At 36.9% G+C, this 72,089-nt stretch overlaps 1 protein-coding gene across 1 annotated transcript; it reads left to right on the forward strand.

Annotated features, from left to right (window-relative positions):
- Positions 1–15,651: 15,651 nt before the first annotated feature.
- nicn1 (nicolin 1) lies at positions 15,652–29,431 on the forward strand. The gene is made up of 7 exons (XM_083534585.1): positions 15,652–15,863; positions 17,254–17,389; positions 18,726–18,908; positions 22,921–23,034; positions 24,098–24,166; positions 24,565–24,669; positions 25,590–29,431. Exons 2-7 carry the CDS (start codon positions 17,264–17,266, stop codon positions 25,629–25,631), a joined length of 639 nt encoding a protein of 212 aa, XP_083390711.1. The 5' UTR covers positions 15,652–15,863; positions 17,254–17,263; the 3' UTR covers positions 25,632–29,431.
- Positions 29,432–72,089: the final 42,658 nt, after the last annotated feature.

Here is a 72,089-nt window from a genome sequence, read left to right on the forward strand (position 1 = left end):
AAAGAAAAAATCCCCTGAGACGGCATTAGGAAGAAACCTCGAGAGGAACCAGACTCAAAAGGGAACCCATCCTCATCTGGGTGGCACCGAATGTCTCTTTATTAGAGTTCCATCATTGTGCAGTGATGGGTGAATAAATGCAACCTGTGGTACTGAGCCATTGTAGTAGACTCTTGATATTATTTACAATTCAAATCCACCTGTAAAGTTGTTGAGTTGCTCAGTAACTTCATAGAGCTTTAGGCTGTTGATGTGGAATCATTGGTCTCCAATTGAAGAGAACTCCATCCAGAGGTTTGGGCGTCGGGTTGAATCAGGCAGACCTGAGGGGATGAAAGGGAATGGGAAACTGGTTGCTGGTTCCTCAGGAGCATCTTTAACTCGACAGACAGACAGACAGACAGACAGACAGACAGACAGACAGACAGACAGAGAGAGACAGAGAGAGAGAGAGAGAGAGAGAGAGAGAGAGAGAGAGAGAGAGAGAGAGAGAGAGAGAGAGAGAGAGAGAGAGAAGGGGACCTTCACTACATGCTTCCAAAAATAGAATTGGTACTACGTGTACATGTGTTTGTTATTGAATTTACTTGTGATTTAACCTGTTATGGTACACTTTAGGGATTCACAGCTGGAAATGACCTACATAACTTTAAATAGTAACAGTTTCTGACTAAAGTGTGCTACAGTACATACACAATTTAAGTATATTTGGAAAGAATCTTTTATGGAGTTTTATGCTAAAATAATGAAATGTATTAATAAAAATATAATTAATAATTATAACATGAAGTAAAATATTAATTCTGAAAAACTGAAACTGAAAAAAGAACAGTACCGTATACATAAAATAAAATTTTTGGGGTGGCGTCTGTTTATCAAGGTTTTTCGTGAGTAAAATAAAAATTACTGTATTTCAAATTTCCGTGACTAGGTGTGCATTTGCTCTCGGCATAGCATCAGGCGTTTTTTTTTGTTTTTGTCTTAATGTCATGCATTAAAATGGTGTATATCCCACATATACCAGGTGCTGTTAAAGCGGTCATTGATGTTTGCAGTAAAAAAAAAAAAAAGCACATAATTATTTTAAATGTGGACGGTTAGATGCCAAATTCTGCCCACTGGAATTCGTGCACCGAGATGAACCGTGCGATAAGATTGCATGTATTTCAATTAATTATATTAAATAGTTTTTATAAGAAGTGGATGTGCAGGTGTGTATTATCTGTGTCTGTTCCATCTCTGTACCTGTACAAGACGTGTGAATTGTGGTATCATTTGAAAAGACTTATGATGATTACAAAAAATAAAAAAAATAAAAAATTGTTTATACTGATTGAAAATCTCTACTTACAGTCCTACAAGTGAGATGGAATGGCAGTATACAGTGAGTTAGGATTAAGGAGCACTTTGTAAATTTTAGAATGCTCTTCCTCTAAGGAAAATTTCAATTACAGTAAAATCACAGATGAGCCTTCCACTTCTTTCAATCTGACATTTACAGATTTTATGCACTTTGTAGAAAACTATGCATGCCTGAAGAGCTCTCCTCTGGCTGAACATGACATTAATTTTAGGGCGATAAAACTAACAATAGAACCTTAAATTAAAGAAACTAGCCTTATTTCTAGCATAGAAATCTTGTGAATTTTTTAGATATGTATTAAACATAGAATGTCAACGTTATCTTAGAGACATACAGTGCATTCAGAAAGTATTTAGATGCCCTTTCCTTTTTTTTTTTTCAATTATTTTATGTTCTGTCATGGCTAATTAAAACAAGAACAAACAAATTCAGTAACAAGACAAAGACTCCAAAGTGCCAGGCTTTATTCCCGTTTCATGGAAGTGTCCAAAGTTACAGTTTAAACACAGCCTTTTTATACTCTTTTTACAGTTTAGATAAGAACTCCTCTTCGTATTTGTCAATGGTTAACTTATCCAAATTTCTTTATTTAACAACAGGTATGTCACCTGCCACCATTATTTCTAATATGTACAATACTTTCTCTTTTTTTTAAATTATCTCCTCGTAGCAAAGCCCTTTAATCGTTCTTTTTTTATAATCAGTAAGGCATTGCACCTGCTCTTGGCCGGAACCGAAACTTATAAGTCTAGCAACACAACTACTGACCATAAATACTGACTTCTGCTTTCCCCCTCACATTAAGCACTTACTGTGGTTACATACACTTTACTTTGGTATAAATGAGTGGTATAAATATCAAAAAGCAATTAATAAACTAAAGAAATATCACTGTGAATGTGAAATGTAATTAATAAGGATAAAATAAAATAAACAAAAAGAAATAATGTGAAATGTGCCACAAAAAATAACATAGTTGCAGCCTGATACTAAAATCATCCAAATTGTTTTTTTTTCTCATTAATCTTTACTCAGTACCACCAAAGAAAATTCCAGAAAAAATGTTTCAATTAAAAATGAGATATCACGTGTATATGTATTTAAACCCTTTGCAACAACACTTGAAAATTAGCTCAGGTGCCTCCTATTTCTCCTGATCATTGCTGAGCTGTTTCTTCATATTGATTAGAATCTCAGTGTGGAAAAGTTTATTGATTGGGCATGATTTGGAAAGCTTCACACCTCTCTATAGAGGACCTCATAGCTGACAATGCATTTCGGAGCAAAAACCAAGCCATGAGGAACTTCCTGCAGAGCTCAGAGACAGGATTGAACACAAATATTCCTGCTGTACTGAAGATTCCCAAAAGCATAGTGCCCTCTAAAATATTTAAATGAAAGATGTTTGCCACAACCAAGACTATTCCAAGAACTGCTTGACCTGTCAAACTAAGAAAATGGGGAAGAAGGGCCTTAGTAAGAGAGGTGACCAATAACCCGGTGGTCACTTTAACTCAGCTCCAGACCATCACTGCAGCCCGTCGTTAGTCTTTATGGAACTTTATGGAAGAGTGGCTAGACGGGACTCTCAGTGCTAAACCCATGGAAGCCAGATTGGAGTTTGCAAAGAAAAATCACCTGAAGGACTCTCAGACTGTGAGAAACAAGATTGTCTAGTCTGATGAATCCAAGATTGAACTTGAAAACCATGTACCATCCTAACAGTGAAGCATGGTGGTGGCAGCATCATGCTGTGTGGATGTTTTTCTGCATCAGGAAGAGGGGGACTAGTCAAGGTTAAGGCAAAACTGAATGGAGCAAAGTACAAAGATATCCTCAAAAGAAATCTGGGCCAAAGGTTCACCTTCCAACATGACAACGGCCCCTAACACACAACAAAAACAACAGAGGATTGGCTTAGGGACAACTCTGTGAATGTCCTAGAGTGGGCCAGACAAAGCCCTAAATTAAACCCTATTGAACATCTTTGGAGAGACCTGAAAGTGGATGTTCACACATGGTCCTCATTCAACCTGGCCCAGCTTTAGAAGATTTGCAAAGAAGAATGTCAGAAAATACCCCATTCCACATCTGCAAAGCTTGTTGCGCCATACCCAAAAAGACTCGAGGCTGTAACTGCTGTCGAAGGTGCTTTAACTAAGTACTGAGTAAAGAGTCTGAAAACGTATGTACATGTGATAGTAAACATGTTTTCATTTTAATAAATGTACAAACATTTCTAGAATTCTGCTTATCGCTTTGTTATTATGGGGTACAGAGTGTAACTTAATGAGAAAAAAATAATCATTTAAATGATTGTAAAATCAGATTGCATTCATTCATTCATTCTCTCCCGCTTATCCGTAATTCGGGTCGCGGGGGCAGCAGTCTAAGCAGGCCCCCGCCTTCGACTGCTGCCCAATCCTCACAGCACCGTCCCTTACGGTCCCTCCTGCAGGTGGTGAGCCCACGGGAAGGCGGCCCCACGTCACTCCGACGTCAAGGACCTTGATATTTCCCTCGTAAGGGACCCCCAGAGCATAGAGGGTTAAGGGCCTTGCTCAAGGGCCCAAGAGTGGCAGCCTGGCAATACCGGGGCTTGAACCCCAGACCTTCCGATCGGCAACCCAGCGCCTTAACCGCTGGAGCCACCACTCCCCCCCCGGAGGACATGACAAAATAAAAAAAGGTGAAGGGGGTCTGAATACTTTCTGAATGCACTCTATATATTTAATACATAGTAAATATTAAAACATCATAAATTGCAGCCTTTGTGCTAAAATTCACCAAATTAAAGATAGAAAGAAATTTTTTCTCTCTCTCTCTCGCTCTCTCTCTCTCTCTCTCTCTCTCTCTCTCTCTCTCTTTCTCTCTCTCTTTTTTTTAAAGAATTATTAAAGAATTTAAGATATTAAAGAATTTCCAAGCTTGGAGTTAAGTTTTGCCGGCGAAGCCTGGGTAAAGATTTGTTGAAAAACTTTACACCTATGCATCACTTGCTTGTAAATCACTTAAGACGCATGCAAAATTGTCAAATATATATGCCTAAATATTTTTAGTTCAAGAAACAGAAATGACTTGGTTTTTAGCTTGTCGTATTGAAAAAATGAGAGGGGAAATTGTGGCTTAGTAGCATGTGATACATTTTGATTGTACTGGATTTTATGCAACAAAGAGAATAAATCAGAATCTCCCATCAGGTTGTGGGTTTTCCGGTAAAAGACGCCAAATCTACTGTACTTTAGTTACAGAGGATATATTTGAAACCCGTTGAGCATGTGCTGTGTGCCTTGCAATATTTTGGGTGCAGTGCACCAGTACAGATGTTAATTAACCCCATTTATCAAGCCAAATAGCTGAATCAGCATAATGATTTAGCTACTTTGGGTAATTTTTGGGGAATCTAGAATATTCCGAATGAAACACAAAGAATCCATTGCAGTTTATCAAATTATAATTTTTTTTAATAGATCTTTTAAATGATATACTGTATGCTCTTGTTTATCTGGTAAAAAACTACCATTTAATTATTAATGTATGTTAAAAGAATTACATAACATGATCATTGTCAAAATTAGGATTTTTTAAACAGTCGACAAAAAGGATTAGATGCTTATAGATGCTTCATAATAAACATCTGAAGAAATTCCTGTGTGGCTTGATCATGCTAATGACTCATTTGTTTTGCTATGATAGTTTGATGGAATTCGGATAGCTTTTGAGTCTTTTGTTTAGTCTAGTGAAGTAAAACCCATTACACTCAATCTCTTCATTTCTACACGTGATTTTTTTTCCCCTGACAGATCCAGTATTCCTCAAGCTAACATGCGCCTAACACTAGTCAGGTTGCGCTGACAGTTCATGAACGGTGCGACAGGAACTTCCAAACTCCAGGCTGACTTGTTAGCGGAGAAGTGGAAAGTCAGCAATGTGTTGACGGGCTTGTTTCCCTTCTAGCACTTTTGTGAAAACCATGACTATTGCTACTGGAGAATGTATTTATTTATTTATTTATTTATTTTGCTAAGTGGTGAGCTGGATACTAGGGCTCTTGCTAACATGAGATGGAAAGACCTTAGAGAGTTTCCTTCATGGTTATATTTTTGAAAACCAACAGAGGATAAACAATGTCCTCATTTTGTGTGGGAGATAAGTGTGGTTTCTGAGGGCACATCTAAGGAGTTGTATTTTAGGATATTGTGTATACTTCACTCAATTTGAATGCAAAATGTTCAACTTTTTACTCCAGTACATTTCAGAAACACGTCGCTCTTTTCTACTTTGACAAGAAAACATATTTTATGTTAAATAAAAACCTGCTGTGTCATTAGTGAGAGTTTGCTTGTATCACGGCAATACGGCGCTTCCAGCGTTCCTGACACTTCTGGAATGTGTCCTGGAAGTCTTCTTTTCAAAGCATGTCCAGCACCTTTCTGAATTTCACGCTGGATCTTTCAAATTGTGTCAAAATAATGGCCTTTTAGCCGGATCAAATCTGCCGAGTAGGGTGTGTGTGGAAGTGAGTTCATGTTGTTTACAGTAAGAAACTCAGGTGTGAGAGAGCTCGGTGACAGAGTGCATTGTCATCGTGGAGCATCCGATTGTTCATGTCACGGATGTGGTGAGAATAGCACCAGTTGCACAGCTCCTGATGTACACAGGACTTTTGGCACACTGATTAATGAAGGTTGGTGCTCCCTGTGACTGTGCGTACAGCCTTGTGCTGCCATCTGTTTGCGCATTACAAAACCAGTCTCGAAACCTTTTAATACTGACTTATAAGTATATTAAAAAGCAAGCACTTTTGTACTTTTTTCTCAAGTAAAATTGGAGACTTTTACTGGAGGAATATTTAATCATCCACCACTGCTGGCAATAGAGTTTGTTGCTGAAACATTTGCAATAAATAGTGTGTCACCTGTAAGTTGGAACATTAACATTTCCTTAATTATGTCATTCTACCAATTCAATACAATACATTGTGCTACACAATTTATTAACTCAGCTCTGGATTTTCCCAGAGATTAATCACGATCACAAAGCAAAGCATGACACAATGTACTTTTCGACCATACCAATAGGAAATAATGTATATTATCATACTATTTTATACATTTATTTTGTCTCCTTGTCAATCCTTGTTTAATTATCTGTTAAAATTTCGCTGTAATTGTCAGCCGTAACATGAAACATGATGTTTCGCCAAACTGAAATCCATGTAACAAATAATTACTTCTAGGTGACCTCTTTTCAGCAGTCTCATTACATTTCCTTTTGATCACAGCACGAGACAACGAAAGACTGATGTCTCCCTCAGGATCTCCACAGCAACACGTTTTTTTTTTTTTTTTTTTTTTTTTTTTTTTACTTTTTGTTTTTTTCCCCTCCCTGCTCCACAATCACAACTCATCCAGCTAATGTAAAAGGGACGTTAATAAAAGGCCTTCAATTTTGTCCCAGACTACAAAAAGCAACAACAAAAAAAAAAACGGCTGATACTATTACTGTATGACAAACCGCACAAAGGGAGGATGTGTGCTCTTAAAACATCAAGTGAACAAGCAGATTGTGTCATTGAATTACAGCAGGAGTTGGGAAACAATTAAGTTCTCATTAAATTTTTCGCACTCACTGACAGGGGAGCGGAGACAGGCAGCAATTTCTCCTTCCCATAGATTAGATTAGCCCATCATCAACGTGATCCCATTGAAGTTTGGAAGGGTGAGTGCTTGCTAGGAGATTAGCTGCTAATGGCGTGCTCTTCAGCTAGCCCTGCCAGGCAGCTGTGAGATTGATGGAGAGATTTTGAGCCAGAAGGGAAATTTAAGCAAATCCCTTCTCTGTAACGGAGCGTTAGACAATTGGACGGCTCCCGTTGCACCAAATCATTTCTCTGCACTGGCCTTTGATAGTTCTCGTGCTTTCAAGTTTTGCTTTGGAATAACAATAAGATAACAAAGTGCTACTTTTTAAACACAGGATTACTTTGTCTCTGTCTTTTAGAAATCGGCGCAGTCTGATTAACGTTCCGCCGATTACAAAGGAAACAAAGAAGCGGCCATTTTCGACACTGGCTTTCGGTTCATTTCGGTGTTAAGTGAAAATTGAATATGAAGATGGTTGTACAAATGTTCATTATGTTTTAATCAGGATGTAATTGGATTAAATTGACTTGACTGACACTTCAGAGACACAATGCTGCTGCCTAAGCAGTCGGGGAATATTGATACTGCAATTTAAGCATCTTGTGCTGCATGTCATGCAGATAACCTGGTGTGTCTGCCTGGGTGATCTTTTGATATCGTAAAAATAAACCTGACTATGCAGGACAGTCATAGAGACAGGAGTATCTAATTAGTTCATTTGTTCAGATGAATAAAAAACACATCAAATAAATTAGTTAATAGATACTCTTTGTAACTGACACCCCAATTCAAATAGAAACAAAAAAAATCACAAAAAAACACACACAACAGTGTACACCATTGCAATTTCTCAAACCTTTTTTTTAATATTGAGATTTATTGCCCTGTTATGTGCAGGTGACAGATATCAAACTAGCACACTTTCGTCCCAGAGCATCCCTTGCTGCTGATGCCTCACCTGTGCCGTTCATCCTAGCAGCTATAAAAAGAAACCCAGCTGATCTCTGCGACACAATGCCGCATTATCTCCACCACCAGACAGAGTGGATCGAGGAAATAATGCTGGTGTAATGGGCATAATTGAAGTGATCGATGCCATCGGCCACCAGGGAGCCGAGAACAGCCTGCAAAGCCTTATGGGTGAAAGAAGCACATGAGTTTTCTAGGGTTTCATGCATGAGGGAATTGTGGCCGAAAAGGATGATGATCTGTAATATATACTGTATATACTGTATATATGTATAATATCATATGATTGTCATACTCAACATAGAGCATGAAAACTAAATATTCTTGTAGACCAGAGGCATCCTTTTAAAGTGTCCAAATAATCTAAACTATCTTATCTACTCTGGGGTTCTTTTGAAATGTTAAGATCTTCACTATATCATAGAAAAGGAAAGCCCAGCCTGACCTTGTAGAAAAACCTCATACACAAGACATTTGATTTGCTACCGCCTGCTCATGATCGTAAGGATAGCACTGCTTTGTAGGCTGAGAAGTTGGCCAAAAGGGCTTGCTTGTTTAAGTAAAGCTCAGGGCTGGAAGATGAATACTCCTATTGAACCGATCTAAGGGGAGAGGTCAGTCAAAGAGTGATCCTTATGACCCCATAAAAAAGAACAAAAAAAAGGCAAAATGTTGCCCGGCCTGGGAGTGGGTTGGTTGGATCCACCCGTGACATCTGACCTGGGAGTGGTGTCTATAGCCATGTGTCTAATGACCATGTGTCACCTAAACCAGTCAGGCTCAACTAAAATTGGTCTTTATTTAGAGCTCACCACCTGCATGGTAAAGGTCAGGAGAAATGCTAGCCAAACAACAGGCATTTAATGGACAGTCGTAGACAGACTAAACATAGTTTAAAGGAAGAAACAAAAACTAGAAATAGCAAAAACAGATCTGAGAACAGAGGTCAGACAAAGAGTTATTCTAATGTCCCCTAGTTGTCGTCTTTTTCTTTCGGCTGCTCCCGTTAGGGTCGCCACAGCAGATCATCCGTCTCCATACCCCTCTGTCCTCTACATCTGCCTCTTTCAAACCAACTACCTGCATGTCTTCCCTCAACACATCCATAAACCTCCTCATTGGTCTTCCTCTTTTCCCCCTTCCTGGCAGCTCCATCCTCAGCATTCTCCTACCGATATACCCCATGTCCAAACCATCTCAATCGCGCCTCTCTCACTTTGTCTCTAAAATGCCCTACATGCGCGGTCTCTATAAACTAATTTCTAATCCTGTCCTTCATCGTCACTCCCAATGAAAGTCTCATTCTTATGATCCCTAGTGGACCCAGAGCCAGGCCAGTTTAAGTCAAGTTTTATTTGTATAGCGCTTTTTACAACAGACATTGTCTCAAAGCAGCTTTACAGAAAACAACAGTGAAGGTGAATGGTGTGCGTTTGTCCCTGATGAGCAGCCGTGGCGACTGTGGCAAGGAAAAACTCCCTTAGATGATATGAGGAAGAAACCTTGAGAGGAACCAGACTCAAAGGGGAACCCATCCTCATATGGGTGACATCAAGAGTTTGGTCATAAATCTTTCAACAATACAGAACAATTTGTGATCATCATAGATCCAGCATCAGTTTAATCGCAACCACCTGGTTAATGGGCCACCCATGTATCAACATCAGGCTGTACCCAAAACACTGATGTCCACCAACACAATGAAGAAGAGGTCAGGCACAATCCCATCCAACTACGTTATGACCACCTGCCTAATATTGTCTTAGTTCCCCTTCTGCTACCAAAACAGTTCTGACCTGTTGAGCATTAATTGCATGAACTTCTTCAGCATTTTGAGCTACAGTTGCTCCTCTGTTGGATCAGACCACACGGACCAGTCTTTGCAATGAGCCTTGGCTGCCCATGACCTTGTTGCCGGTTCACCACTGTTCCTTTCTTGGATCACTACTGATAGATACTGACCACTGCAGACCGGGAACATCCCACAAGAGCTGCAGTTTTGGAGATGCTCTGACTGACAAGATGTCGTCTAGCCATCGAAATTGGGCCCTTGTTAAACTCGCTCAAATCCTTACACTTGCCCATTTTTCCTGCTTCTAGCACATCAACTTTTGGAGCAAAATGTTCCCTTGCTGCATAATATATTCCACCCACTAACAGTTGCCATGATGAAGAGATAATCTGTGTTATTCACATCACCGGTCATAATGTTGACAAAAGTTCAAAACGCTTTATCCCACATCTTATCTTTTTTCTTTTCTTCTGTTATGCATGTCTGAATGACATCCTGGCAATGTAGTGTTTTTTATCTATCAACCAGATGACAATGTTCTGTATTTTGCCGTAACTACTTCCACTCTGCATTGTTAAAAGTGGTCGAAACAAGATGTAGGATGGAAAAAAAGGGCCTATTTCCCCCCTCCCTGTTGAAATGTTGCACAATATTCCAATCAGCCTAGCTGACTAAATGCACAGAAGCACTTACGGGTGATTTTTCCTGCAGCGTGTACGCCGATTCACAATGCGCTCATAAACACGCACGCAATTTTAGGCCATTCTTCACACAGCAATGCAGTTAATGGAGCCCTTGGTAATAACATCTGGAACATGCATTAACTGTCTCCCTTTTTAGCAACCTGATGAAAAATAAATAAATTGAAGTTGCTGTCAGCGGATTACACCAAAAATGAAGAAATATGAATAAACCATTGAAAAGAAAGTGAGATTTGGTCTCATGCCAAGTAGCCAATTGGGGTCCTGGGCCATACTTTAAAATGCACGCTCTTAAATGACCTAGATAAATATGCTAAATTTCCTCTCCACACAAAAAAAGCTATCAATTATTCATCAAAATGGAGGCTCCCCAGAAGCGAGGCGTTTTGGCCAAAAAGAAAGTGTCTCACTGCTTTTTTCCCTCCTTTAAATTGTGCTAATGCCGGTGATGACTGTAAATGGTTTGAAGTGCTGTATAAAACATGCCGACATGGAGCATTAAACATCACTGTCTTGCAGTGTGTACATTAAATGGGAAAGGAGTCAGAAGATCATCTCTTTAGCATGCAAAAGAAAACACACGGTAAAGGTCTTGTTTATAATTAAACATTTAAACATAATGAAACATCTTCTTGAGTGTTTGGCCTTTGTAAATTCTTTACACAATGCATTGCTTTTTTGTCTCCACCACCCCTATTTACATACATCCTAGTTCTCTTTGTTGCAAGCATTGTATGCATGCTTCTGATAAACAATTGGTTCCAGCTGATTTTGTTGTCAGATGTTGGTATTCAGTCGCATTCAGATAGTTCAAATTTAAATGTGGCGTCATGAATAGATCATGACGCCACAATATTGGTGTAAAAAATATTGCTTAAATATTGGTGTAAATGACCATACAGCAACTGTTTGGCAGTTAAATACATGCAATGAAACTTTATTGAATGTAAAAGTCTTGATTGATGATTTTATAGACTAGCATGGAAAATATTTGTTTTGTTTTGCTTAAGAAACCATAGTTTTCATGTTATCCATATTAATTTTTACAAACGATGCATATAACCTTTTAATAATCTAATTCCTCTTACTGACTCATGGTTTTGTTACTAACAATACCAGTATTTTAGCTTAAGCTAGGTACCTAGAATTATATTGTTTACAACATTTTCCCAGATGTTAGCTAGAATGTTCTTTAATATTAGCTATTTATTCTCATTTAGCAATAGCTAGCTAAATAGTTTTTGTCATACTGTGTTACATTAGATGGCTAGCTACATTTATTATTATACTTTCTTAGCTTAGCCAGCAACAAAAATTAGTTAACTAAATTGTACCATCATACTCGAACATTAGCTAAAATTTGTTTGTCATGCTCTCCAACATTAGCTAAATGTGTTATGTCATACTTGCTAACATTAGCTAGCTGAATTTGTTTAATCATATTTTCTAACATTAGCTAAATTTGTTTTGTCGTTCTCTTTTACATTATCTAAATTAGTCTAACATTGTTAACATTTTTGGTACAGGTCGTCCTCTACTTACGATGGAGACACGTAACGACGTCCCCATCGTCAGTCAAAATTATCGTAAGTGGAAGATGGTGAAATGACTGTGATCATGCTGAATTATAATTTTCATTTTCTGCTTTAAACTAATGGCTTTCCTCTTCTTTTATTTCACTACCAGCAGGAGACTTGGGCACTTTTAAGACATGCTTTTATAACAAAAATTGCTGTTTAAAAAACGTTTGAAACAAAAAAAAAACATCATAACTCGGGGACCATGTTATGCTTTAACAGCTGCTAGCAAAGCTTGTTTAGACATGACGTTTAACTTCAGCTAGCTACAGTTGATTAGGCTTATTCGTTAATATTTGCTGGCTAGTTTTGTTTAGGCATATTTTCTAACATTAGCTAGCAGGTTTTGTTTAAATATCTCTAACACAGAAACAATTAAAAATATTTGCTTTCTATATTTATATTAGCTAATTAAATGTGTTTAAATGTACTATCGATTTTAAGCTAGCTTAATTTTTTTGCGTGTATTTTTGAACATTAACTAGTTAAAATGTTTGTGTAGTCTGCAACATTGAGCATCTTTAGCCATATTCTCTAACATTAGCTAGCTAGATTTGACTGTGGATAAATATGAATAGCTTGCTAAGTGATGTTGTGGAATGTTGGTGATACAAATAGATTATCAATTTATGATCAATAATGAAACAGTCTGCTATTACAGACACTTTTTGAGCATCATAATAAGAGGTTAAAATGATATTTAAAAATTATTAAAAGTTATTAGAACATATAATATACTATGACTTCCCGTGGGCTCACCACCTGCAGGAGGGACCGTAAGGGACGGTGCTGTGAGGATTGGGCAGCAGTCGAAGGCGGGGGCCTGCTTAGACTGCTGCCCCCGCGACCCGAATTACGGATAAGCGGGAGAAAATGAATGAATGAATGAATATACTATGAGATATTTCAAATAATCTCTCCACCTATAGAAAACACAAAATACAGTTAAACAAATAATGCTCTTTTTGGCATTACATTCAATACCTGTACACATTTAAAAAAAAAAAAAAAAAAAAAAAAAAAAAAGGATTTATTAAGAGGATCTTAATTTTGTGTCTTTTTGAGTAAAAAAGAAAAAAAAAAAATGAAAAAGAAACCAACCAACTCATGAAGATTAAGACCGCGTTCATGTTTTCCAGACTGTCCGTGGGTAATGCCAGATTTTGAACTATGCTCTTTCCACAGCTACTTAGCAGCCCACATTTCATCACAGAAGGAAAAAACCAGAATGCACAGAAGATGTGTGTGTGTGTCATAATTGTACAATTCTGTATAATAAAAATAAAGAACCTTTTCATTGAAAATGTTTTATTCAGTTTATGAGCAAACAGTCATGATTTGTTGATTGATGCAATATGTGGTTAAATATGACCCGGCATTTTGTCTGAAATGCATTCAACACAAATCGGAAATCGACATTCCCTAGACCTTGTTTCGGAATTCCCACGTCTTTTCACTGGAGCGCAAGACAATCAAATCAAGCAAGGTCTTGACTCTTTGAATGTGCGTCTTGTGAATAATTAAGAATGTTTAATTATTGGCTGTGCAGCAGCAGGCTCGTATTGTGCTAAACTGAAGCACACTGGGAAAACCTAAAGGCCTTTATTGAACAGATAAAATCAATCAGTGAATTTAAGGTAGAGTGTACAGTATGTCGTTCAGTTCTCGTGGACAGGAACAGACCTGGAACAACCACAGAGCACTCCTGCCCTCTACCTGCAGTCTAGTGGAACACTCAGTCTTCATCTTGGCATATTTTAGCATTTATATGTACTGAGTTCATTTGCATTACTCATTTCTTACTGTATAATTATAAATTAATATATACTGTAGAAATGTTATACCCACCAAAAACTCAAGGCTGTAATTGCTGCCAAAGGTGCTTCAGCTAAGTACTGAGTAAAGGGTCTAAATACAGACATTTCTATCATTCTGTTTTCACTTTGTCATTCTGGGGTACTGAGTGTAGATAAATAAGTAAAAAAAATCTATTTGAATGATTGTAGTTTCAGGCTGCAACAAAATATTGAGAAAAGTGAAGGGGTCTAAATACTTTCTGAATTCAATATATATATATTGTGATTGCTACAAATTTTGATGACTAAATGACTGGGTCAGAGAATCTCCCAAACTGCAGACTGTGGACGGCACGGTTGTTTAGTCTCAGTCGTCTAGCCATCACAATTTGGTCTTGTCAAACTCGCTCAAATCCTTACACTTGCCCATTTTTCCTGCTCCTAACAAAATTATGACAAAATTAACTCATTTCTAATCCTGTCCATCGTCGTCACTCCCAACAAAAACCTCAAAATCTTTAGCTCTGCTCCCTCCAGCTCCACCTCCTGTCTTTTACTCAATGCCACTGTCTCTAATCCATACAACATCTCAGGTCTCACCACAGTCCTATAAACTTTCCCTTTCACTCTCACAGATACTCTTCTATCACAAATCACTCCTGCTATCACTCTTCTCCACCCACTCCACCCTGCCTGCACTCTTTTCTTCACTTCTCTATCACACTCTCCATTACTTTGCACTGTTGACCCCAGGCACCTGAACTCCTCCACCTTCTCCACCTCTTCTCCCTGCAACCGCACCCCTCCACTGCCCTCCCTCTCATTCACAAACAACATAAACAAGAAAAAAAATCAATAAATAAATTAAACCCAATAATTATAAGAATACATAATAATAATTTTCATATTAAAACTTGTGTTGAGGCCAAAGATGACAAAAGTACACACATCCTTCACTCAAGTAGAAGAACAGATACTCTGGTTTTAAAAGACTCTGGTAAAAGTTGAAGTTCTGACTACACTTTTTCTCTTAAGTTAAAGTAAAGAAGTTTGGGCTCTGACATGTACTTAAGTAAAAAGTAGCCATTACTACTACCTGTTTAAGTGTCACGCTGCAATACTGAAGAATTTCAAATGTTGTTTTCTAATGAATGTATCCAGACTGAACATCCACCATATAGACCACAAGCAGAGAAAAGATGAGGATGATCAGGAATGTCTTTATTCTCAGTCATGTTTACATCGCTATTCAAAGCTATACTTCTTTTTGCCTTCCGCTTTGCCCGTTGTTAGTTTCGTAAACTAGCCTACATCTGTGGTGCAAGGAAGGTTGTAACTCAGTGGTTAAGGCATTGGACTCTGGATCTGAAGGTCATAGGTTCAAATCCTTGATTCTCAATTGCTCCGTTGTAAGTCGCTCTGGATAAGGGCCTCTGCTAAATGCCGTAAATGTATGTAAAGGGTGCCAGGAAATGATACGCTAGTGGTACGCTGAAAAGGCCACGCAACGACAAAAAATCGGTTGATGGGCTAAAAAAACGGTGTACAATGCTTGGAAAAAATATTGATCATCAAATAGATTAAAACTAAAGAGTCTGGTTTGAAAATAAGTAAGTTGTAAGAAGTAGAAAGTGCAGATATTTGTGTAAAAAAGTTAGATAAGAGAAAAATCGACTTAAGTACAGTAACATAATATTTGTACTTCATTACTTCTGTGATTAAGGCAAACACAAGTATGACAAAGTAGCAAAACTACAGAATACTGTTATACCACGAGATTAAATTCAGTACTGGCCCTTTAAGAAACCATGCGTTTACATGGTAACCGAGGCCGGAAGTAGACCCTGTATCCCCGGAAAGATGCTCCGACCAAACATGCTAGCAAACCGTTTAGCGATCGAGCTCTGTAAATAAGAGTGCAGGTGTACGGAGTTTGATTGCTGCTTTAAAAGTTGTTTTCTTTAACAATTTCTATTTTGTTTCTTTAATGTTAAGTAGCTGCATTTAACGCGCTCTGTAGGTAAGTAAGCTCGCGGTTGGTATGCTGTACAACTAGCAATACACACGGCGAAATTGAGCAGTTAGCATTAGTTATTGAGCGTTAATTTTCGATTTGCTCGGTTTATGTTTTTTTTTTTTTTTAGCCATTTTCTCATTGTTTTTGTTTGTTTTGTAGTTCAGGCTCAACGGAGCTGCATGAAGGGTTATATCTTTCCAGTAAACCGAATGGGAATCGTTTCTCGAGGATTTAATTGTCCAATAGTGACCTCTAGTGGTTAGTTTGTTACTTAAATAAACAAACAAACAAACGATTCTTCTAAATATATTAATATAACGGTACACAAAATTCACGATTCGGTACGTACCTCGGTTCGGTTTCGGTACGGGTATGGAAATAATTGCAAAAAAAAAAAACTGCGGTTTATTATTATTAACATTTGTGAACATCAACAGTTTAAACAATTTTTGAAATAAAATGCCTGCTTGATTTAATAAGATTTACTGAATTATTTCCATTCGGCGAGACTTTGACTTCACTATACTGTAAAGTCAAATATCGTACCTTTTACTGAACTACATTTAGCGAAATCAGTTCTTTTTATTTATTTATGAGTCTATAAAAACTTGGTCAAACACGTAGGAATCGCACAATCAAAAAAAAGAAACCCTGTAACATTTGCATTGACTCACTCATTATGGCTTTGAGTTTAGATACACTATGTTGCCAAAAGTATTGGGTGACCTGAACTTTCCTTCTATATGTGGTTCTTTTCCAAACTGTTACCACAAAAGTGAAGGCACTCAATTGTACTTTAGATGCACCATAATTGTGCATTCACTTGAACTTGGAAACCCAAAACCTGTTCCAGCATGATGATGCCCCTGTGCACAAAGTGAGCTCTTTGAAGATAAGGTTTACATAGAGCTGAAGATCTTTAGCGGCCTGCTATAGAGCTCTGATCTCATCCCTACTGAACACCTTTTGGATGAATGTGAACACTGACTGCACCCCAGGCCTCCTCACCTACATCAATACCTGCCTTTCATAACACCCCTGTGGCTGATGAACACAAATATCCATAAGCAGACTCTAAAATCTAGTAGAACATCTTCCCAGAAGAGTGGTGGTAATTATTAGAGCAAATCGGCATCAATTGCGGAATACAACGCTTAAAAATCAGATACGGTACTTATGACCAGGTGACCCAATACTTTTGGCGATATAGTGTAAATAGCTTCCTTTTCAAAGCCCAAACAGACACGTGTACGTCGGCTATACTCCATAAATCCCAAGCCCTGATTTCGCCTGTATGGCGTAATTATGATTTCAAAGGCACCTGAGACACGGAGGAGCTTTTTATGTCTGTATAATAATGATCAGTAACCTCATTGTTCTCATACTCCTTCAGGTCCAGCAGGATGCGTGGCAGTCCAGTGGACTGTGTGGTGAAATCGCCAGTGGCTCTGCAGCTCGGCGATGTGGTGTCCGATTCAGTCCGTCCTGGTGTTTATATCACAGATGTTGTACTTGCAGAGCCGCTCAATGTAAGCATTTTTTTGGGGGAGGAATAATTTTAAACAACTGTTTAATTAAAAGTGATGGGACTACACAATATATTGGCAGAAGTTTGCGAACACCTGGTTATAAGTACGGTATGTGCTTCTAGACTCTAGAGCATCATTCCACATTTAGTCCCAATTTGCTCTTATAATTCCCTCCACTCTTCTGGGAAGATGTGCCACTAGATTTTTAAGTGTGCGTGTGGACATCAGCCATAAGGGTGTTAGTAATAGGGTGTAGGGTGAGGAGGACTGGGGTGCAGTCAGCGTTTTAATTCATCCTAAAGGTGTTCAATAAGGGTTCATTTGTAGTCAGAGGTTTATATCAGGAGATTTTCCACTCCAACCTATGCATCAAAAGCATATCTTCATGGAAAACAAATCACATGTACATAAGTATTTAGAGTATTCGCTCAATACTTGTTGAAGCACCTTTGGCTCCAGTTGCAGCCTAAAGTCTTTTTTTTTTTTTTTTTTTTTTTATGATTCTACAAGCCTATTTTTGCAGTTTCTCCCATTCTTTGTTGCAGAACCTTTTAAGCTCCATCAGGTTGGGGAGCGTCGGTTCACATTTTCAGATCTCTCCAGGGGGTTCAAGTCTAGGCTTTGGCTGAGCCACTCAAGGACATTCACAGTCATGTAGTCACTCTTTTATTATATTGGCTGTGTGCTTAAGATCATTGTCCTGTTGGAAGATGAACAGTCACCCCAGTCTGCGGTCCAGAGGAATATTGGAATATATTGGAATATTGCTAGCCCTTAAACTGCGAGGTCCTTAAACCTTGTTCAGTTCTCTATTATTCTTTAAGTGTTAGAATCGGCTTCTTGTGACTGCATTAATGAATCCTGCCTCAAACTAACATGATTCAGGGTATGGGCTGTTTAGTCAAGGTGTGATAATTAGGGGGTGTAACAGTAAGTCACTGTTCGGTTCAGTTTCAGTACAGTTAGGGAGAAGAAATGCGAGAGATTTATATCCTCTGTAAATTTTACTCTGAATAAATAATCTTTGTATTTTTACTTGAGTAGATTTTTAGACCGGTCACTTGTACTTGAGCAAAATTTCATTGAAGTAACAGCACTTTTACTTGAGTAGAATATTTTTATTACTTTTTCCACAACTGGAGATGATGTCACTAGGATTTCTGACTGTGGCTTTATTACACATTATTTTTTATCAGTATTACCACATTTTGTTTTGGCTTTTCCATCAATTAAAAAAAAAAAAAAAAAAAATGCCTTGCCGAACTAATATGGCTCCCAGTTTTCCGAATGTTGACCAGCATGCTTTTTTTTTTTTTATTTTATTTTGGTCCCCTAGATTCAGGAAATCTCCTTCAAGAACTACTACACAGCCTATCTGACGGTGCGAGTGTTGAAAAATGAGGAAGCGAGTGACGAGAATTCCGCTAAGTGGTTCACATGTGTGAGAAACTACTCCCTGATGTCCAGTCCACACACTGAAGGAGGATCACAGGACTACTTTTCTATCTACAGACAACAGGTAAGCCAAAGCCATGTGCTTTGGTGTTATAGGTTTATCTGCCTCAAGGTGCGACATGATCCGACTTGAAAATCATCAACAAGGTAAAAAAAAAAACATCACGTTTAGACGTCAGGTTCACTGTAGGTGTAATGCCAGAAAAGTTGTATTGTCAAAGTTTCGGACTTCATAAACATGCTGATGAAGCAAGTGTTCTCTACTAGAACACAAACGATTGAGGACACCTAAGATTCAAATGTGTTCTTGGAAAAACGCTTTCCACATTTAAGTTAAAGTGAAGGGAGAATTGTGTGCCTGCTTTGTGGTAACTGTTTGGGGGAAGAACCGCACGAGAAATGGTATTAAAAACGTTCCAGGCTCTGTTTACAAGAAAGTACTTCATTTTTCAATGTTTAAAAGTTATCACCTTCAAAAACAGTGCCCTTGCACAGCAATACAGTGCTCCCAGCGTTCCTGCCACACCTGGAATGTGTTCTGGAAGTCTTCTTTTTGAAGCTTGTCAGCACTTTCTGCAATTCGTGCTGGATCTCCACTGGATCTCCGCTCGATCTCCGCAACAGTGTCAAAACGAGCTGATCTTCATCTTCTGGGAGAGGGTGAAGCCCACGGCAAACCTGGTGAGTAGGGTGGATGCGGAAGGGAGATCAATTTGTTTCCGGCGAGAAAATCACACGTGAGAAGAGCTCGGTGACAGAGCGGGCACGTGGTCAGAATAGCGCCAGTTGCAGTGCTCCCGATTGTACACAGGACGATGTCTTTTGGCACACCGACTTATCAAGTTCTGCGCTCCCTGCGACTGTGCAAGCAGCCTCGTGCTGCCATCTGTTGGCGTGTTCAAAAACTAGTCTCAAATCAATATACCACAATATCAAACTAACAACAAACTCCCAGCAACAAGGTAGTGATTTGAGTAAATTACTTTTGGAAAGTCTGCTATTTTATTTATCACGATATTTCTGATAATTTTTTTGCTTTATTGCATAATGCTATAAAAATGGCAATTGATTGTTATGGCTGAAAAAACCTCAAGACATGGAAAAACAAAGAGGAAAAAATGAAAGCAAAAGGCAACGTATCCTTGGAACTGTTTGCATTCTGGCAGTGATTCAGCCCTCTGAGTAATTTACATTTCTATTGCTCCGGCCTTGATCTCGGAGGTTTTATTTTATCGTAATTATCCTTTCAATTAAATTAGATCAGCCTCCCTGTTTCAAAGTCGGGGTTATGCTATGCTAATAAGTCAGCGTCCTCGCATAATTACCCCGTTAAATGATCCAGCGCGGTGAGATGATTCACTGCTTTAGTTTGCCCAACATTTGTACCCAGCACCTTTTGTCCTTTCATGGCAAATGTTACAGGCGACACATCAGTCATGTCACAACCATTGCAATTCTTTTTTAATAATATACACTACATGGATAAAAGTATTGGGTCATCTGACATTCCCAGCCATATGTGGTTATTTTTCAAACTGTTACAGTAAAGCTGAAGGCACACAATTTTCGGATGCAGCAGCATGGAATTTTCCCTTCACTTGAATTAGGAGACCAAAATCAGTTCCAGCATGACATGAAGATATGCTTTGCTGGTTTTGAAGTGGAAGATCTTCTGCTATAGAGCTCTGACCTTAACCCTATTGAACACCTCTGGGATTAATTGGAATGCTGACTGCACCCCAGACCTCCTCACCGTTAATACCCTTGTGTCTGAATGAGCACAAGTCTCTACAAGCACACACCAAAATCTAGTGGAACATCTTCCCAGAAGAGCGAATTTTAAGAGCAAATTGGGACTAAATATGGAATGCAATGCTCAAAAAGCACATATACTTATGCAAACTTTTAGCAATATAGTGTATGTATGACAGTATCATCAATGGCCTATGGTATCTGAAGCAACATTTAAAACTGAGAGATTTACTTCTGGGTGAATAAGTGATCTTTGGAAGATACTATACTATATATTAAATTATTCTCAAATAATCTATTTTCTTCATTTCATATCGTTTCTGCTCCACGTCTTAGTGCACTGAGGTGTAAGTTTCGGTTTGAAGTTCTATCCAGTCAGGTTTTCAGAGGTTGCACGGGTCAAAGGGACTTAGCATAAGGCCATCACTGTAAACACTACAAGGCGTCATACTGATTCATATCCATGTTTCTTGTAGTTTTAATCGATCAGATTGCAACTTGCTTTACTCCGAAGACCACTGTAAATACATAGACAATTCTATGTCCTTTGATTGGATGGTCAGAAAGTGCACTAGTCACTATCAAAGCACATCTGTAGCAAAGTGCACAAGCTCAAACATATTCGTGTGGATTTAATAGCTGTTTTTTTTATTTTTTGATCACATATATACTTGCAATACATTTACAAGACGGACTTTTCAAGCAAAGATACATTTTATATATATATATATATATATATATACAGTACAGACCAAAAGTTTGGACACACCTGCTCATTCAAAGAGTTTTCTTTATTTTCATGACTATGAAAATTGTAGAGTCACACTGAAGGCATCAAAACTATGAATTAACACATGTGGAATTATATATGGAATTATATACATAACAAAAAAGTGAACTGAAAATATGTCATATTGTAGGTTCTTCAAAGTAGGCATCAAAAGAATGCCAAGAGTGTGCAAAGCAGTAATCTAAGCAAAAGGTGGCGACTTTGAAGAACCTACAATATGACATATTTTCAGTTCACTTTTTTGTTATGTATATAATTCCATATATAATTCCACATGTGTTAATTCATAGTTTTGATGCCTTCAGTGTGACTCTACAATTTTCATAGTCATGAAAATAAAGAAAACTCTTTGAATGAGCAGTTGTGTCCAAACTTTTGGTCTGTACTGTGTATATAATATATATATTTGTGTGTGTGTGTTCATTGTAATGCAGAATCATTTATCTATGCCTTGAAAAAAACTGCACTAAAACAAGTGCTGGAAATTGGACATCTTTAAAATGTAAATAAAAGGGAAATAAAATCTAAATTTAAAAGCCAGGTGGCCCAGTATCGGTCCACAACCCGGTGGTTAGGGTCTCCTGCTTCACACAGTCTATAGATTGTGAAAAACTTTATCCCAGGGTGCACTGAGTAGACAGTTTAAAAAAGATTGGCAACCTGGAATAATGGCTTAAAAAATATATTTGTAACTTTAACTGAAGTTAATATACATGTATAATTTGCTTACGGAAACTGTGTTTTTCTTTCTGTTTTACGTAATATTTACAGTCTACTTGTGCCACTCTTGTACAAATATGAGGTGACCGAGACCAAACTCATTCTATGACTCTAGTCACATGACTAGAGACTACTGTAACATGATGTAATAAGTTTTATATAGGAATAGTGATGGAACTGACTGTAATTGTAGTATATTTTAGAATCTCCATATCAGTGTTTTTTAAAAATGTAATTATATTTGCCTTGTAACCGCATTAACTTTCAGAAGGTGTTTGCAGCTCCAGACAGTCACATTCCCAATACTGCAGCATTTTCTATTAGCTTTGCTGTAATTACTGAATATGCTTTAGGATTTAGAATGAATAATAAGCTGGGCATTTCTCTTTGTATTGTAAGCCCATTGTTTTAAGACACTGAGGGTTCAACCTGAGGAGATTTTCCAAAACAAAACGTAGAAAACCAATCTCGCCCAAATAAACGAGCAAAAACCTTCTTCTCTGAAGGAATATTGTCAAGTGGGCTTAAGAAACATCGTGCCTCCCGCAAATATCCGTTCCAGTTTTGCCTTAGAAGAATCCCATTGACAAGCAAATTTGAACTTTCTCTTGTTTCGCTCTTTCCTTCTTGTTACCCGCTGGTTTTAATTTCCAATTTCCGCCGGCTTGCGGTTTACTTCTTTTGTCTGACATCTGGCGGCGTGCCGGAGGTTTGAAAAAGCCCGAACCAGCCCTTTAAAAGTCTCGAACCCGTCACATTAATTCCGCACCATTGTATTTACCGAAGCGGTTTCTTCTGTTGTGCTGGCTGACAGATGCTGACGGAGCCGGATAACGTTATTACCGTGCGCCTCATACTGAGACAGCCCTCGTCAGTCTGGCTGAATTTCAGCATAGAGGACATCAAAATCTACTCGCTAGCAGATGAAGTAAGTATAAACCGAGGAGGCGCTACTCCAGACGTCATCATTGTTGAAAAATATACAATAATGTTGTTGTGATTGTTTTTGTTTTGTAATAAATCTCCAACAGTATATTAGATTTGACCCAAGTTTATTTCTATATCGCATTTCACAACGGACATTGTCTCAACGCAGCTTTACAGAAATCAACAGTGAAGGTGAATGATGTGTATTTATCCCTGATGAGCAGCCATGGTGACTGTGACCAGGAAAAACTCCTTTAGATGTTATGATGAAGAAACCCTGAGAGAAACCAGACTCCAAAGAGGAACCCATCCTCATTTGGGTGACATCAAGAGTATGATTATAGTCTTTAAAACAATACAAAACACCGGAGAGTGAGAACTAACACGAGCACTGGAGTGTAAGATTATGAGTAACGTCCTTTCTACAGTCTTATACTGTTATTTGACGTTGTGGATCCAGGAGCTACTGAGCAACTCAACATTTGCGCTCATCATAGATCCAACACCAGTTTCTCCAGGCCTTTAGATCAGCGGTCCCCAAACTTTTTTGCGCCGCGGACCGGTTTAATGTCAGACAATATTTTCCCGGCCCGGCCTTAAAGGTGTGGTGGATAAATACAACAAAATAAAATGATACGACCATAAAAACTGGTATTTTCTAAATATAATAATAAACGTGAATCCACTGTGTTGTTTTTTGTTCATTTTGCTAGTTGGGGGTTTCAATTTATTTATGTGTTGGCGGCCGGAGCCCCTTTAAGAAGGTAGTGGATGGAGGTAAGACATGACCGAGGGAAGCATCTTCACATGCATCAAGTCATAGACAGATGTGGCGGAGAGAATCCGGTAATTTTCCAAAATAAAACATCTTTCAGAATCAAATAATAAATAAAACGGAAATAATGTAAGTTTTGTATTCTTTCTATGCGGCCCGGTACCAATTGACCCACTGTCCGTGGAAATGGCGCAACCTCAGGATGCCTCGGAATGGGTAGAGAAAGAGAAGCAGTGGAGAGGAATTATAACCCAGTCTGCATTGTTTTTTTTGTTTTTTTTCCCCCAAGGAATCAGAGAGGGATATACCTTCCTGGTTGTCTACTATCACACCGGCTGAAGAGCCTCTCGATTTGAATGCAAGTATTTTCCGGAAAGAGCCGTGTTTAATGATAATCACATTTCTGAACATCTAACTTTAGCATCAAACTCGATCACTAGACACTGCGAGGAGATTGTATTACAGGTCTAACTTGCACTTTATGTTCCCTGTGAATGACTTATTTTTTTTACTCTTCTTCATTCAGCACGGTAATGAGTTTCTGTTACGGACCCTGTTCTCTATATTGTGATTAATGTTCTAAGTGCCATTGACCCCCCTACTTCCATTTATCACCCAAAGATGTTAATAGAATGATGAAAAGACACAGTGTTTCTCACACAGTACTTATTCACAAAATGTTTTTTTTTTTTCCTTCTCTCCTTAGATTTATTGTTTCGAGTTATCATTAAATAGATAAATCTTTTGTTGTATCAGGGGCTTCCCGATCCAGACACTGTGTCATCTAGTATTCAGCAAATGTGGGCTCTCACCGAGATCATGCAGTCAAGCCAGACCTCCGCCTGTATAGGGCGTTTTGACGTGAGTCCCACCCATCCGAACGATAAGTGCAAAAACGATAACGATCGAAAGTGATAGTCCATGCGTATTGCATTTTATACCACATTTCGAATTCTGAGATCTGATCAGTCAGATCTCTACTACCAGTTTCGTTTTCTTTATCAGAATGCCGTATTGATGGTTGAAATTCAGATCACAGGTTTATAGTAATGTGCACATTCTAATAATTCTATATTTCTGTATTTTAATCATAATTTTATATTAAAAGGACCACAACGATACAACGATCAGGCATAACATAATGACCACTGACAGGTGAAGTGAATAACACTGATTATCTCTTCATCATGGCACCTGTTAGTGGGTGGGATATAGTAGGCAGCAAGTGAACATTTTGCCTTCAAAGTTGACGTGTTAGAAACAGGAAAAAATGGCCGAGCGTAAGGATTTAGACGAGTTTGACAAATTGTGATGTCGAGACGTCTGGGTCAGAGCATTTCCAAAACTGCAGCTCTTGTGGGATGTTCCCAGTCTGCAGTGGTCAGTATCTATCAGAAGTGCTCCAAGGGAGGAAAAGTGGTGAACCGGCGACATGGACGGTCGAGGCTCATTGTTACATGTGGGGAGCGAAGGCTGGTCCGTGTGGTCCGATCCGACAGACGAGCTCCTGTAGCTCAAACTACTGAAAAAGTAAATGCTGTTAATACTCAACGGGTCAGAACTGTTTTGGGAACATTAAAAAACGGCCCAATACAATATTAGGAAGGTGGTCATAAAGTTATGCCTGATCGGTGAATATACCCACAAATTAACTTACTATGGGAGTGCAATATATTACACACAATACAGTATATGCAAATATGTTTGTGCATACCCCTATAATAGATATGCTGTCCTGGTTTTAGATACATATTTTAATTTATTCTTGTCTGCATTTCCAGGTAGATGGCTGCTATGACATCAACCTGCTTTCCTACACATAAGAACTGACAGGAGGTTCAGCAGGAATTCTGTAAACCCAGGCTGCAGCTTCAAGCAGACAGTAGCTGTGTCTCAAAAGGCTCTATACACTATGCACTTCACCGAGTTATTATGTCTCAGCTGAAACACTAATGCTCTTTAGCACTAAAGTTACCAAGCTGTATTTAATGTCATTGAAGCAAGGAATCAGGTTCATGTTCTTGTCTGCGAGAAGTGCGTTCTGGTCTGCTTACGTAGGTGTGTTGTGCATTTAGTGATGCTTTCCTGTTCACCACGGTTATTATGGGCTGGATAATTGAGTTCCCATTGCCATTCTATTCTAACCTCTTTCTCTCATGAACAATTTTTGTCTACCTTTTAATCACTAAATATAGATGATAAAGTCTCAGTTTGTGATAAAAAGCTTCCTACTAAATACATTTATAGTTTATTTGTTGATTAGAGAATTATCTGGGTATTTATAGTGCACTACATATAGTGTATTTGTTAGTGTACATAACAAAGTGTGCAATTTGAGAAGCACCTAATGTAAGAATTTTAAGAGAAAAAAATACCAATAGGAATGCACTAGATGTCTTTTTAAGCAGTATATTTTTTCAGCTATTAGTACATTAAATGGGTAATAGGAACAATGTGTTTAATTAGAGCTGATTTTTGGCTTTTTTTATTTTATTTTTAATTAATCAGCATCCGACACACCAAACCGTGTCTGCACGTTCTGCCCTTGCGTGAGAGTGCATTACTCCCCCATACCAGCAGGTGGCAGCAGTCCAAACAGGGAAGAGATAGAACCGTGAATATACTGTATAAAGCAAGCAGGGATTCGTGTAGCTTATTTCAATTGTCTGTCATGTTGCAAAGACAAGAGCAAGAATGACAACAAGCGTTTTTGGGGGGTTTGTTTTGCTGTTCTGTAGCCAATCGGAATTCTCGTTCTCCCCGATGCGGTCTGGCCGCTGATTCGACTGGAAAAATCGCCCAAAAAACAGCTGATGCTGTCCGAGGAATCAAATCGGTTGACGTTCTTTTTTAATTGATTCCTCGTGTATTTATTTTTTTGCATTTTAAAGTTATAACAAGTGAAACAGTTGGATTAACCGGAGATTATAGCAAGTGTTATTAACACTCAACAAGCAACTTTATTAGGGACAACTGTACATTCACGATCTTAACAAAATCAGCCAATCATTTCATTAACTGCTAATCTTCTGGTTTTTACACTCAACAGCCTCAAGAATTTTACACAGAATTTAGCAAAAAAAAAAAAAAAACAGAACAACAAATAACATTTTGACTGAGCAATGGAATGGCTTCTTTATATAAGAAGTGAGAGGAAAATGGTCAGATTTGAGCAGGTTCGAGGTTTAGTTAAAGCAGCCAGACAGAATATTACAACTCAAATGTGCACTCCATGGTGAGCAGAAAAGCATCTCGACACTCACAAAAAATCAAACCTTGAGGGAGATGGGCTACAACATTAGGAGACTACATTGGTTCCGCTCTTGTCAGCAGAGAGCGAGAATCTGAGGCTATCATGGGTGCAGATTTACCATCACTGTACAGTTAGAGGGGAAAATCACCCGATAGCTGTACTGTCTAGTTTGGATGAATGTGTGCCCACGAGAGCCTCAGATTCTCGTTCTGAGGTGCTTTTCATAGGGTTTTTATTGGTTTCTAAAAGCTCAGACCAGCTTTGTAGTTCTCGAAAATCTTATCAACAAGGTGTTTTTGCGTTTTGTACATTTTATGTTTTGTTTTGTTTTTTATGTGTGTGTAAATCCCACGAGAGCACTCGACTCAAACCAGCCCATCTGATAACACGTCTAAAGTCGCACAACTCAGACTTTCTCCCATTCTGATCCCTGATGTAAACTGGATTAACTGTAGCTTTTGATCTGCATTTGCATGATTTTATGCATTGCATCGCCGCTACATGATCGACTGATTTACTAACTACATTCCTAATGAAGTGGATGATGTAGCCAATAAAGCATGTAATAAAAACTATAGCGAAACAAGCAACACTTCTTCTTCTTTCAGCTTCTCCCACTAGGGGGCGCCACAACGGATCATCCGTCTCCATACCCCCCCTGTCCTCTACATCTGCCTCTTTCAACCCAACTACCTTACCTGCATGTCTTCCCTCACCACATCCATAAACCTCCTCCTTGACCTTCCTCTTTTCCTCCTTCCTGGTGGCTCCATCCTCAGCATTCTCCTACTGATTTACCCCATGTCTCTCCTCTGCACATGTCCAAACCATCTCAATCTCACCTCCCTCACCTTGTCTCCAAAACGTCCTACATGCGCTGTCCCTCTATAAAACTCATTTCTAATCCTGTCCATCGTCGTCACTCCTAACGAACATTTCAACATCTTCAGCTCTGCTCCCTCCAGCTCCACCTCCTGTCTTTTACTCAATTGCCACTGTCTCTAATCCGTACAACATCTCAGGTCTCACCACAGTCCTATAAACTTTCCCTTTCACTCTCACAGATACTCTTCTATCACAAATCACTCCTGCTATCACTCTTCTCCACCCACTCAAGCAGCATTATTGATGACTAATTAATTGTGTAGCAATTAAATAATAATCAAAGCATCTTTTCTATTCAGAGTCTGAGATGAATTTACAGATTTGGAAATGTGATGGCCAGAGTCAATACTTTATACGTTCAGCTTGTATCAGGTAATCTTTTCCCTTTTATTATTATTAACGCCAAGTGTCAACATTTTCATTAATCTGTTCATCTCCGCTTCATGTGGACTTATTTTACATAATCAGCTAATAAGAAAAGCCCAAAGGAAGACAATCGGCTCTAAATCCTGGGCCTGTACCTCCTAAGCGCTCTGGCTATTCATTTTGTTAACCACTAATGAAATGCAGGTTTATTGTAAATCTGTATTTGGCCTCCGAATGTGGAAATTTGTATCCCTTTCTATGCAACAATCAAAGCCAAATGTGAAAGCATGCACTCAGACATCTCTCAGGGGTCAGTAAGCGGACTGACGGACGGATGTCTTCCTCGTCGTCACCTCGTTAATATTTAAGGCAAAACTAGCATGCAGATCCACCTATGGCTCCTAATACGCAACTGGAATTATTTAAGGGGTGCATTACAAACATTCTTTTAACTGACTGTAAATGTCCTCTGGATGTTTCAGTCCCAGTGCTTTACTCGCTTTTAAATTTCAGATAGGACGCCTATTTTTTGTTTGTTTGTTTGTTTGTTTGTTTGTTTTTTATTTAATGCTTTTTGAATTTCATGACTGTATAATGCGGAACTTCTTTATTACGAACAAGATAACGCATGTCATTAAATGAAACACCTGCGTCACAATATTCATCTTATTTTCACTAGATGGCAGTAAGTGCACGCTTCAAAAGGAAACCCATAAATGTAATGTAATGGAGGCTTTTCTTTTTTTAATGACGTTATTCACTGTCTTCATGCAGTCTATTTAATATAAAAGCAATTGTTTTCTTCTGTATGATGCAAACTTCCTTCTACATCAGTTGCACATTAAGAATGAATACGATTCTAAATATTAAGACTTCAAGATGTTTGCACACGCGTGCTGTTGAATTACAAAAAAAAAAAACCTTTTGTTATAAGAAAATAAACATAGGTAGAAACATCGGAGATAAAATATTGAATTGTACAAAAATTATAATTACGTTAAAGTTCTGTTAAACTTAAAGCTGATGTTCATGCAAATATATAATTGCCCACCAGACAGTAAAATTCAGTGTATGCAACTGCAAATATATACAAATAAAAGACAACTTTGAACAACTTAATCAATTAATTGTTTTGTGTGTGTGAGATCATGTCCAGGGTGTCCACTGCTTTGTCTCCAGAGTTCCCTGGCTTCCATGCAACCCTGTGTAAGCAGTTTTGAAAATGGATGACTACCTAGATGATAGCAATATTGTACTAAATGATAAAAGGAATAAATCCTACTGGAATGTACAATAATGCGCTGTTATTGCACTGATCATATTTCTATAAGAGCACATCTCAAAATGCACATCATATCTTAATCCTTTTACATGAAACGTCAGTAAATCTCCATAAGCAGAATTGTTTCTTTACCAGCCTGTCTTTCTTTACTCTTGAATGACTTCACAGATTTCTTTTTGCTTCATTTGTTTCCTTCACCCTGAACACTTTACTTTGTTGTTTGTACGTCTGACTGTTTAAAAGTCCTGCCACTGAAGACCAAAATGCTCCAAAAATGCATCTTACCCCTAAAATATTGGGTACACCAGCAGCATGTATCAGCAGAAACAATGTATTAGGAGAGCATTGCTTCAAACCAGTGATTTGCCTTGGAAATAGTTTCAGAGCTGCGGTTTTGAAAATAAATCAAAATCTTGACCACACGTTTTTTTAGTACTTTGGTACTGATTCTTTACCTTTCACATTTATGAAATGTGACACAATTTTGATGCTGGTTTAAATAATCAGAGATTCTATTTTATGATTTTATCTATGTTTAAACTATGCAAAAGAGAATCTGAATAAACCCAAAATACTATTTCCCAGTGATCTTTCCTTTATTAGAAGAGTAAAACCATCTACTGGCCCTTCATTGAAAAAAGTAATTAAAATAAATTTACTTAATATAACCAATTAACCAAATAAGATGAAAATGTGAATTGAAATCTGAACAAATGTATCATATCATGTGTCCCACAGCTAGAGACGTTATGTCCGACTTTCCCAGAAGCCTTCCAAAATTCCTCTAAAAGTCAGGAGACAACCAAGATCAACATCTAAGAAACTGCAGGGGTTGTTCAGCTGAGATAGTTTTCATGATGCAGCCATTGGAAAGAGACCTGCCAAAAAATTTTTCCATGGCAGATGCCTTTTGGAATAATGTCCTGTGGATTGATGAGTCAAAAGTGCAAGGCATTGGTCCTATTAGATCTGATGTTTAGCTCACAAAGAATTTCACAATAGACATGTTAAACCAGTATTTAAACCTGGTGGTGGTAGTGTGATGCTGTGGGGATGCTTTACTGCTTCAAAGCCTGGATGACGTGCTATAATTTATGGAATCTTCTTGATACCAGAAAACACTGAAGGACATCATTACTTCATCTGGAGCTCCAGCACACATCGTGTTATGTGTAGTTGTTTTCTCAACTTATTGATATTTAATGCACATACTTCCTGCTTGTGTAATCTGAGCACTTCCTGTTAATTCATCAAGGCAGTTATCTGTATTCCTCATCCTGAGCTGCCCTTTGCATAGTCCGGAACAACTATATTTATGGAATGGAATGAATGTTTGTCTTGTTTTCTGATATACTTGTGCGTACTGAATTTGCATTTCTTCATGTCAAGTTCCTCTCTGAAAGTAAATCTTCAGATTCGCATTCCTTGAATTCCTAAAATGGATTATTTGCAGTGTAAATGAAGGTAATGTGACAATCAAAATTCTTTTTTTTTCTGATTATTTTTCACAATGCCCAGACCTCAATCCTATTAGATGCTGTAGTTAGGAGTTCATACTTGAAAATTCTTCTTGCATCACTGAAATAAGCATTTGTTTCATTATTTAAAGACACCTAGGCCAAAAATTCTTCAAAGTGATGTGACTGCCATACAGCCGTCAGAAATGTTTGTGTCGTAGATGTTACTGCAAAAGGTGGCAAAACTTCGTCATATCAATCTGATGAATAAATGTGTGTACTGTAAAATAAATAAATGAATAGAAAGAAAAACAGGGTGAATATAGTTTTGCAAGGCACTGCACATATTGTGCGTCTTGAACCTGTGAGCATTGCGTCGCCATATCGTCTAATACACCAAGAAGTCTTTATCTTGCAGGTGAAACAGTTATTGATCAGAAAATGTCAAGACAGATGCTAGCAATTATAGTAGGTCTTTGGGAATCCATAGTTGTTCTTAAAATGTCTGCAGCTTAACATTTGCTCCTGTAGCAGGTGCTTTTATCCGAATGAGGCCAAACGCAGGCCAAGCATCAAGGGCTTGAGAGATGTGCTGATGAACTAAATGTTCTCTACTAGACGGCAATTTATCTAAACAAACTTTTGTGGACATAAGATTTAAATGTGTTTTTTTTTTTTTTACCTTATTCACTATTTGCTGTTATAATAATTTCCACTCTTCTGGGAAGATGCTTCATTAGATTTTGGGGTGTACATGAGGAGATTTCTGCTTATTCAGCCCAAGAGTCTTAGTAAAGTCAAGTACCTAATGGATGGGGAGGAGGCCTGGGGTACAGCAAGCAGCTCAAGATCTTTAATAAATAAAGGGATCATGTACAATTGTGTGCCTCCAACTTTGTGGTAACAGTTTGGCCAGAAAAGTGAGGTGTCACAATACCTTTTTCCGTATAGTGTACCTTCAAAAGCGCACATGTACTTCACATTATAATGTGAGGTATGGCAATTTTAGAAGGGAGGTAATTTAAGAAGCAATGCCAATGCTGCTTTAGTTAAGAGCAAAAGAAGGGGAAGTTGTAGCTAAATAGATAAGCCTCTTACTAATCAGAAGCTTTGGGGTTTAAGCCCCATTATTTCCAAGCTACCACGTTTGGGCACTCTTGAGCAAGACCTTTAACCCTCTCTGCTCCAGGGGCATCATGGCAGACCCTGCGCTCTGACCCCAGCTTCCTAACATGGGATAGGTAAAGAAAGAAGTTCACTGTACTGTAATGTACATGTGAGAAGTAAAAAGCCCTTTGAAGTATTTGTAATGTACTTCTGTATATTCTGTAGCTTTCTGACTGCGATTACACCTGGGAAACTCTACATTTCTCTTAGAAATGTTTTGCCATTTCCACTAATGAATTGAAAAGGCTCTTCAATCAAAGAGGGATAAAAAGCTAAAGGAAAGGGTCAGACAGGTGCTCTTTTTCCTTTCTATAACTACTAGATGAAAAATAAGTGCGATACTGGTCACGTATGCTGAAGTTATCCACTAACTATTAATATAAAGGTATGAACTTTGGAACATGTATTTCCCCTTTCAGGAACTCGAGCTGCGTCGAAACGCTTTGGGAACCCAAATCGTTTCAACACAGCGTATCGTTCCCTCAGGGAACCAGGGTTACATACGTAACCAAGATACGTTCTTTGCCAAACTACGGTATCTGGACGACTTGTATGTTGTTGAAAGTGTGAGGTTTTGTTGTATAGAGGATTTTAGTGTCTTTAGCAAAATGTTGCTGGTACTGCGGTCGTTCATGAACGACCCCCTTACCCCTAATATATTAGAGCATTGCTGTAAACCAGTGATTTGCCTTGGATATACTTTCAGAGCTGCAGTTTAAGAAAATGAATCGAAATCCTTGACCTCACACACACACTTTCATCAGTTCTTTAGTACTGATGAAAGTGTGTGTGTGAGGTCAAGGACTTTCATCAGTTCTTTAGTACTGATTCTTTACCTTTCTCGTTTCTGAAACGTTTTTGACACTGCAATTTTGATGCCTGTTTAAACAATCAGAGATGCTTCTTTACGATTTTATCCATGTTTAAACAATGCAAAAGAGAATATCAATACCAAAATACAATATTCCAGTGATCATTTACTCTTGGAAATAAACACTGAAAAATAGTATTTTAATTAAGTATTTAAAAAACCTTTTCCATTTTGTAATTTAATTAAATTTACTCAATATTTCGGCTGGGATTCATTTTGAACGTGTGACAAAAAAGAACAAGTAGTTTCAAAGAGTGAATTTTCAATTTCCTACTGGATGCACATGAGCAAAGCATCGCAAAATCTGCGTAGTTCATGTACAGGAAACAGAATCGACTTGACTCTTCTTGTCTGAGTCGTTTGTTATTTTATCACGTGACTCCCATATTCACTATGCAGTGCATTACACAAGAAAGACAATTGAGTAGTATCTCAGAGTCCAGAGTCCCCTGGTCCGAGTCGTTTGTTCTTTTGTAACTTGACACCCAACACTATTCAGTTCTATGTACATTTCTCAATTATTGGAACTATAGTCAAAGTTTGTGTATGTTGGGGGATCTGCTTATTGAAAATTTTACATTTTATTTTATTTTTGAGCAAGGGAACAAAATTAAACATAACATCAAAATAATGAAAAAAACCCCAAAAAGGTAGAAATGTAATATATGCAGAGGTGGAAAGTAACAAATTACATTACCCGCGTTACTGTTATATATTTTAACCACCTCTGATATTATATCTGAAAGGTTTCTTCTAGATCCTGTCTTAATTTCCACAGTTCTCCTCAACTGCTATTTTGTAATGCTGTTTGGACAGTAGAAATGAGGAGACTGTGGATCCTGCTGATGTGTCTGCTGACTGGAATTGAGAAATCCTTCATTCTTATGGAATGAAGCTGCTCGATCAGTGGGCTGCTTAGATGAGACCATGCAAGGTGACCATTAGGTAATAAGTCAAGGTCATTTTACTAAGCTCTGAAATTGTTATTTCTGCTTAACAAGTCCTAATGGGCCAATTAATTCCTAATAAATGAGTTCATTTGGTGCTGGTGTGAATATCTGGAACGGTGTCCAAACCTTTGCCATCATTTCTTTTTTCTATCGTAAATTCTCTTCATGTAAAAAGTAGGGCAATTTTTACAAATGTTTTCAATGATTTAGAATTTACCTTTTAAGACGTATTACATTTTTTTCTCAATCAAGGTATTGCAATTTTTATAAAAAACGTTGAAGCATCCAATCAGATACATTGTCATTTAACAAGTGGCAGAATAATTAAGAGAAAATATTGTCGGACCACATGAGGCGTGCCTGATTACCCGCTCACTTGTGAGAGCATTCTATGAAGAAATGCAATGTAGAAATAGCTTTTAACATCATGGAGACGGATGGCTTTTTACGTAATATGACCAAGGAAAGTTAGTAACGTTTCCTCTGTGGCTTGGAAATGGTTCAGATTTGAGAGGTCAGACTTTAAACAAACTTTTCTCAAATGCAAATATACCAAATGTTTGTTGCAGCATTTTGCGACAAAGACATCAAGATGATTTGGAAGAGTTTTCAAAGTTAAGAGATGAAAACAAGACAACAGTCTTCCATCGTCAGATGTCATCAGCTGTATTATTTTCTAATGCCAAAGATTAGCTTCTGCAGAGATTAGCTACAGAGAATTTAGTTACAGAATTAGTTTTATGTTTATTTACACCTCACGTTTATCACTTTAATCACTGCATGCACACTAAAAATACACAATTCCTCAACCAGATGTTTCTTTAAATTACTAATTAAGAGAACGTTACTTTAGTCATGTTGTTGTTATGTTTTAAATTGATTAGTAACACAAAATTAAAAATAAAAACCTGTCAAACATTCTTTAAAAACTAGATTTTTTTTTGCTACATCACCCAACGCCAGTGTGTAAACATTTGCCGAATAATTGTGATTACATTTCATTTCAAATAAACAATAAAACTGTAATTTGTTCACGGATAATAAGACCATGTATGTGCTTGTTGAACATGGCATTTCATTCCACTTTAGACCCCTTTGCTATAATAACCTCCATTCTTCTGAGAAGGTTTTCCTATGGATATTAGATGAATAGAACTTTGGATTCGTGTGAATTCAGCCAAAAGAGCATTAGTGAGGTCAGCTACTGATGTCAGGAAAGAGGTTCTTGGGTGCCGTCGGCATTACAGTTTGTCCCAGGACTCTGTCCATCGCAAGTTCTTCCACTAAAATCAAAAGCAAACCATATCTTCATGGAAGCTGCTTTGTGCACAGATGCATTGTCATGCTGGAATAGTTTCAATGGAAAGTGTAATGCTGAAGGCAAAAGACATTCCAAACAAGTGTGTGTGGTTCAAACTTTGTGGCAACAATCTGGGGAAAGAACATTTTCAGGTTTATTTTCATTCAGTAAACATGAATCATGGGTGAAGACATGGGTGAAGTATGTTCCACAATGCTGTGAGTCAATTTTTTCCCTTTTTAGAAGAACATGGGTGATTTAGTTAGCCAGTGTAATCAGTTTCTGCTGTAAAAAAAAAAAAAAAAAACTTCCTCCTGAAATGAAGTAAGCATTTGCAGGCAAACCCTATTAGGCTGTTTAATCACTAGAAAGGTCAGTCAGACTGTTTGGTCAGCCAGAGTGTTTGCACTTGATGACTTTTTCAGTATTTCTTTTCAAAATATGCAACACAAGACTCACTCAAAGCACCTGAAGTTTTTCAATTTAATAGCTAAAACTTAAAATGTCTAGATTGCTTGTTAAATTCCCTTTTCTCCAAATCAACAGACCAAATGGTAAAAGTTGACGACAAAAATAAATCAGGGTTATGATCAACACAATATTTCAATATGCATGCTTTCTGGATTAGCTTATGTGCCCTTGTTCATTTTGAGGGTTTCATCAGGGTTGGCAGTCGACCGAAATTAATATTTTGCCTTTTGTTTTTCATGGCCATTTCACTGAAAGGGAAAAAAATTTAATATCTGTCTCATGGACTTGAATGTGACTCTGAGTTGCGTAGGAGCTCGGCCTATGTGGAGATTCGGTCTAGTTCAAGAAATGAACTCTTGTGCTTGGTATTGAGCAGGTTGATCTACAAGTGCTGTCAGCGTTTTAATTACATTCGTTCGAGCACGACACTGATGCACATGGTAACTTTTTTTCGAAATGGAAAAATTCTCCCTTTCTGTCAGTAAAAGGTGAAAAGTAAAGCGAGGACGAACGATCCAACTTGGGGTGAAATTAACTTCCTCTTATGGCAGATGGGCTGAAGGATTTCGTATGACTTGGATTCCCACATATTAGAGCTTAATTGTCATTTTAGCCATGGCCTGTGGACACCTTCTTTCCTTGAGAATCATCAAATCATAGAAATATAATTTTAATTGGTGCACGAATACAGACTACGAGGGTTTTTATTCCAACGATGGCCTTGTGAACGAGGCAATGAAGATAAACTCGGATATTTTTTAGCCTTCTTATGTCAGTGAATCTAAAGAAAGTATAATGTCTACAAAATTGTGCAACCTGTCTTCTCCAAGACATCATCCCTATGTAATCACAGAAAGATGGGGCTATTCTTGGCTCTATTCCAATTTATTTTTGTTTTTGTAATGATATCTTATGGTGCATGACCTTCGCCAACAGTTTCATTGTCGGTATTATGCAAACGCTATGACAAATGACTCAACTCAGGGTGAAATTAAGCTCCTCTTCGAGCACATGTGCTGAAGGACTCATTTGACTTGGCGTCGCTGGGACGTCCTTCGTAATAGAACTTAATTGTCATGTCGGCCATGGCTTGAGCTGGGCTACAGACACCATTCTTCGTTAAGAAGCAGAAAATTGGCCAGAGTCCGATTTTAATTGGAGCAGGAATATAGACAGACTCGTTCCGCAACCGAAGCGGGCGGATAGCTCGAAGTCCCCTTGACAAGCCAGTATTTGAATTCAATATTGTCACGACATGCGCTATTAAGTTTCCCGGGGACGGAGGATTAGCTGTGAAGAAACAATTCGTTTCTGAATTAAACAACACTACTTCCTTCTAAGATAAAGTAATTATGTCGAGGCAAAGCCATTAGGTTTTTTAATCACTGTAAAGGTCCAGTAGTCTGTTTGACCACCTGAAAGTATTTGATGACTTTTTCAGTGCTTCTTTATTTACCGCTGTTTGATATTCACTCTCAGTAATCTGCGCAGTGTCACATTACAGTACATTGCATAAGTATTCACCCCCATCAAGCTCTTCTAGATTGTATAGTGTTATGACCTGGAACTGTAATTAAATTTATTGACATTTTATGACATGGATCTGCAGAATGTCACTAGAATAGCTGTAATATTTTGGTAGTATCTGTGCGTGTTTGCTTTTTTCCAGTGGCCTTTAGAATTTAGCTAGAGTCCACCAAAATCAATAGGCACAATCAATAGGCATAAAGGATCCAGATGTGCAAAGCTGATAAAGATCATAAACCTGCACCCACTGCAGGCGTATGCAACCAGTATATCTTTTTCTTATTATTATGTATTTGTCACTTGAAACTATTTGGTACTTTCAAAGAAGTACAGGAATTGGTCTAATTATCTAATTCCTATTAAACATTTCACTGGCATGTTCCAAAATAGAAAAGACCTGCAGGGTAGAAAAATATTTGCACAAAGCATAGTTATCATGAATAATGAATATTTTTTTAGAAGGATACTGCAGTGCACCTTAAATATCAAATATTAGTCATATTTACAGATTGGCTTGAGTCCACAATGCTAGATAAGTGATAATTAAGGGGTGTGATGGAAAAAGTATGATGCCAGTACATATGAGTCATAGTTTGTCCTCACACTAGACGATATGAGCCATTGTTTTCTCATGAGACCTAATGCTGCTTACTTACCACGTGGTTCTCAAAAATATCATGGCTATACATGATTTTCTTTTTTTTATGAGAAAATCTCAAAAATGAGAACCCAGGACAATTATACTTCATTTTTTAAACAATATATGTATATGATATAAAACAGCAGTTAATCGAATAGGTTTTCTTTTGTTGCACTGGAGATGGATAAAAGTGGCTGCCAAATGAATCAACGTAAAAATGATCATTAGCCCAGATCCCTTTTCATCAATGTTTATTGCAGCTCAGTCAAAGACAGGGGTAATGTGTTATTTTGCTGATAGAGGTCTTGTTCCTTGAATGCCTGCATTAGCATTCATGAGCTCACTCTTCAGCTAGCAATGGGCCCATCACACTAGTGTCAACCACCACCATGAAATAATCACCATTCCTCATCATTATAGCATTGTTTATTCCTGCCACTTCAGCCATGTTGCCCACCAACACAGCCTGATTTTTTTTATGTCAGAGTGAAAAAATCAGACATTATATGGCGAAATTCTTGACACAATAGAAATAAATATATTTGTTGCTGTATATAATGTTATACACTATATAGGAAAAAGTATTTGAGACCTGGGAATTCTTTTTCCAGTCATATATGGGTCTTCACCAAAAAGCTTAATTATTGTAACAGCTGCTTAGATGTTCAAAGAGCACAAAGTGCAAAACTTTTGTGTACTAGTGATCTGTCTTTCATGAACGATTCTGTCTTTAATGTGACTAAGAAGAGCCAGTAGGCTCAAAGAGTGATTTGTTCATTTTCTACTGGACGCACATGAGTAAAGCATAGCAAAATCTTTGTAGGTTATGTACAGGAAACATAATTGAGTAGTTCATCTGTCGACTCTTCTAGTCCGAGTCGTTCATTTATTTATTACTTGACTCCCATAAACGATACACAATGCAATATATCAAATTTTTGGAATCTTTACATTATTGTAATTTATTGGTATAATTATGGAAGTCACTTGGCAAAAGAACTAAGGATACGACCCGAAAGATAAAAGAGCTGAGCTACTCATTCTGTTTATCATAATTTGTCCTTAGCTGCATTGTCTAAAGTATATGTTGGAACTATAGTCAAAGTTTGTGTATGTAGATGTGTTGGGGATCTGCTTATTGAGAACATTTTATTTGATTTATAATCAAGGAAATGAAATAAACTAAGTAACTTAAATGACTAAACTAAGACACTAAAATGACCTGATCCTCTCATCACTATCGTGTACAGGGGTTTTATCAGAGTACTTGATTCTGATTGGTCAGATGGCATTCATTTATTTTCTGTAGGTCTGACAACAGTTACAGTTGCAATTTTATTAATGCACTTGATTGAGACATAGTGGAAATTTCATATAAATGAATACAGTCTGAATACATTTTGTATAAAGAATATTTCATTTATTTTTCATTTATATTTTATTTGTATTTATTTTTCTTGTAATCTGAAGCAGTCTCTGGCAAAAGAATTGTAAAATAATAGTTATTTTCTTAAACTGTTTAACAAATAATAATCATTTAGTTTTTTTTTAATCAGCTCTTCATCATTCCTCGACAAGATGACGCTGCATTTTTAGTCTCAGTTTCTCTTCAGATAAGAGAGAAAATGTATGTATAAAGAGCTGCAATCACACGATAACCAGGACCGTGTCTTATGTAGGTTCCACAATATTAGTTGTAAGTCTAACCGGAAAAAAAAAGTTATGCTGTCATTTTTTTAATCAATAAAAATTGTAAGTGTGCTATGAATCGCTATGAAGACTCAAGGACAGAGACAGATATGCTTCACCTTTCTTTACGGTTTTCTTTTGCATTCAAAACACGTACAAACCCAAACAATCTCTCACTGAATACAAACTGACCTGCAGGCATGCATAATCAATTTTCAGTATTACATTATAATAGAAAAAAAAAACAAAAGAAATACATCAGTATAAGCCATACCTGTGTAGGTTTTGCACTAAACATCTGGATCGGCGTTGAGCAAAACTACAACCCGCAGCAGTTTCGACCTTTTCCTCGGGGGGCACAAATACATTATTCTAAATAGAGTTTACATACACTTAATTATCCTTGTCGGAAAATGTCGGACGAATGCAATGCCACTTCATTCAGTGGTAAATGAGCATGGAAAAAAATTCTCCCAGACCTCAAATATTAAAGTTTTGGTTTGATCCTCTATGAATGCATTAATTTACAGTCCAAAAAAGTCAAGAAAAGAATATATTTTCAGTTTGGGTTTCTTATATACCTGATATTTATATTATATACTATATTATATACTATATACTGAAATACTATCTTATATATTTTATAACAAAAGTTTGTCCAATAGATTCAAATGTGCCTTTTGAACATCTCATTCCATATTCCGGCTCCGTTTGCACTTATATTAACCTCCACTCTCATGGGAAGATGTTCCACTAGATCTTGTAGTGTGCTTGTTTTTTGATTTGTGCTCAAATCCGTGGCATAATTTAAAAAATTAGGTATTGATGTAGGTGAGATGATGCGGTCTGGGTTTAAATCAGTGTTCCAATTTACGAAAGATCCACGAAAGATCTTCCACTTCAATCCATGTAAACTATATTCGGGGAGGAACCACATCTAGATAGAAACGTCTGGTGCCCCATTATTTTTGCCTATATCATTTAAATACATATATAAACGATTAGTTCATTCATTTAGTATTGTTGCTATTATTTTCTATAGTATAATTCATTATTTTTGCTGTTTGTTCCCTTTTACTAGTACTTGCATTCTTGAATTGATGTAACACTATGTACAATTAACTGAGGCCAATGTCTGAACAAACTGAAAAGTAAAAAGGCACAGTGTGTACGGAGGTTAAGCCTGAACTCTCCAAATGCCCTATTCGACAGGAGCATGATGGATAAACTGGACCCCGTTCTTGCTCCATCATTCATCTCCTACACAGAACAACTCTTTCAGCCAATGCTTTATTTGTCCAAACTGCAAAACTGATTATTTTTTTTTCAGATTGCTATTTGCATTCGTGTTATTTCACCGTTATTTCAAATACCTTGATGATGAAATGATAAAAAATACAGTTTAAAATACTATATTATGGTTGTGCAACTTCGAAAAGGATTTGTTAGTTAAATATCACTTTGTACAGTGTCTATTATTTTTTAATTTAACTTTTTTTTTTTGTTAGCAAATGCATTACTTTTTTGGGGGGAGTCTGCAACAGTGTTTGCAACAGTTATAATAAGGTAATTTTAAATGTGATTGGCTGCAACATGTCTCAAACAGTTTGTATGAAACATGACAAGACCAGTTGCTGGAGTTTTGATGGAGGAATGTTGTTCCATCTGTGTTTGATACAGGATTCTACCTGCTGTCCTGTTTTCAATAAGTGAAAGGTCTGGACTCCAGGCACCCAGACTTTTCTACTACAAACCTATGCTGTTTTAACAGATGAGATGTGTGGCTCTAAATTGTTTTGCAATCATATGACTTTAAAAAGGAACTGTTCAATATCTTTTTAAGACTCTGCAATAGATATAGGTCAGTGTTTAAATAAAAAAAAAAAAAAATAGTAAAATTGAAATGGTCAGGTTTTCTTTGAGTCTAATCTGTTCCAGTGCAGGAAATGGATTAAATCTTATATAAAGAGGCCATGCCAGTTCAAGTGCACACTTTCAATGTTGGGAAAGTTACTAAATACTATAAGGCTATGCAATTCAGATGAATACTTTTTAAATTCTACAATTTATTTTGATTACCATTCCATACTTAAACGCCATGCAGTTCTGTCTGGACTGTGACTAATTGGAACCAATTTCTTCCTCAAACAGGACAATGACTGAAAACAAGCTCTAGATGGAGTGTTATCCATCATGGAACCGCCCATACCCTTAAATCCTATTGAACTGCTTTAAGATGAAGGTCAAGGTCAGAATGAAATATCCAACTAGCAAAGAAGACATTTGGCAGGTTTTACAAGAAGAATGGTAAAGGACTTTATCTGAATGTTTGGAGAAATGAATAGTCCCGATCCCAAGAGTGTGTAAAATTGTTATTTATGCTAGGAGAAGGGTTTTTCCAATGAAATTAATGTATAGTATCTGAACATTTATATATTTATTTTGTTAAAGTAAATACTATTAAATTACCCTGTTTGTTACATATAACAAAATAAACATGCATATGTCTTTCTATAAAAAACATTTGACAGCTACAATATAACTGTGATTGTTTAATACATGTAAAATTGTATGTAATTGTATATTGCTGTGGTATAAGGGGAATGAAACACCCAGGACATGCTGTTAATAAGAAAATAGTTAAATCTAAGTTGTTAACATGCAGACCAACATCCTATTTTTTTGCCCCCAATGTGGCTTTTTTTAATTCCTGTAGATAACATGATTTTTTTTCAAGTGATTCCTTCATCTTCAGTAAGTTCTCTACCGTAGTCTTTTTTTTTTATCCTGGTGGATCAGGAGTCTAAACTAAGAACACTAGATAAAATGCAGATTAAGACACAAGTCACAGTCAAGGCTATTTTGGTATCCATTAGGTGAGTGGAAACTAAAGGACCCAGAGGGAAACCACATGGATGCAAATAGTAAATGGAGAATTGGCTGCAGGGAGTTTTGCTCTTGTGTGAGATAAGATTACATTGGTAAAGTATTTATAACAGATTTATGTCCATGAATCTCTTGGAGATTTCTGTATTGAACAATCTGATCTACTTTCTCTTGAGCTGGTCCATGCCTGATGCTCTGGGTTTCACCCACTGTAATCTGACTCATCTGGACTTTTATGCTGATTTTATCCTGGCTTTTTTACTTCTTTTCCTTCCTTTTTTCTATTTTCCCTCCTTTGTTTTTTCATTTTTATTTCCACTTTTCATTCTCCCACCCTTCCTTATTTCCATCCTTACTGCCTCATTTCTTCCTGTCTATTTCTTGAGCTGGTCCATGCCTGACGCTCTGGGTTTAACCAACTGTAATCTTACTCATCCGTATTTTTATACTGATGAAGTTTCAATATTACTTCCTTCCTTCCTTCCTTCCTTCCTTCCTTCCTTCCTTCCTTCCTTCCTTCCTTCCTTCCTTCTTTCCTTCCTTCCTTCCTTCCTTCCTCCCTCCCTCCCTTCCTTCCTTCCTTCCTTCCTTCTTTCCTTCCTTCCTTCCTTCCTTCCTTCCTTCCTTCCTTCCTTCCTTTTTATTTCCTTGAATTTGAAACACTTGAAATTATGTAGCCTTATGAATGACCCAAATGCAGTAATGCTTATATATTTTTGTTTTGGTGAGCAAATCCTTACACAGCATGAGTTTCATATTCAAGCAAACTACAAATGCTTTAGCAGTATTTTTTTTTCCCTTTCCATAAACAAATGATTTAATAGCCTGCTGTTTGCTTTTGCAGCATCTGCTAATACAAGCAGGCAATGCAGTTCCACTGATAACGTGGTTTTAAATTATTTGGGCAAATAGTTTCCTTTTATTTCTGAACAGATGGCTGCTCACTCCATCTGATCATGATGATTGGTATTCGATGTGTCTGTTGAGATGTTTGCATTGCAAACGATTTGGTAAAAGCAATAATAATGTACAGGAAAAGACTGCACAATGGCAAAATATAATCCTACAATAACGCTATTGTTTAAACTTTTCTCATTTAAATAGTATTTCCTCATTAATAATTAGAAACTTCCAGGCCCCAGGTTTGATCCTGAACTCGGGATCCTATCTGTGTCCTCAGGGTTCCCTGTTCCATACACATAATCTATTCATATTTGGCTATAGTGTTCGATATTGATTTAGACCTCGTTATTTTCAAGCAGGATCTAACCAGGTAACAGGTGCCAGTTTCTCATTGCTACTCCTTTTGGTGGGGTGTTTCATGAAATACATCGAGCACCTAACATCTAATCTGACGTAATTAAATCTCCCAGCCTGTTTATTTTACACTAGAATTATTTTATGTGGACCAAATATAACCTCATGCCATTGGGTCAACTGGCAGTGATGGACCAATGTAAGTTGGAGACTTTGTTTTCTGACAGCTGGTGCAGTTTTCTCACACCACTAAAACATATCTTTCATAAAGCGATTTGTTGCTGCTCTTTTCTGTAAAGCTCCCAGGGAATCTCGGCAGTGAGAAATCTTCCATCTAATAACAAATTAAAGGAAGTCATGCTGAGTGACATTATCTTTGTGACTCCATAGCTGAACTAAAGACGCAAGATATTAATACACAGGTTAAAGATATTATTAGACAAATTACAGATATTAATACACCAATTGCAGATAGTATTACACAAATTACAGATATTAATACACAATTTACAGATATCAAAACAATGCCAATTTTCCACCAAAAAATAGGACAATGTGCAAAATGTTAACAACATTTCATAAATTAATATACTGGGAATATATACCATTTTAAGAATAATAAAAAAAAAAAAAAAAAAAAGTTTACCACTGTGTAGCATTACATCTTCTGTCAATACACTTATGGAAGCTGAGAAGACCAGTTGCTGGGAGAGTTTTGGAGGAAAAGTGTTGCCACATATGTGTTTGATACAGAATTTACAGAACTGCTCACTAGTTCTGGGTGTCCTTTGTTGTATTTCTTGTTTCATAATGCACCAAAAGTTTTTAAATGGTGAAAGGTCTAGACTGCAGGCAGGCCAGTTCAGGAGACAGATTCTTCTACTAAGAAGTCATGCTATTATAATAGGTGTAGTATGCAGTTAGCATTATCTTGCTCAAATATGAGAGTCCTTCCATAAAAAAAATCATCCTCTGAATGGGAGCATTCTACAGACACTAATGCACCCCCATACCATCATAGATGTGGCTTTTTTAACTGGCCACTGATAACAAGCTAAATGATCCCACTCCTCTTTAGTCTGAAGGATGTAGTGTCTATGGCTTTTAAAAAGAAAGTAACATTTCGTTTTGTCCGACCACAAAACAGTTTTTCATTTTGTCCCAGTACATATTAAATGAGATTTGGCGCAGCGAGGATGACAGCGTTTCTGGATCATGTTCTGCATGCTTTCTTCTTGGCATAATAGAGATTTAACCTGCATTTGTGAATGACATGGGAAACTGTGTTCACAGATAATGATTTCTGGGGGTGGTAATGAGCCCATGCAGTGATTTCCATTCCAAAATCATGTTTTAAATTCAGTGCTGCCAGAGGACCTGAGGGATTCTTGGAAACTTTTGCCTATATTATGTTCTGTAAATGATGAAATATTCAAATGTTCTGCAATTTTATATTGAGAAACATAATTCTGTAGACACAGCCTTTTACAGATTAGTGAAGCTCTGCCCATCTTTACTTCTTAGAGTTTAACCCATAGAGCAGCACCAGGACACCTGTTAACCTAATTAGTTGCAAAATGTTTCTCCAACAGTTTAATATTATTAATAACACTTTCCAGACTTTTGTTGCCCTGTCTCAACTTTTCTTTCTTTCTTTCTTTCTTTCTTTTTTTCTTTCTTTCTTTCTTTCTTTCTTTCTTTCTTTCTTTCTTTCTTTCTTTCTTTCTTTCTTTCTTTCTTTCTTTCTTTCTTTCTTTCTTTCTTTTTTTTTTCTTTCTTTCTTTCTTTCTTTCTTTCTTTCTTTCTTTCTTTCTTTCTTTCTTTCTTTCTTTCTTTCTTCATCTGAGCTGATCTTTCATATGAATGGTGAGGTGTGTTTTTCACTCTTAGTTGTGTGTCTGACCCAAACCCTTCAATCTCATACTAATGAGCCAAATCAAATGAAACTAAAATTCCCATCGCTCTCAAAAGTTTTACAAAATGAACTAAAGTGTAATATTGACACTCAAAATCTTACAGCCAAATAATATACTTCAAGTGACTTTTGAATGTGCATTTCTTGTAAATATTTCATGTCTTATCTGTCTTCTGATGCACATGGATAACTATAGGTTCACACTGTATAGCACGAGAAGGTCACAGGAGATAGGTACATTTCTACAGGGGTGAACTTCATTGGATGCTTCAAACTTAAATATAAATAAAATGCAGAGGAGCTGGTTTTATTGATGTAGAGCTTTTAAGAGACAATTGATGTAAAGTGTTTTTAAGATCTAAATAAAAACATGGGAAGTAAAATGTACTTACCCATTTGCAGTGTGTGAGGAAAAGACAACAGATGATTTGGTAATATGATTAATTGAATGCAGTAATAGCATCCAAAATACTATAAATAATACTACTATTAGTGTACTACTACTACTACTTCTAATGTCTGAATGGTGAATTTTATAACATCACACATACCAGATCCATTATATGCTAACCAGGATAAAACAGCTACAGAAGATGAACTATTGAATAATAATAATAATAATAATAATAATAATAATAATAATAATAATAATAATAATAATAATAATAATAATAATAATAATAATAATAATAATAATATCTATTTTATCTAGCCTTCTGTTCCACCTCCTCAGCTTCACCAGTATTGATCTGCTTTAAGGGTCACTTGTACTCCACCTTTTTCAGCAGCAGCATTTTTGCTAACACCTCTGTATTCCAGCTTGTTTGACAGAGCACTTTCAGCAGCAGTGTAACCAGTCAAGTCCACTAAGACTAAACCTATCTACACTCCATTTCCATATATATTATTTTCATGACAGAAATATAGTTTTTGGCTTAAAAAAAAAATCTGATAAAGATTCCTCTAGTGTCTTGGAATCCTTCTGGTTTTAATCTACTCTTCTATTGGAGCTTGTAATGCCAAGATTGTCATACAAAGATTTAGCCTAAAGTTGTAGTTATGTCCAGACAAACTATTCATATTCCACTGTAAGAGAGTGTTATCTAGAGTTGTTGTGACCTTTAATTTATTATAGGGATGCTGGACTTTGTATGCAATGAACATTGACTGTAGATTTCGTGCAATTTAACTTCAGCACCAAGGACAGCAGCTTTTTAAACGCTAAGAAGGGATACAGGTACAGAAGGAATGAAGAAAATTTTTTCTTTTGAATAAAAGCATAGCAAACTTAAATAGACATAGTGCAGTTATAGCAATTACAACAATTATATGGTACTATTTCTCATATGCTTCACGTTACAGTTGTAATGAGGATTATCACTTGACTAGAAAATCTCTTCTTTCCTCTTTCTTAATTACATTATTGATACATCTTTAAATATGACCAAACTTCCATGTCACAGGCTGAAGGATTGAAGAGTCAGAAAACAGCAACTGCAAAACCTGGGAAGCCCCATGAATCTATTATATATTTCAGACTGGCAGCTAAAGGTTCAAAGTAAAAAAAAGAGCTACATCCTAGAGGAGATGATGGGGAAGCTCTACACTACATTCCCTAAAGACATTTTCTATTTCTTGTCACAGATTCCCCCCAAGGAAAAGTACCTTCCAGCTTGCTGTCAAGCTACCAGCTCGCACAAGAACCAGTGAGAGCACCTCTAGCACAATGAGCACAACAGCCAAATTTAAGCAGCCCCACCAGCTGCACACGTTTACCTCCCCTTTTAATTTTTTTTAAAAAAAGAAATGAAAACTCAACATTTTTTCATTGTGTTGATTGGCATTTTTCTAAAATAATAAGCAATCTGATTATTCCCTCAAGCTGTAACCCTGTTCAGCAGCATGCCAGTGTTGAATGGTTTTCATTCGTATTTTTATTTTCCTATCATGGAAAGAAAAAAAAGACATAAAGAGGACAAAAAAGGGATTTTCAGGTTTGATCGAAAGCATATATTATGTAATTATAGCATACAGTAGACAGTTTTGTGAGGGGAAATAATCAATGACAGTGTGATATGATGCATCCCAGTTACTTTTATCACATTATTTTTCAATAATAGCACATTCTGAGGTGTTTTGTCCCTCTGTGTTTTATTAAAAAGAAATAATTACAGAATTGCAATAAGATAAAAGAAAATTAACATCGTTCGATGCAAAGCTGCGTTTACATCCACTTAAAGGGAGAAACAGTATGGCTTATCCCTAATATAAAAATAAGATATTACTATAATATACAATATACCATTAATGCATAAAAGCATGCATGCTTATGTAAAGTGCAGAAAAGTGCAGAATGTGTATTTGTGCAATGAATGCACTTCCATCCATTTATAGTTATGCTTAATGTTCTATGAGACAAGATAATTCTTATTACTTGCATTATAAAGGCTAGAAACAATTCTTCCTTTGCCAGACTTTCTTGAAATTAATAACAATTGATAATAGCTTCACCTCTGACATTGCAGACTCATTTTATAAAGGTTTAAAAAAACATCTCCTCATAGAATGTTCCCTTCTATTTACTTGTTAAATAACCAATAGAATATTTAATACATTTAATTGTTTGTTGAAATCTGCTTATGTGTAGCATTCATCAAAATGCAGTGTGTGAATGATTTGTTACCTTAGAAACAATAATTGTAAATAATAATTATAATAATAATAAATCGGATTTTCTCAATCATATAAAACTGATTTGAATTACATGTGGAACAGCTGTCAGAGCTGCGGTTATGAAATCTAAATCAACAGCTCATCACCAATCAGATTTCAGAATTTAATTGCACACTGATTTGCACATATTTTCCACCAAATTTCTTCCTATACATAGGTTTTTGTGTTATATTATTCATCTAGCTTTATACCGTTGACTGTATTTCTCATTCTCTCTCTCAGGGCACAGAGTTTGCATTCTGGATGCCTTCCAAAATTTGCAAATGCCTGATTAGCAGTCAGCAGACTCACCTCATTTAGACTTCTTTTGAGTCATTTCAGTTGTTTAAACACACGTTAAATATTCTTTGAAGGGCAGTGTGTGGTTCTGTGATTCCTCACTGCCAGGAAAAAGACGTGGGTAAATCTTTCATGCTAAATAAATAGCTTTCACTCCATGACCTTTTTGCTCTGAATAGTGTAACACGATGCATGAAAGAAAAGCATAGACAGCAATAGGATTGGCGTGGAGATACATTTAAATACCATCCTATTTGATGCTCTGTTTAATTGCAGTCACTTTTTTCTCTCTTTACAGATAGCAGTAGCAACTAAGGTAATGACCATTATGCAACTCATGTCAAAAGAAATTGGGATGCTGGGTAAAATGTATCCCATTTTCTTTTAACAACAGTCTGTATATATCAGGGAACTGAGGAGACCAGTTACTAAAGTTTTGAGAAAGGAATGTTATCCTATTTGTGTCTGATACATGATTCTGTCTTCTCATTAATCCTGGGTCTTCTTTGTTGTATTTTTTGTTTCATGATGCACCAAATAAACGTTTTAGGATTTTGACAGGTCTGAACAGCTGTCATTGCATTCTGTTTTATTTACATTTTGCCCAGTGTCACAACCTTTTTGGAATCAGGGTTTTTAGAGGAAACAAGGATTTAGACACCGGACTTTAAATTACAATCTTGGCAACAAATGACACTGTCATAAACTCCTCCTATAATTCCTATTATTGAGGTAAACTGTGGCATTATGGGTTTTTTATCCTTTATTTTTATATGTAGTCATAATACACAAATTTGGAATGACTGCTTTTTGTCTTGATGAACAAATTTTAATGACATTTTAATTTTTTTCTAATCAGTAAATTAAAATATTGTATTGTAGGGTTTCATAGTAATGGCATAAATTCATTCCATATTAAAAGACAAATGCACAACTTTATTCTTTTTTTGTTTGTTTGTTGTGCTTCAGGTTTGTAATCTTGCTTCTGTCTCTCTTTTAAATAGTTGAACTGCTGTTGAAAAGTTGCACTTGGATAGCCAGATCTGCAATGCAGGCTTAAAAATCCCTTCATCCTTTTGGGTAAATCCCTTGACATAATGATCACTGATAGTAAGAAGGAAATCAGCCCCTGCCTCTATTTCATGTGCGTGGATTTTAATGAAAATGATCACAAAAACTAACCTGCAGCTGTAATGTCCAGCTGCAACATGAAGTCGAATTTTTGTTTCCAGAATAATAAACTTTTTTTTTTTTTTTTTTTTTTTTTTAATGCTGCACATTTTAAGTGTTAACATGCAGGAATCTTTATCAAGTATCCAGAATTTTGTGGCATTATGCTATTGGAAATACATATTTTATGTTAGATGTTTAATAATAGGTATTTGCTGTAATACATGGCAAAATTCCACATTATGTGATATTTCTAGCTTGTTGGATATTAGATAATCTTATCATTTGATCCCTAATTCCACACGTTTACAAATACCAATGCTTTTTTCAAATGTCAAAAACTAAAACAATAATATAATTAAATACAAACTAAGAGTAAAAATAAAATGAAAATAAAGAATGAAAATTAAATCAAAGCTATATCAGGGAAGGCTCGGGACTTATATCGGGTGAAAAACTGAGCTAACATTGCAACCATTCCTTACTTCAGTGCCATGCAATTCAGTCTGGACCCCAGTGAAATGGAACCAGCTTCACCATCCAACAAGACCATACATCCAATCTAATAATAGTCCATAATTTTGTGCCATTCTGTTCTTTCTCCCTCTTGGATACTTTAGAATTGTCAGTGTTTATGGCAGGATATGGAAGGCTAGGCCTTTTCATGAAATTAATTAATGTTGTCATTGTCAATTAAATGTAATCTTTAACCATCAACACCAAACTATACAACTGCTGCTCAGTATGGGCAAAAAACACTTTCTATTCTAACTAAACCAAAATTATATCAATTTAGCACTTTACATGTAAAAGATCATGTTGGATAAACCTAGATTTAACCCAAAACCAAAGATATTCCCAAGATAAACAGTATCCAGATCCAGAATAGGGCGAAATCTGAATGAAAACTGAAACATCATAAATCAGGGGTGTGGATCCCATCGTTGTAAACCCACCAAATTCTTTTTACATTTTTTTTTTTTTAATGACAAATGGTTACAAGAGCAAACTATTCAGCTTGCTAATGAAAACTTGGCTCATTAGCACATTTTGTTATTAGCTAAATTTATAACCCAGAGATTATTGCTTCATTTTGCCACAGAGTAAAAAAAGAGAGTAGCTCCATTACCAGATTGGAACCTTTATTAAGTTGGTTCCATGACATGTGCTTTATATTTGATGACCGTGTACTAAATGAACTACTTATCAGACAATTAAATCATAATGGTTAATTGTGGTTCACGTCAATTGCTATAATTGTGAGCAAAGGCAATTCTTCACATGCGTCATTAGGATAAGAGAGCTATAGATAATTATCTGAAAATGTTCATATTATAAGTTGAATGTAGGGCTGGTTCAAACTTCCCAAATTAATATATTTATGTTATTTAGTCTAAAATATAACTTAGATTTTGTATTTCATTTTTTCTGCTTATTATTTGCATTAAAAGAACAACCGAATTGAAATATCAACACAATTCGCACAAAAGGATGGGTTTTACAGAAAAAAAGCTTACATTACATGATCCAAAATGAGTGTCAATTCTAGATTCCTCCTTGTTTGACAAAAATGACAATGTAGAGCAGTACTTGCTTAAAAATTATGTTACTTCTAGGTCAGCTCATTGAACATGCAATGTCTCTCAGGGGTTAATGCGAGGACCTGTACTATTTCCACTGTATATGCTTCCTCTGAGCATTTGTTTTCAGAAGTGCAGCAACATATTCAAGATCTAATACAGCAGCAAACTTTCCAGTGAGTTTACATAAGAAGTGTACATATGATAATGATCTTTACATTTTCTTGTGACCATTAAATGATATAAGAAAATTATAGAAACTCTATTGTTGAATGTACAAGATCATGTGTAAGGAGTCTTGGAGGGATTTTAGACTCTACTTTTGAATCTACTTTTTAAATCAGATGAGTTTCAATGTCTTTAGCTTGTCTCTCTTTTTTTTTTTTTCAATTCAAGATGGAAAACTTAAACATAAAGATTCACAAGACCTGGCAATTGTAAACCACTTGCTAATTTTATCAAGGTTAGACTATTGTGAATCATGGTAAACTGGTCTTACTCAAACTGTTATCCTGCCTTCAGCTGGTTCAAAAAGGCACTTTTTATTCTTGTGGCCAAATATATCAATGATCTCCTTCCTTTTTCCTCCACTAGTGTACTTAGGTTATTTTTTCAACTTGTTTTAATGGTTTTTTTGTCATCACCTTGGAACTAGAAGTAACTGTGGATTTTCTTTGGTAGATCTTATTCTCTGGAGCAGGCTATCGTTCTATGTACACAATAGTGACAAACTATTGGGACATCTGATTTTCCCAGGCATATGTGTTTTTTTTTCAAAAACCTTTATCGCAAATTTGAAGGCACACAATTGTACAGGGTGTCGTTGGATGCAGTAGCATGACATTTCCTCTTTCATTTTGAACTAGAAGACCTAAACCTGTTCCAGCATGAAAATGCCCCTGTGCACAAAGCAAACTCTATTAAGATATACTTATACATGGGTTGGAGTGGAAGATCTCCTGCCATAGATTTCTGACCTCAACCCTACTTAATAGCTTTGGATGAATTGGAACACTGAGTGCAACCCAGGCCTCTTCACTTTACCAACATCAGTACCTGACTTTACTACCACCCTTGTGTCTGAATAAGCAGAAGTCTCCATAAGCACACTCCAAAAATCTTTCCAGAAGAGTAGAGGAAATTATAATAGCAAATTGGTATTAAATGTGGAATGCGATGCTCAAAGAGCACATAACGTACTTATGGCCAGGTGTCCGCAAATTTTTGAGAATATAGTGTATGTGTGGTCAGCTTCTTTAATATCCACTTTAAAATGTTAAACTTAAACATAAATGAAATCTAAATCATAATATAGGTTTATTCCATAGCTTTTCAATAGATCCTCTAATAAAATGAATTACATAAATAATTTATCCTGTATATGAATATCAGCAATGAACTTGAGGAGGCAGTAGCTCAATGTTTGAGGCAATGAACTCTGTTTCGGGAAGGTCACAAGTTCAAATCCCAGCACTATTAAGCTGCCACTGCTGTGCGTATTTTAAACAAAGCCCTTAACCCTCAAGTGCTCAGCTGTAAGTCGCTCTGGAGACTGGCATCTGCCAAATGCCATAAATGAGTTTATGGATTAACCTACATGTGTCACCCCTTTATTGTCTCATTATTTAATTAACTCCACTGCTTACCAGAGTTCTACTTCATCTTTACTACTTCTTGTTTTCATATTCTTTTTCATATACCAGGCAGGTGAGCTCTGTTTCTTTTGTAAAAGAAAGACCCACATGTTGGTGAGATGGAGTTTTGGGGGAGTTCTTGGGTAACTTGTCCTTTAATGCTCAACTGTTCACTAGATTCCTAAAGTAGTTTATTTTGTTGAATATTAAAGTTTTTACATAAAATGTAATTCAATTAAAATTGTATTAATATAAAGTATTGACCTAAAGCAACTTTACTAAATTAAACAATCGCAATTATAAATAAGTATCTATACGCTTATCCCTAACGAACATGCCACTGGTGATAGTGTCAAGGAAGATCTCCCTAAGATGGTATAAGGAAGAAATATTGAGAGGAACTAGACGTAAATGGGAACTGACTGTCAGTGAAAAAGATGTAAAGATCTCCCCCAAAAGGTCGGTGCATGAGTTGGGTTTGAGGATTCTGCAACACAGTTACACAGGACATTTTTCTTTCATTTATTCCAGCCACATATGTCACTTGGTCACTGCTTTTGTTCTATTATTTTTATCCACAGCCAAATTATTGCATCGTGTCGAGTAACCATTTTGAATTAGACTCGACTATCCATAATTCAGTCTCACACAACAGGGGGTCTGAGTTCTAAAGATGTTTCGCTGTGAACAACAAGTGGTCAGAGAGCTCATCAATTCTAAAATGTTCAGAAGGAGAACTGAGCTCTCTTTTAAGTCCATGTGTATTGTGAAGACCAAAGTCACAAAAAAAAAAAAAATACAGCTGCAAATGACTTCTTTTGGTGTTCAAATACAAGTGGACTTACAAAGGGGACTTGATTTCTGCTTCTGGACATTTTTCCATTGATGAGACCACTTGTTGTTTGTGCATTTGTTTAAGCTTGGACCTTGGATATGTAACACTGAATTATGGATAACTGTGTTTCACTGTGTTTGAAACTGTGTTTCAATAATAATAATAGTTAATGTCCTGTATCTGTTAACTAAAGCAAGACTTACCATAACTAAATTAATTAGCAGGAGGGGCAGTCAGCTAGGAAATGTCCAGTAGCTAATAAACCAATATACTGTAAGATTTGTATTATGCCCAAACAAAACTTCATTCTTGGAAAAGTTTTCCATGCGATCTACGATGCCGTGGTGCCTTTTCTGATCTGGGAAGAATCACACAGCACACAGCATGGCGCAAATGTTCTTCTTTAGTTTAATGCAGATAACAGACAATTGTATATACACACTGGAAAAAACATGAGCTAAAACTGTTCCTGATTGGTTAAGAAGACATAATAAACAGTTACTAACACATTATAGTTAGTTTTACAGTTTCCTAAAGACAAATGGGAAATCCTCCAAATGATACAACTTCATGAGCAATTTATCGCTCTATTATAGAATAAAAAATAATAATAATAATAAAAAAACAGGCTTTTACTTGTCACTCATATACAAGAGAAAGTGAAATTCTTTTATTACATATCCCTACTTGTAAGGAAGCTGGGGTCAGAGCGAAGAGTCAGCCATGATACAGAACCCCTAGAGCACAGAAGGTTAACTTTTAATTACTTTTATTTTAAGAATTATAGATTAAAAAAAAATGCACAAAAGAGCAAATCATGAACAGGTCTGGATGTCATAGTTTTTGTTTTACCCTTTCCAGAAGCAAACAAAAAAATGTTCATCTTGGCTTGCATTTATTATAAATAATTTGTGAAAACCTGGTGTTCTTTTGAAGCTTCACCAATACTGAACAGTTCACATCGTAGGTCACCTTAATTATGTTGTTTTAGCCCAGCAGCCTTGATGTAATGCATGATTTATGTCTTTTATTTTATGCCAGACGTTATTAGAAAGAGGCCAAGATTCCAGCATTTATTTTCTGGCCTGAGTATTGGCATCTTCCCTAGTGGTGTCTTTTGCTCATGTAACCTTGTGTGTTCGTCACTGAAATGCTTGAGTTAATTAAAATCTGTAGCTTGTGGCTTCAATCTCGTAACAATTATTTATTCTTGTTAGAAATGTCCTCATACTTGGAGGCGGGTAAGATTCCAAAACTTCACACCCGTACAGCTTTCACATACAGCAACACAAAGGAGAACAGTACAGAGAGATTAGAGATATTAATTATTATTAAACTACAGGACTTTTGACTGTAACCTTGGATTTGTAATTAGGAAATAACTGCACAGGTTAGCACTGCCGACAACCATAAATAACCTTTAATGAAGTTGTGGTGTGAACAGTAGGGTGTCTGAGAGCTCGTCAGTGCTATAATTTTCAGAAAGAGAATTTAAGAAAGTCCAGACATTCTAAAATCTACTAAACTAGCCGCAAAAGTCCTTAGTGGTTTTGGTAATAACAATAAAAATGGGTTAAATTGGATACTTTTTTTTCCCATTGAGCCCAATTCTAGATTACACCAAAAATACTCATGTAGATGCAATTTTCTTGATATTTTTTTTTTTTATAGATTAGGCATCTTTACATCGGTATTTGTACAAGACCATCATGCAGAGACCATGTGGTTACACAAATCACAAAAATACAAAGTGGTATCAGAAACGTTCCAGACTTGCTCTCTTTCCAAAAAAGTAGTTTTTTTAATCAATGTTTACATACTATCACCTTCAAAATAGTCCCCTTGCACAACAATACAGTGCCCCCAGCGTTCCTGCCACTTCTGGAATGTTTTCTGTAAGTCTTTTTTTTCAAAGCGTGTCAAGCACCTTCTGCGGTTTGTGCCCGATCTCTGCTATGGTGTCAAAACAATGACCTTTGAGCTGCCTCTTCATCTTCAGGAAAAAGGGAGAAATTGACAGGAGACAAATCTGGCGAGTCCGGAGGGTGCAGAGGTGAGATCATGTGGATCGTTCTCCGACAATCATCATGCACATGTTGCTGAATGGTTTTGAAATTTTTTGGGCGTTGAAGGTCTTCCTGATCTCTCACCGTCTTACAGTGATTTTCTTCCACTTTTGAAGCACAGGTGCCACTCAAACACATCGAACGACTTACTGCAGCATCGCCGCATGTCAAACGTGTGATGTTAAATGCCTCTCCTTAATGTTCTTTTTGTTCAACTTTCTAGAGGTTCTCTAATTTTATTGGTAATTGTTGTGAGGTTCATTGTAAGTATCCTCGCCACATTAGTCATGTACTGTATGATGTTCAGATTTAACTAACTCTTACTGTGAAATAAATTTAACAAGCAATGCAGCTATACTGGAGAGAACTACACAGGCATCCATATCTCTGATAGTAAATTTATAAACAGGGAGTACTCCAAAACTGGTTATTAATATCACTGGTTTAATAAATATGTTCTTTAACCTCCTCGCTAAAAGGACGTTGCTAGCCCAAGCTGAAACTTGTTATATTAGCAGTCAATGGGACATGTGGACCTTATGTATGTACTGTTTTGCCAAAGTCTGACTGACCCCTTTGTGACCCTTTCATATAAGGCTTGTCTGTGACTTTGTCATGTGTATGTTTGTTTATTAGTACCCCAGGATCCATTGAGGTAAAAGCATTTCTGCAGGTCTGATTGCCATTGCTAGTATAATTGGCAATCAAATGTTGATATTTTGATTGTGATCTTTCCCTCTGTTTTGTTAACTGCTAATACAACCACAGGCCAAATACAGCATTTTGAGAATCTGCTGTGTGATCAGCAGGCAAGAGAAAATACCTTTAATTTTTATTGTGCTCAGGGACTTTAAGCAGCTTGCGAATCAAATCAGTGCAGCCAAATTAAAATCATCTTCGCAGCCAGTGGCCAAAAAAAACAACGGATCATTGTTACTTCAACATCAAGAATAGAGACTGTGTTGTGGTCTTATTTTCGGGAAAAAGGAAACTTTATCTTTGCTATGCTTGTCTGGTATTAAGAGCAAAATACTTCTCTTAAAAGCAGCACACTATCAATTGTTGAAAAAGACATGCAATTTATAAACCAGGGTTTTAGTATTGGCTAGTTCCAATGGGTTGAAAAATTTTACACAGTAAATGTCTTCCATTTTTAATACAGTACATCGCCTTTATCATTTAATCCAAGCTTTTACAGAGGTGCATTAAATCAAAGTCAGCTCTGAATGTTTGGTTTTACTTTATCTTATATAAATAAATAAAAATAAATAAATAAAAAAATTACTTTCTTTTTATTTGTCTATTGAATACTGATAGATCTTCTACTTTGTAAAATGATACTATAGTTTTATTTGTTAATAAAATATACCTTTTTTTGATAAATCATTTTACTACTTTAACTTGTTTGATCTTTGTTCCCTTCCGGAATGTTGGAAAGGGAAAGTCTTTTGTGTTGATTAATGCAGTATTGAGGTGAATCATTTGATTTGTATTTTAGGTTATTTTTGGCTTTTTACAAACATGTGTCTTGGTGTTAAAGACTAGTGCATACTTGAGCCGAAGTTCAATATGAGTAAATACTCGAGTACTGTTCAAATCGGATACTCTAAGACTTTTACTCGTCACATTGTAATTTGTGACTTTACCCTGTGATAGAGAAAGTTATGCAGTAAGTCTATACTTTTACTCATGTATGATTTTCAGGTACTCTTTACACCTTTGGATACAACTGTTACTGTATGTCTGACTGAAACTAACTGATGATGGTAAGGCCTACTAATTGTGAATATTTGCTACCTTTGAATTTTGGTTTCAATCAATACTGTCACAAATACTTGCCTTTATTCATTGCAGTATTTTTAGTAAAATAATTAATCAGTTGAGGTTGTGGCCAACATGTACCTCTAATAAATGCTTAGTCCAGGATTTAATTTGTAAAAAATTATATATATATATATATATATATATATATATATATATATATATATATATATATATATATATATATATATATATATATATATATATATATAATTATTTATTTATTTATTTATTTATTTATTTATTTTTTTTTTTTTTTATAATATTTTCATGGTCTGCTTCATCTCCAACAACAAATCTATTTACCAGTGGAAAACGGCTTGTTTCATGGCATGATGAATCTGCAGCTCAGCATGTACGAAAGTGGACTTCCTAGCCACCTTACTATAAATAAAAGGTGCAACAGTGGGAGTAATTGATCTCCAGGAATTCATCATCTCTAACCCAATGGTCATGATTACACCATTGTCAGGAAACAATCTTTTCTTCCCGGGTCAACCGAGTCGATCGCATTTCTGCCCTGCCTCGTTACCTCCATCACTGTCTGGTTCCACTTGGCTTCCACTTCCTTCAAGGCCATGGTGCAGCATGTCATTCACGCTGCTCAGAAGGTCACTGCCTGCCAGTTTTTCTCCATCAGGGCTTGGGACCCTTTCAGAAGCAGCTAAAGTGCAAAGCCCTGGATGGATTCTATCGCCCCTGGCAATCCCATCTTAAACAATCCACCTTTACTAAGAGAGTTCATGACCAGTGCAATCCACATTATACACAACTTCCATTTCTTCTCTAAAGCAGATGTGCTTCTGAATATACATAAATCTCTTCACTCACTCTTCATTTTCCTATTGTTTTTCTTCTCTTAGTGCCTCCTAAACTACACATCACTCCAGCTCATTTATTCAGCTGTTAGATTGTTAACTCAAATAAATGATTTCATTATCCTGCACATTCATTATCCTTAGCCTTATGTTTCAGGTCCAGGTTTGGTCATAGGTACTGCACTTTGGTTACCCTGCAACCTGAACAAAATGGTGCAATTCATTGTTCTGTGTTTCTTAATTGTATGTCTTATTACCACAATGATGTCTGTTTTATTTATTTATTTTTTTTTATCTACCATCCCTTAAGAAAAATGCTATACAGCAGCAGTGATTTCAGTATTTAAAACAATATTTAAGGATGTACTGTACACTTATTTCTATATGTCATTCTTTTCACATTTCCTGCTTTTATATGACATTTTCTGTTCAAGACAAACAGCCCAGAGGATTGAATATGATCATTTGAGACATAGAGTCAAACGTCCTCCTTATTTATTAATTCATTTACAAAACAAGAAAATGTGAAAATGTGTTTACCCTCGTTGGGGAAAAAATGCTCAGTTGAAGAAAATATACAAGTCATCTTGCTAGCAATTAACAAATGCAATGAACAAGCAATACTGTTTAGCCTCCTCACTCCTCCCATAAGCTTATGGAATACCCAAAGTGTCTTGTGGATCAAGGTTTAAACTGTTGTAGGCAACTGGCTTCTTTTATTTTTCTGCATCTCCTAAACTTTTTTCCAAAATGCTTACTTGTTATGCAATGCACAAAAAAATGAACGTAGTGGAAATCTAGGTATGTTGAAGAAAAAAAAATACTTATTTTCTTTGCCCTTCTTACCTTCTGTTCTCTTCTTTCCAGGTTCAGGTTCTGTTTGAAGGTGTCACAAAAGAGATTTCTGGTAGGGCTTCCTACGTTTTCATCCTGGATCTGTTTCAGTTAAAAATTGAGAGTCTCAGAAAGTGCATGTCGCAGCCATTTGTCACAATTGTCCACCTCTGCTTTTTTCATATTGTCAGTGATGGATGGCTTTTATCTGCTTTTGCATTCTTATGAGGTGCACTTCTCCAAATTATAAGTTGATTTTTTTTTTTAGCACAGACAAGTGTAGGTGTAAAAAAGAAAAAAAAAGGAAGAAGCATTAATGACACCATCCACCAATCTTTTACTCTGGGCAGAGGTGGGAAGTAAAGAAGTACAAATACTTCGTTACTGTACTTAAGTAGATTTTTTCGGTATCAGTACTTTTCTTTTTCAGACAACTTTTTACTTTTACTCATTAAATTTTTACACAAATATCTGTACTTTTTCCTTCTTACATTCAAAACAGACTCGTTACTTTAGTTTTAATCCATTGATTTGGTGAAATATTATTTTTTTATTTTCACTGCATGCCGATTTCAGCCGAACAACCGATTTCCTGTCATTGCGCGTTCAATCCACTGGTGTATAAAGTCCTGACTCTCACTTACCACAGAAGGCAGTAAGAAGTTTGGGGTTAACGTGGATGAGACAGAGGGAGTCAGTGATGTAAACATGACTGAGAACAGATACATTCCTGATCATCATCATCATCTTTTCTCTGCTTGTGTTCTGTATGTGGATCTTCAGCCTGGATACATTCATTAGGTAACAACATTTTTAATTAGTTTTGTATTAATATATATATATATATATATATATATATATATATATATATATATATATATATATATATATATATATATATATATATTTAGCTGTCAAAATTAAAATTCTTTTAAACGGCACGACATTTTTTTCTTTCTTTACTAAGATATAAAATAAATAAATTTACTTCAGATAAAAATATTTTTAATCAGTAAACTTTTGTTTTATTTCTGAGTCTCAAATCAAACACCAAAATCCGCCATGATTCACACAATTAACGCTCTGGGTGGCGTTTTGTGGGTTTTTCCCTCATAATGGCGACACAAACTTAAATTACTATCTTTATTGATCGTACAGATAAAAACAATACATCAGTCAAATCTGTAAAATGTCTATAATTTGATATATATAAGCTTCCTGACTTGACTTGAAGAGGTGCATTTTTTCTGGTATCACCTCATTAACTGTCCGTGTGGAAACATAGCAAAGGCTCTTAATGATGTCCACACGTCTCTGCACTGATATAGCCTTTATATTTGATCACTGTACATATGCTTACATACATATCACATGCTGTACATATGATACATGTTTAACACCTTCAAGCTGCCAGTTCTGGGCACCTGAGCAGGCACTTAACTCACTACTGCTCATTTAGTAAATGAGATCATTAAGAGTCGCTCGGGATAAACACTTCCAACAGGAAGTGACTATATCTCGCTATCTTTGTCTCTCTATTTTCTCTATCTAATTTTCTCTGTGTCTCTTTTAGTAAATGTCTCTGTCTCACTGTATATGTCTCTCTCTTGCTGTCTCTCTATTTGTTTCTCACTCTTTCTAAAGCCGTGTCTGTGTCGCTTTGTCTTTCCTGCTTATTTACATGTCTAACAAAGTTTTGAGTTTTGAAGTAATGCCATTAGTGATCTATGATGAAAGACTTTCCTGGTTCGATTCTTACCTCTAGTTTCATATTGAACATTATAAGAGGTTTTTAAAAACAGAACAATGAGAGATCATTAAAATTGGTTGCTGGCAAATCATGGTATATCAGTGGTGCAGGTGTTGGAGATGTGGTTCTTGTACCTGGGTCACTTCTCATAGACTTCGAGTTACTGAGAGAATGTACAGGAAGGAGAAGTTTTGACCCTCTACCATCATGATCTAAGAGAAAACACTGTTCTCCTAACTATAGAAAAGCCAAGAGTCCAATAAGCAAAGGATTGTTTGCCTCTCCTGTGTTGGTGTAATGGTCAGTGATGTAGTCGCTGCTATCTGACTCACCCGGTTCGATTCCTACCCCTTAGCTTTCCTTTAAATTGTTTTAAAAGTTTTTAAAAAGAACCCAAAAAGGTCCTAAAAAAGGTCCTAAAAATCAGGTTCTTGCAGGAGATCCTGTGGCTCAATTGGAAGAGCATTACCTCTGGGTTGAGAGGTTGCCGGTTCAAACCCCGGCCAGGACTCAAAGTTAAGAGTGTGGAAGGTTACGGTGGCTGTAGTAAGGAAGGTGTCAGAAATGGCTGCTTGAAAGGTTGGATGTGGTTTCGGAGGGCGTATCCTGAAGCAGGGGGGCAATATCCGGGCATCTGCCCCCCCCGGCGTCTGAGAAGCTGAAAACAGGGGGTTATGAAACAAAAACGTTAAAAAAAGTATCGACTTAGTTTTGCATATAGGGAAAATTTCTGCCAAAAACCTATCACCCTCACTTTTTCTGAGGCTGTGAAGCAGCAGGTCTTTACAGCCTTTGTTCACAGTCAACCACTTCATTGCTCACCACAGACTTCTTTCCACACAGCTCACCCACTGCAGGGACAAGCCAGATTCGAACCAGCAACCTCTGAGCTCAGAGGCAAGGCTTTTATCACAAAGCCATCAAGTCCCACAACACACCTTCTTTTTTGGGGGGGTTTATCGTTTGTTTAATGCTTCAAAGCAAGAAATTCAGACCAGACAGAAACACAAAAAGCAGGATTCGAACCCTGAACCCCAACAACAGCGAAATACCAGTCTTAACCCACTGATCCATCGGGAAGGCCTGGCTGCGAAGATTGTTTAGAGCAGGTCTATCTTTTCTTTCAACCCATCAACACAAGAATATAATGCTAAAGACAGACATAGGAAGCAAAACCATAACATGACTAGTAGGGACAAAGCAGGATTCGAACCCTAAGTCACGCCATTAGCAAGGCACCAGCATTAACCCACTGAACCATCAGGTAAGACAAGCTGGGAAGCTTGTTTAGAGCAGGTCTATCTTTCTTTTTAACCCATCAAAACAAGAATATGAAGATATAGGTATCAGGAATTTAACCTACCTCATGACTAGCAGACAGAAAGCCAGGTTTGAACCCTGACCACCAACATTAGCAAAGTACCAGCCTTAACCCACTAAGCCATCAGAAAAAAACAGGATGGGAAGCTTGATTAGAGCAGGTCTATCTTTCTTTTCAAACCATCAACACAAGAATTTAACACTAAAGAAAGATGTAGGAAGCGAATACAGATATAAGTAGCACAAGTTGAACCCACATTGTAAATAACAGGAAGAAAGCAGGATTCGAACCATGATCCCCACCACCAGCGAGACACCAACCTTAACCCATTGAACCATTGGTGAGGACGGGCTAGGAAGCTTATTTAGAGCAGGTCTATCTTTCTTTTCAACCCATTAAAAACAAAAATATATCGCTATAGAAAGATGTAGGAAGTGAATCCTGATCGTGACTGGCAGACAGAAAGCAGGATTCGAACCCTGAACCCCACCAAAAGCAAGAAACCTGATTTAACCCACTGAACCATCAGGGAAGACAGGCCAGAAAGGTTGTTTAGAGCAGGTCTATCTACCTTTAAACCATCAACACAAGAATATAAAGCTAAAGAAAGATTTAGGACGCAAGAACATAATCTACATCGCAACTAGCAGGCAGGATTCAAACCCTGATCCTTACCATCAGCAAGGCACCAGCCTTAACCCGCTGAACCATGGAAGAGATCAGACTAGGAAGCATGTTTAGATGAGGCACAAGCCTTAAACCACTGAGTGACCACTGCTGAAAAGCATATGTGCTTTTTGGAGGGTTCATACTTTGTTTCATGCCAGCGCAGTGAGAAAGAAGGCATGTAGGACTGGCTTTGAAACCTTATCACCAGCGTGGACTATATTAAGGACCATGTTCAGGCACAAGCCTTAACCCACTGAGCTACCACAGAAGTGCCTTTTTTTTGGTGGAGTTATCTTTTATTAAAGAGAAGGAAATCAATGCAACACAGAAAGGACAGAATTGAAATGTTTTCAGAGAGGACAAGGTCCAGAAGTTTTATTTACCAACACAGCAACCAGCTCGACCAGGAATCAAACTCTCAAACTCATCCTTGTGGGGGGACCCTGACATTAACCCTCTAGGCCAGGGGTGGCCAACCAGTCAGAGACCGAGAGCCACATTTTTTTACTGTGTTACCGCAAAGAGCCACATCATACACATAGGCACACATGAACATCACCCATCCCTTCCTCTAACACACACACACACACACACACACACACACACACACACACACACACACACACACACACACACACACACACACACACATACACACCTCTGCTCAGCCAGATATATTGTAAATGTCACACACCAACATAATGACAGAAATTGACTCCCACAGTTCTAAAACCACAGGCCAGTCATTTTCAACAATAAACAAACTCTCAGTTTAACCAAGTCCACAAACAAAAAATATAATTTACAATAGCGTTTTTCTTTTACTATGCATGTTACTTAGTGGGACTTTTGGCATTCCTTGCCTTGAAAAATCCCCTTCAAATCTGGCTCGTAATCTGCTGTTGCCACTCAAAGCAATTTTTTCACATGGGTGTCAGTCAGAACAGATCGATGCTTTGATTTCACGTGTTTCAGGGTAGAAAACACAGACTTTTTTTTTTTATTTTTTTATGTGTGTGTTCACTTCGCTTGAATTCAATACGGTATTTTCGTCAAATGCGCATGCGTGTGAGATGAATATACCGCAAAGTTTCCCAGTAGGGGCAAGATCATTTAAGTCTTAAAAATACCGTATTGAACTCAAGCGAAGCGAACACGCACATAAAAAAAAACACAAACACAAACTTCGATATGAACGTAAGAGCCGCATGAAACCAGGCAAAGAGGCTGATTTTTTTTACTATCCCCACCAGTTTAAAACTGAGTTTACTGAAACATGATTTGATGAGCACAACCTGAATATCTTGGTTTATTTTTAAAAATGCTTAATCGTAAGAAACCTAGTTACCATCCTGAATGGTGCAATGGTCTGATGCATTTGTTTGTGTAAGTGTATGTGTTACTCAAAATGTATTCAGGCCCTTGTGACATGAGAAGCAAGTTGAAAATAGTAATATAGTAAATTAACATATCTCAAGGGAACAGCAAGTGATAGAAGAAAACATATGTAGACACTGGGAGTTTCCTATGAATACATTTAGAGGACATTTATAGAGGAAAACCCATACATCAATGCCAGTTTGTTGTCACACACGTCCTAAAGGTAGTAAAATGATTTTTATGTGTCTGTCTGTCCAACTGTCTTTTCCTGTCAGTCTATCTGTCTGTCCATCAATCATTTGTTTGTCTCTGTATGTCTTCATGTTATTTTGTACAAGTAGAATGTCCATGTTACCAATTGTTAGGCAGTTATGAAATGGAAAGTGACCTTGGAAGGAAAGTGCAGTGACAAACCCTACTTCTTGCTGACTGACAGCACAAACAGTCCTGCATGGCATAGACGAATTGAAGGGAATCCTCACAGCCATGCTTTAACATCTTAGGGAAGGCACTCTCAAATACTCAATTCAATTCACATACATCCATGTCTATCGCACCACCCATATGCTGTTTTGCACATTTGCTCAATTGTTGCTGTTTTGCACACATTTCAAACTACCACCACTGTTACACCAGTACCAACTGTTGCCATACAATAGTTTATATTACAGGGCTGCATTAGGATTGGGATCCCAACCCAAATCTCGTGGGAGTGAGCGGTTTTACCTTTGCCGTTGGTGGGAGTGGGCGGTCAAACAAATATAGCACGTGTCCCACCATCCTGCAGGTCCCGCTAGTTGTAATGTTTAGTTTAAAAGTTGTTTAAAAGTAGATTTTATAAAGACTAATAATAAAAAAAAGAGTTTATTTCTGTTATTATTATGTAAATTAATCCTAGCCCTAATTGTTGGTCTGCCTTTTTACACAGTCTTTATAAGCTGTGAAAGAATGTGTGCGTAAGTGGGCTAAAGTGGACCCAAAAAAAACGCAAAAGCCGGCTATGTAATGGTTAGAAATTCAGCAGGAGTTCTCTTATTTTTGCACATTGTACTGTATAACAGCTTTTTTGTGTATTTTTTGTATCTGTGCTATACTGTTTCGTTTTGTATTGTCTTGCACTGTTAGCACTAGGTTGCACATTTGGCACTTTACGTGGCTAGGTCAACTTTTTTCAGTCCTTTAGTCCAATAGAAGGTGGTGGTGTAATATCTTCAAACTATCTGTATTAAGATTGCAACAGTTCTCTGACTTAGACTTACTAAGCTTCTTGCAAAGGACATGAACGCATCATGAATCATTCGTAGGCTGTATACCACACTGCTGCAGGTTGAACAGTGACCAGTCCAGGTAATTAGGGCAGAATCAAACACTCCATGCTTTGTGCTCACCTAATTAAGAGACTGCAATTTAATTGATTTCGCTTCAGAATGGTGCATGGGGCATTTAGAGGAAAATAAGGAAATTTCCCTTGGCCCTGATCGAGGAACTATTAAGAGGTGAAAACGAACTGCAAATTAAAGCTTGATTCGAAAACTTTAAATGACTTTCTTCATAGAGATAGAAATGATTTAATAGCGCTCGAAGGCAGTTGTACCAGGCCTCAGCTGTAGGCGCATTTATTTATTATTTTTTTAATTCAATTTTTACTAGGATTACAGGTTTATATTTCATTCATATAGTCATCTTTAGTAAGCATTTTATCCTGCTCAGGATCACAGTGAATCCAGAGCCTATCCTGGGATCACTGGTGGTGAGGCAAGAATACACCCTGGCTGGGATTGAAGACTGTAACTGAAAGCAGCCTCAAGATTAGAGGCATTCGTCAATAGTAGCTTTCGTGCTCGGCAGCAATTGAACTGTAAAGGGAATCTTGGCAGGCATCATACTTTAGACACCCTTCAGACTCAACATACTTCATCACACAAATTCTTGTTTCCTAAATAACACTTCACTCAAGCTGTGAGTTGGCCATCCAAGCTAGCTGCTTAAATTATATGAAATCAGTTAGCATTATGTTAGCTTGTCCATCTTCTATAATGATTGTTATACTATCTGTTCAGCAAAAAAGTAGGGTATGTAGGTTAGCTAGCAACAAAACAAGGAATTCACTTGTCAATGTAGTATTATTTCTTGGCTGGAGTGAAATAACTCTGGTCCAGGAAACAGAATTAAGTGACTGCCTGCATTGAGTAGTGCTTTTAATTGTTTAGGAGTACCACCTGACATCTTCAGGGTCCCTGGCTCAATTTTAAATTCAAATTAGTGTCTACATGATCTCCCAGGGTTTAGTTTCTTCCTGTCCATCAAAAATATTTTTTTCTCTTAATTGTCCATAATTGCGAATGTGTGTGTTATGTGATCTGCCAGCCCAGTCTCCCGGCAATACGTGATATAGTCACGAAATGTAATCTATTGATTCGTGTTCATAGACATGAATTTCTTTTAGTCTCAGGGGTTCCCATTCTTCTCCAGGATGGTCAACATACACTCAATCCATCCTTTGGCCCACATGCTTTCTGAGAAAGCAATTTAAAAAATGCAGAGATTTAGGATACAAGGATAGATTCACACTGAGATGACGTGAAAGAAACCTTCAGAAGAATCAGACTCAAAAGCGAACCCATCCTCATCTGGATGGCACCATAAAATGAATATAAATAATTTGTTGTTATAACTGTGTACCTTGGTGATCAAGGGACGGAAACCGAAGTACCATAAACGAGGTTTAATAGTTTTTTAGAGAACAAACACAAGCCAGGAAGTAACAGTACCGGAAAACGAGTATAGTGCTTAGTAGTACCGAAAAACGGGTATAGTCCTTCGTATGGGTCGTCCAGGAATGATCTCCAGAGTGAACTGTAGAATGGACAGCGAGTGAGTGTAAACGAGGGGAAGAGATAATGGGAAACAGGTGAAGGTGGTTAGTAAGTGGGCGAGGCGCTGAAAGCGTGCTGGGTGCTGAATGAAGGTGTGGCCGGTGGTTCCCTGACAGTATTATATGGTCAAAAGGTTACTAAAGACAAATAAATGTGTATCAAGAGTATATGTTTTAACTTTTTATGTTAAAAACCTACTGAATACACCAATATATCAAAGATGATAACTCACAGGTCCTGCTATGAGCCATAACATCTTTTAGACATATTAACACGTTCTGAAAAGCTTTATATATCACAATCAACACAGCAGGAATAATAGTAATAATAGATGTTCTTTGAAATACCTTTGCCGTCTTCCCCAATTACAACTCCTACCAAGGCCTGTGATTGGACAGCGATTGTGTTCCAGTGTAGCACATCTGTAATGTATTGATGAAAGTGAAATGCAGTGGAATGAGGAGTCATATTAAAATACACACATTCTACAGCAAGACTTCACACAGATTGCTTTAGACATTCTGTATAAAATGTAAAAAAGCATTACCTAAATTCAATGTGAATTCTGTAGATTCAGGAGGATCCTACATGTATTTTTAATGTCAAACAATTTTGTAAATGTAATTATCGTTCATAGCCTTAAACATTGCTATTAGTTGGCAAGCTCATGAAAGCATCATGCTCTGCTTGCTGATGGGTCAGATGGGTCATACTGTGATTAGTTTCCTTTTTTTTTTTTTACATCTATGCAGATCGTTTAACTAAAGTGACATTAGCAATTACCGTAAGAGCTTTTTTCAGGCACAGAGCTTGTGAGCTCGTGGTGCAAAGAGGTGATTCGAATTGATCGTGTTTCATTGATTACCTAGTTGATGATGGCTCATTGGCAACTTTTAAAAAAAAAATTTAAGTGTAACAACACACAAGGCTTGTCATTTATATTGAACGTTGAGGAGGTCTTCAGCTTCTGGCCGAGTGAGAATGCCACATGGCTAAATAGCACTCAGTTTAAAGGCCAGATTACTTTTCTGGATAGATTGTATAATATTATTATTTTGTCAATCTCTCTTCTTTCTGCCCTATATATATATATATCAACTTATTTGCACACTCCCAGTAATTCAAACAAATATAGTGCATTTGCAATAATACAAACAATACATTACAAGGTAGGTTGAAATCACATGAGAATTGTGATGTATAAACCACAAACCATGTCCTGTGATGACCCCCAGAGATCACAGAGCTGTCCGGAGAATCCACACATATAGTACATCATACATACACACACACACACACACACACACACACACACACACACACACACACACACACACACACACACACACACACACTATTTATGCGCCTGTTGGTCTGATACAAGGACTTGAAAAATCCATCAGTGTCATTCATCTAGCCTTTTTAAGATGAATGCTACTGACTCCCTTCATCAGCCAAGTATAATGGTACATGTGATGGTTTTAGTTGTTCTTAGACAGGAAATGTGGTCCAGAGACCACCAAAAATATGAGGATTGTACTAACAGACAATTACAGGCTTTCTAGTTGGTCAAATTGTGTAGAAATTGTATAGAAATTATACCATTAAAGCAGACATTATACTAGTACAACTCACTATAGGACATGCCTCCATGTGGAATTGTTTGATTTTACGATTCAGGCTGAGATGAACAGAATCTTGTCTTTGGTTTTCATTCTTTGTTTACTTACAAATATGAAAATGGAGTTCTTCATGCATACCTCTTTGCAAGCAATGGCATAGCAGTTAATAAAAATTCCACTTTAAACCTAACCCTGTTAATTACTTGACAAAATTGAGCAGCTTTTACTCGTGCCATTTAAAAAAGCAGATGGCAAGAAACCAAACATGAACATCACCTATGAACTGATAAGTTCTTAAGTATACATTTCTAAAACTAAGTATACGCAGGTCATGGTTTGGGATGCAGAAAATGTTTAATTTTAGTTTTGGGTGATTTGGCCAAAATGTTTAGAAGCTTCTCAATTTACAGAATATTTTATTTGTCCATTGGTGAATTGCAACCTCATGTATCCATGGCTACCAGTTTGATCCTGAGCTCAGGATTTGTCTGTGTGGTATTTTCCATAGATTATTACACTATATTTACAAAAGTATTGGGACACGTGACCTTTCCTGCCATATGTGGTTCCACACTGTTACCACAAAGCTGGAGGCACACAATTGCACAAAGCCTGCTATAGAGCTTTGATCTCAACCCTACTGAACACCTTTGGGATGAATTGGAACAGGAACAGGAATTGGTACTGGTCCATTTTTGGCTTTGTAGGCGAGCATCTGTGTTTTGAATCTGATACGTGCAGCTACCGGAAGCCAGTGGAGGTGGGGTGGTGTGGAAGAAATTGGGCTAATTAAACACAAGCTGTGTTTTGGATCTTGTAAACAGAGCATGTCTCAAAACTTTTTGATACCGCCTCGTATATGGGAACTTTAATGGTTTTCAAGAACAAACTAAATCTGGGTTTAGGGACCACCCACATGACCACACATTTTGTATAGCTATTTATGTTACATACTCAACATACAGTAGCTATTCAGAGTTGATCAGAGTTGAAACGGATTTTGGAGTAGTACGATTTATTTTACGAGTGGCAGCTGCCAGGGCCGCTGGAAGTCATTTTGAACAGGGGGTGCTGTGAATTTTTTTTATTTATTTTTTTGGACAAAAAACCTATGAGCCTATTTAGAATACATTTAAAAAATAAATACATAGGGCTGTGAAGATGGCACTTTTTTTACCACCGCGGTGGTAATGGACCAAATACCGGCGGTGTTGCGGTGGTTGGGGGGTTGTTTTGAAATAAATGTAAAAAAAAACAAAGAAACAACACACTAAAGCCTGTAAAGCATTGAAATAAATATCAGTAAATACTGGTAACTTAAATAATATAATAAAGTTGAATCCATTTAAAAAAAACAAACAACACAAAAAAAAAACAGTTTAATATTTCCACACAAAGACGCGTTATAGCCCCCCGCTCTGCGCTTTGAGAGGGATGTGGAACACGAGCAGGAAAGAGACCACCGATCTCTTTTTCTGATATCTTCATGTTGTTGTAAAAGGTACGAAGAGCTAATTTTATCTTCCACAAGTGCAAGGCATTTAGGCTATGTTTGCGCGCTGCCAGAGAAAGCCAAACTCAAATCACCCGCGCGTGTGAAACGCGCTTTACAAATGAACTTGACGCGCCTGACCAATTATCATATGTCTAATTAATAACAAGCACAAACTGTAGGCTATTAAAAAGAATTTGACTTACAAGTAAAAATGTAGGCAGTTTTCTGTACAGCGTTTTTTCTAGTTTACCACAGTAAAGAATACGAAAATAATCGACCTAAAAGCGAACAAAGGAAGAAACATTTAATCCCCTTTGGAAATGGGTGAAGACGCGAGTGAAGATATGGGAAAAGAAAAAAGAGATTCCATGCAGGGATAAGACACTATTTTTGAATATTCGATTAGTTGATTTAATTATAGAATATCTAATGTTCTAATGTCTGTTGTGGATCATTCTCTAAAATAAAATGTCCATGTTCTGGTGCTGTAACCAGAGGGTGACGCTGCCAATAACACACATAACAGCTGTCACAAAGAACCGGCAAAAGTAATGATTATGAATCTGTCAAATATAGCAAGGAGACATTTGAATTGTTTATTAATAAAGGTTTTTTTTTTGTGTGTCAGTGTCGGGCTGCAAAGATGAAGTTGACGATGCTCACTCGTCATCTTCGCAGTGAACGCGCCAATAGAGAGAAATGCACACTTAAAACGGAATACATAATAAGCATATGCTAGTCGGTTTATTTTCGTTTTGAATTGTTTTGTTTAAAAGTAGACAATTCAAGCTTTCTATATAGAAAAACTAATGGAATATTTTTATCATTTCCTAAAATATTCATAAGGAATTTATAAATTGTGCAAAATATTTTGAATAGGCCTACATTTAAAAAAAATCTTTCTCTCGCCAATAGGGGGTGCTGCAGCACCCCCAGCACCCCCACTTCCTGCAGCCATGGCAGCTGCTACCACAGCATCAACGTGGCCACGCCCCATGTATCGCTATGTCAATTAAGTACTTAATATAGCTATTCATATTTCAGGACAGTTGCCAAAGAATAAAAAACAAGGGTTTACTCCCCTTATTTACTTAAAGCAAAGCCATTTACATTACTGCCACTTTGTTACAAGGGACTGGATCTGCAATACTGAATAGAGCATTGATTGCAAGCCACTGAAGCATGTCAGCCATATACCCAGGAGCAATGTTCTCTCCTTCCTCTCTTTCTCTTTAGGTTAATAATCCTCTTCAATTGGATTTGGTACATAACATTACTTTACCATAACCTTAATGCCTACTTAAAGGCCCTGCAGAAATCCATATAATATGTATATATATATATATATATATATATATATATATATATATATATATATATATATATATATATATATATATATATATATATATATAGTCCAAACTTTGATTTACACTTTGTAGTTCTTAAAAGTATGCTTTATACATTCTGCTAAACTTTGGA

Source organism: Silurus aristotelis (assembly GCF_946808225.1).
Source record: "Silurus aristotelis genome assembly, chromosome: 28".
In the NCBI taxonomy this organism is placed as follows: Eukaryota; Metazoa; Chordata; class Actinopteri; order Siluriformes; family Siluridae; genus Silurus; species Silurus aristotelis.

What these genes read in the sequence shown, in the direction of transcription:
- nicn1 (XM_083534585.1), top strand. Translation starts at nt 17,264, where the DNA reads ATGCGTGGCAGTCCAGTGGACTGTGTGGTGAAATCGCCAGTGGCTCTG. An exon ending in TTTCTATCTACAGACAACAG is followed by an intron (nt 18,909 to 22,920) that starts GTAAGCCAAAGC and finishes GCTGGCTGACAG; the next exon opens with ATGCTGACGGAGCCGGATAA. An exon ending in AAGAGCCTCTCGATTTGAAT is followed by an intron (nt 24,167 to 24,564) that starts GCAAGTATTTTC and finishes TTGTTGTATCAG; the next exon opens with GGGCTTCCCGATCCAGACAC.